This window comes from Salmo salar, chromosome 15 (genome assembly GCF_965601325.2).
Source record: "Salmo salar chromosome 15, fSalSal1, whole genome shotgun sequence".
Taxonomy (NCBI): Eukaryota; Metazoa; Chordata; class Actinopteri; order Salmoniformes; family Salmonidae; genus Salmo; species Salmo salar.
In genome coordinates this window covers 103,702,501-103,754,945 of record NC_138305.1, presented here as the reverse complement: position 1 = coordinate 103,754,945, position 52,445 = coordinate 103,702,501, and the positions used below count along the sequence as shown (strand labels likewise).

General features: G+C 44.9%; 3 protein-coding genes across 9 annotated transcripts in view; 2 read left to right on the top strand and 1 right to left on the bottom strand.

Moving 5' to 3' along the window:
* Positions 1 to 10,536: 10,536 nt before the first annotated feature.
* LOC106572754 (serine--tRNA ligase, cytoplasmic) lies at positions 10,537 to 16,660 on the top strand. Its single transcript, XM_014147214.3, has 11 exons — positions 10,537 to 10,773; positions 11,748 to 11,818; positions 11,995 to 12,078; positions 12,178 to 12,336; positions 12,509 to 12,652; positions 12,789 to 12,944; positions 13,143 to 13,364; positions 13,609 to 13,738; positions 15,412 to 15,569; positions 15,682 to 15,811; positions 16,033 to 16,660. The coding sequence occupies exons 1-11, from the start codon at positions 10,638 to 10,640 to the stop codon at positions 16,188 to 16,190; spliced, it is 1,548 nt and encodes a 515-aa protein (XP_014002689.1). The 5' UTR covers positions 10,537 to 10,637; the 3' UTR covers positions 16,191 to 16,660.
* Positions 16,661 to 21,950: 5,290 nt separating this feature from the next.
* LOC106572762 (transmembrane protein 106C) lies at positions 21,951 to 28,245 on the top strand. 3 transcript variants are annotated; one of them, XM_014147228.3, is made up of 8 exons: positions 21,951 to 22,157; positions 22,965 to 23,226; positions 23,352 to 23,415; positions 25,184 to 25,343; positions 25,466 to 25,606; positions 25,797 to 25,846; positions 27,669 to 27,722; positions 27,838 to 28,245. In XM_014147228.3, the coding sequence occupies exons 2-8, from the start codon at positions 23,013 to 23,015 to the stop codon at positions 27,956 to 27,958; spliced, it is 804 nt and encodes a 267-aa protein (XP_014002703.1). In that variant the 5' UTR covers positions 21,951 to 22,157; positions 22,965 to 23,012; the 3' UTR covers positions 27,959 to 28,245. The 3 variants fall into 3 exon arrangements, with proteins under 3 accessions (XP_014002703.1, XP_014002701.1, XP_014002702.1); XM_014147226.3 differs by having other exon boundaries at positions 21,966 to 22,252; XM_014147227.3 differs by having other exon boundaries at positions 22,151 to 22,293.
* A 1,511-nt stretch (positions 28,246 to 29,756) lies between these two features.
* LOC106572749 (tensin-2) overlaps positions 29,757 to 52,445 on the bottom strand; it is a 106,308-nt gene continuing 83,619 nt past the window's right edge. For 2 of the 5 annotated variants that reach the window (XM_014147195.3, XM_014147196.3), the window contains exons 5-28: positions 49,490 to 49,531; positions 49,342 to 49,391; positions 46,415 to 46,598; positions 45,483 to 45,533; positions 45,266 to 45,388; positions 44,902 to 44,966; positions 44,568 to 44,651; positions 43,619 to 43,731; positions 43,120 to 43,180; positions 42,891 to 42,966; positions 42,601 to 42,730; positions 42,117 to 42,182; positions 41,893 to 42,009; positions 40,272 to 41,762; positions 39,964 to 40,126; positions 38,066 to 39,840; positions 37,838 to 37,969; positions 37,629 to 37,724; positions 37,310 to 37,387; positions 35,888 to 35,968; positions 35,535 to 35,703; positions 35,153 to 35,221; positions 34,232 to 34,261; positions 29,757 to 33,628 (exon numbers count right to left, since the gene is read on the bottom strand). In XM_014147195.3, the coding sequence (XP_014002670.1) occupies positions 33,487 to 33,628; positions 34,232 to 34,261; positions 35,153 to 35,221; positions 35,535 to 35,703; positions 35,888 to 35,968; positions 37,310 to 37,387; positions 37,629 to 37,724; positions 37,838 to 37,969; positions 38,066 to 39,840; positions 39,964 to 40,126; positions 40,272 to 41,762; positions 41,893 to 42,009; positions 42,117 to 42,182; positions 42,601 to 42,730; positions 42,891 to 42,966; positions 43,120 to 43,180; positions 43,619 to 43,731; positions 44,568 to 44,651; positions 44,902 to 44,966; positions 45,266 to 45,388; positions 45,483 to 45,533; positions 46,415 to 46,598; positions 49,342 to 49,391; positions 49,490 to 49,531 (5,388 nt within the window). In that variant the 3' untranslated portion in view covers positions 29,757 to 33,486. The remainder of the gene's footprint in view (positions 33,629 to 34,231; positions 34,262 to 35,152; positions 35,222 to 35,534; positions 35,704 to 35,887; positions 35,969 to 37,309; positions 37,388 to 37,628; positions 37,725 to 37,837; positions 37,970 to 38,065; positions 39,841 to 39,963; positions 40,127 to 40,271; positions 41,763 to 41,892; positions 42,010 to 42,116; positions 42,183 to 42,600; positions 42,731 to 42,890; positions 42,967 to 43,119; positions 43,181 to 43,618; positions 43,732 to 44,567; positions 44,652 to 44,901; positions 44,967 to 45,265; positions 45,389 to 45,482; positions 45,534 to 46,414; positions 46,599 to 49,341; positions 49,392 to 49,489; positions 49,532 to 52,445) is intronic. The other 3 variants (XR_014380710.1, XR_014380709.1, XM_045696402.2) reach the window with 3 other exon arrangements.

The following is a 52,445-nucleotide window of genomic DNA, read 5'->3' as shown; positions in this document are numbered from 1 at the left end:
GGTCACCCGGTAGGAGCGAGTACTCTGGTGAGCCATATGGAGAACTTTGCTGCTTCCCTTGCTCCCACCCTTTTTCATGCCATTCTGCTTTGGGGAAACCAGTCTAAATCTCTTCGGGTCCTCATTGACTCTGGGGCCGATGAGAGCTTTTTGGACGCTACCCTGGCTTCCGAGCTGAACATCCCCACTCAGCCCCTCCATTGCCATGGATGTTAGAGCACTGGAGGGGCGCTCAATAGGCCGGGTCACTCATAATACCACTCCCATCAACCTACGGGTGTCAGGGAGTCACAGCGAGACTATTCAATTTCTGCTCATCAAGTTTCCTCAGATTCCCGTGGTTTTGGGATTCTCCTGACTCCAGCGACAAAATCCCCTCAACTGGTCTACTGGTGCCATCATGGGCTGGAGTCCGTTCTGCCACGCCCATTGTCTGAAGTCAGCGCAATCTGCCCTGGGACATCTTCCTGGGGGCTCAGAAGGTGCCCAGACTTCTCCTCCATCTCCGTGGAGTACCAGGACCTCCGGGAGGTGTTCAGCAAGGCCCGGGCCACTTTGCTTCCACCGTCCCTATGATTGCGGGATTGACATTCTCCCTAGCACCACGCTGCCCCGGAAACATCCCTCTTCCTCTCCTGCCGGCGCAGTGTTCTTCGAGGAGAAAAATAACAAATACCCTGAGCCTGTGCATTGACTACTGAGGACTCAATGACATTACTGTTAAGAACCATTATCCGCTACCACTAATTTCCTCGGCCTTCGAGCCCCTCCAGGGGGCCACAGTGTTGGATCTACGAAACGCATACCACCTGGTGCGGTTACGAGAGGGGCACGAGTGGAAGACCACCTTCAACACATAATACCACTCACAGTGGTGTGGGGGCTGTGCTTTGGAAAAGTGGGTTGGGTTATATCCTACCTGTTTTGCCCTGTCCGGGGGTTTCATCGGATGGGGCCACAGTGTCTCCTGACCCCTCCTGTCTCAGCCTCCAGTATTTATGCTGCAATAGTTTATGTGTCGGGGGGCTAGGGTCAGTCTGTCACATCTGGAGTATTTCTCTTGTCTTTTCCGGTGTCCTGTGTGAATTTAAATATGCTCTCTCTAATTCTCTCTTTCTCTTTTTCTTTCTTTCTCTCTCTCGGAGGACCTGAGCCCTAGGACCATGCCTCAGGACTACCTGGCTTGATGACTCCTTGCTGTCCCCAGTTCACCTGGCCGTGCTGCTGCTCCAGTTCCAACTGTTCTGCCTGCAGCTATGGAACCCTGACCTGTTCACCGGACGTGCTACCTGTCCCAGACCTGCTGGAACCCTGACGTGCTACCTGTCCCAGACCTGCTGTTTTCAATTCTCTAGAGACAGCAGGAGCGGTAGAGATACTCTCAAAGATCGGCTATGAAAAAGCCAACTGACACTTACTCTTGTGTTACTGACTTGTTGCACCCTCGACAACTACTATGATTATTTGACCATGCTGGTAATTTATGAACATCTTGGCCATGTGCTGTTATAATCTCCACCCAACACAGCCAGAAGAGGACAGGCCACCCCTCATAGCCTGGTTCCTCTCTACGTTTCTTCCTAGGTTTTGGCCTTTCTAGGGAGTTTTTCCTAGCCACCGTGCTTCTACATTTACATTTACGTCATTTAGCAGACACTTTTATCCAGAGCGACTTACAGTAGTGAATACATACATTTCATTTCATTTCATGCATTTTTTTTATACTGGCTCCCCGTGGGAATCAAACCCACAACCCTGGCATTGCACACACCATGCTGGCGTTGCAAACACCATGCTCTACCAACTGAGCCACAGGGAAGGCCTGCATTGCTTCTACACCTGCATTGCTTGCTGTTTGGGGTTTTAGGCTGGGTTTCTGTACAGCATTTTGAGATATCAGCTGATGTAAGAAGGGCTATATAAATAAATTTGATTGGATTTGATTTGAACACGGCCAGCGGCCACTACGAGTATCTGGTAATGCCTTTTGGCCTCACCAATGCCCCTGCTGAGTTCCAGGCTGTGGTAAACGATGTTCTCCGCGATATGTTGAACCGGTTCGTCTTCATCTACTTTGATGACATCCTCGTCTTCTCCCGCTCACCCCAAGAACACGTGCTCCACCTCCGGCAGGTTCTACAATGCCTTCTGGAGATTCAGCTGTTTGTGAAGGCGGAGAAGTGCGAGTTAAATCGCTCCACCATCCCCTTTCTGGGTTACATCATCTCTGCTGGGATTGTGCAGCTGGATCCCGGGAAGGTGAGAGTGGTGGTGGATTGGCCTCAGCCTATGTCCAGAGTGCAGCTGCAATGTTTGCTGGGGTTTGCCAACTTTTATTGCCGCTTTATCCGGGGTTACAGCACCCTGGCTTCCCCCCTGCCTGCACTCACCTCTACCAAAATTCTGTTCACGTGGTACTCTGTCGCTGACCGGGCGTTCCGGGACCTCAAACATCGCTTCGCTTCACCACAGCCTCTATCTTGGTTCATCCTGACCCTTCCCGTCAGTTCGTGGTGGAAGCTGATGCTTCGGATGTCGGAGTGTGGGCTGTCCTGTCCCAATGTTCTGCCCTGGACCTTAAGCTGCATCCCTGCGCCTTCTTCTCCCACCGCCTCAACACCACGGAGAGGAACTACGATGTGGGGAATCGGGAGCTTCTCGCGGTGAAGATGGCTTTGGAGGAATTGAGGCACAGGCTGGAAGGGGCGGAACATCTGTTCAAAAACCTGGAGTATCTCCACATCGCCAAGCGCCTCAACTCCAGACAAGCGAGATGGGCCCTGCTGTTTACCCGGTTCAACTTTTCCCTCTCTTACCAGCCGTGGTCCAAGAACGTCAAGCCGGATGCCCTGTCTCGCTGCTATAGCCCCACAGTTAGCACCCCGGAGCCCGAGCCCATCCTTCCCACCTTGTGCCTGGCGACGGCCCTCAGCTGGGGTATAGGGAAACAGGTCTGGGAGGTGCAGCGGTCCCAGCCGAACCTTTAGGGGTGCCCAGATAACCGGATGTTTGTGCCTGATGCTATCCGCTCCGCGGTCCTGGAGTGGGCCAATTCCTCCAGGCTTGCCTTCGTGCGACAAGGCTTTTGGTGGCCTGCTATGGTTCCGGATGTCGCCGCGTTTGTCACCGCCTGCACGGTCTGTGCTCAGAACAAGACTCCTTGGCAAGCTCTTCTTGCCCAGACAGGCTGGTATTCTTCAACCACTGCCTGTCCCTCACCGTCCCTGGTCCCACAAATCCCTGGATTTCATCACGGTTCTCCCCCCATCTGAGGGCAACACTGCCATCCTGACTGTGTTCGACCGGTTTTTCAAAGCAGCCCACTTCATTCCTCTCCACAAACTACTCTCGGCCAAGGAGACGGCCCAGCTCATGGTGCAGCACGTCTTCCGAATCCATGGACTGGCCGTGGACATGATCTCCGACCGGTGTCCTCAGTTCTCGTCCTGGTTCTGGAAGGTGTTCTGCACCCTCATTGGATCATCGGCCAGCCTGTCCTCTGGATTCCACCCCCAGTCCAACGGGCAGTCGGAGCGAGCCAACCAGGACCTCGACACAACTCTGCGCTGCCTGGTCTCCGCCAACCCCACCACCTGGAGCCAGCAACTTGTGTGGGTAGAATATGCCCGCAACACCATTCCCTGCTCTGCCACGGGCCTATCGCCATTTTAATGGCTGATACCCTGGGGTATCAGCCACAGTTCTTTCCCCAAGCAAGAAGAAGAGGTCGGCATACCTTCTGCCCAGATGTTTGTCCACCGCTGTCGTCGTACCTGGAGGAGAGCCCGGTCGGCCTTCCTCAAGATTACCTCCAAGTATTGACAGCAAGCGGATCGCCATCAGACCGGTATCATCTCGGGCAGAAGGTACGGCTAACTACCCGGGATCCCGGAATCCCGCAAAATCTCCCCCCAGTTTATCGGCCCGTTTTCCATCTCCAAAATGATTAGCCCCTCTGCTGTTCACCGTCTGTTGCGCCGTACCCTTTGAATACATCCCACCTTTCATGTGTCCAGACTTAAACCCATGTCTCATATCCCTTTGTCTCCTGTTTCCAGTCCCACCCCTCTCCCCCGTCTCATCAACGGCCAACCGGCATACACAGTGAGGCGTCTCTTGAAGGTTTGACCTCGGAGCAGGGGTTTCCAGTACCTGGTTGACTGGGCGGTTTATGAGGAGAGGAGAGGTGCTGGGTCCTCGCCAGGGACATCCTGGACCCAGGCCTCATCGCGGATTTCCAACGCCAAAACCCCAGTCAACCAGGTATGTGCCCAGGTAGGACGCCAGGTGGCGCCCCTAGAGGGGGGGTACTGTCACACCCTGATCTGTTTCACCTGTCTTTATTATTGTCTCCACCCCCCTCCAGGTGTCGCCCATCTTCCCCATTATCCCCAGTGTATTTATACCTGTGTTCTGTCTGTTCGTTTTGTTTCGTCAAGCCTACCAGCGTTTTTCCCTCTGTTCCGGTCTCGCAATTGTTCTGGTTTTCTAGTTTTCCTGGTGTTGACAATTTCTGCCTACCCTGAGCCTGCCTGCCGTCCTGTACCTTACCCCACCTATCTGGATTACTGTCCCTTTCCTGCCCTTGACCTGTCTTCTGCCTGCCCCTGTTGGAGTAATAAACTGTTGTTACTTTGACGTTGTCTGATTCTGGGTCTTACCTTAAAACGTGATACTATAAGAAACCTTGTAGGAATATTATCCAAGCCTGTGGTTTTGGAGCATTTTAAGCTCTGCTAGCATATTGACTATTTTGGCTGTTGCTACCTTTGCAAAAGAGTTTGGTTGAACCTGTAACTCGGCGTAATACTCAGCTTGTGTAGGTGAAAATTCATGACAATGGTTGATTTTCCAGTATCTTGACTGTTCTCCCAGCAGTATTGAGACAGAAAACATAGGGTTAATTAATAGACATGTGTAAGCAGAATAAAGGCTGAGCTCAGGTGAATGTACAGACTGGGTCAACATGGAGTTAATCACTAGACATGCAAAAACAGAACGTAAGTGGAAAATGTGTGCCTGTGTTGTTGTTATAGGCCTGAGGAAAGTCATTACCTGGTCTTGTGACTAGCCTTGAGACAAGCAATTGCATTATGCATGTATGCCTGTGCTGTTGTAGGCCTGAGGGAAGCCATTGCTTGGTCCTGTGACTAGTGTTAAGGCATGTGATTGTATTGTATATGTATGTCTGTGCCATTACAGGCTTGGGGAGAGCCATTGTGTAGTCCCATGAGTATCATGGGACAGACACATGCATTTGTGTATGGATAAGCCACCAATTGAATTGGTAAACAAGCAAGAATGGTGGCAAGAAGCCAAGGGGTGTTAATCAGCTACATAGAGGGGAGTGACCATGTGTGTTATCTGAAAGTGGAAACCTATAAAGCCTGAGGTCTGTGGCAAGAGAATTCGGTTCTTCCATGGAATTGCTCGGCTTTGTTACTTTGTAATAAAGTCTAATTGAATTTACAAGTTCCGGTATCTGTGAAATATTTTGATTCAATATTCCACAACACTTGCTAACCAGCTTGCTGACAACAGAAGTAATTTAAAAACATTAGAGTTGAATTCATTGGCAAACTCGGCTTTTTCATATACCATCTCCCCCCTTATGTTCAATCCAATACTGTTTAGTTTGTTTTTGGTAGTACTACAACAGCCTTGTTCCTTAAATGATTTCCAAAGCTTTTTAGGGTCATTTTTGTTCTCAATGATTTTCTCAAAGTAACCCCTCTTAGTTTCATCTATCCTGCTCTGTGCTTAACTCCTGTGGCGTTTATATAGGACAAAATCAGTCTGCTTGAGAGTTCTTAAAATGTCTTAAAGGCCTTATTCCTTGCTTGGATAGATTCTAGAATCTCATGATTAAACCAAGGGCTAGATCTCTGCTTTACCCTGACCAGTCTAATGGGAGCCATCACATTCACCACATCAAGGAATCTACATTTAAAGGCTTCCCAGGCACTGTCTCCCCCTATACTATCCAGCACAGGTGACCAGTCAATTTTACCCACATGCTCCCTAAACATTTCTGAATACTCATATTCAGTTTCATATTTCAGTTTCATTTTTAATACATTTGCAAAAATGTCTAAACCCGTTTTTGCTTTGTCATTATGGGGTATTGTGTGTAGATTGTTTTCCCTCAATCTATTGAATCCATTTTAAAAGGCTGTAACGTAACAAAAGGTGGAAAAAATCAAGGGGTCTGAATACTTTCCGAATGCACTGTATCCAGGTCTGTACAAGCAAAACAATCTTGTATCCTCGTGTCTGCTTCGTCTGACCACTTCCTTATGGAGCACATCACTGGTACTTTCAGTTTTGAGCTTTTGTTTGTAAGCAGGAGAATGGAGTCATGGTCAGATTTGCCAAAGGGTGGATGTAAGCGTTTCTATGGGTAGGATAAGTGACCTAGAGTTTTAGCGCCCCCTAATGGCGCAGGAGGCGTGTTGGTAGAAGTGAGGTAGGTCAGTTAAGTCGCTTCGCTTTAAAGTTTCCGCCCACTAGAAAGGCTGCCTCTGGGTGAGCAGTTTTTTGTTTGTTTATGGCCCAATCCTGTTTATTGAGTGCCAGAGTGGTGTTGGCCTGAAGAGGAATTTAGACAGCTGTGATCATTACAGATGAGAACTCTGTTGGTAGATAAAAGGGCAAAATCCTTGAGGATAATCTGGTTGTCTGCTTTCCATCAGATACTTGGAGATTAATTCACCTTTCAGCAGGACAATAACATAAAAACACAAGGCCAAATCTACACTGGAGTTGCTTACCAAGAAGACAGTGAATGTTCCTGAGTGGCTGAGTTACAGTTTTGACTTAAATCTGCTTGAAACTCTATTGCACGACCTGAAAATGTTCGTCTAGCAATGATCAACAACCAATTTGACAGAGCCTGAAGAATTTTGAAAAGAATAATCGGCAAATGTTGCACAACCCAGGTGTGGAAAGCTCTTAGAGGCTTACCCAGAAAGACTGACAGCTGTAATGGCTGCCAAAAGTGATTCTAACATGTATTGACTAGGGGGTTGAATACTTGTCTAACCAAGATATAGTGTTTTATTGTTCATTTATTTTACAAACGTTAGACATTTTCTTCCACTTTGACATGAGTGTTTTGTGTAGATCGTTGACCAGAAAAATGACAATTTAATCAATTTTAATCCCACTTTGTTACCAAACGTAAATAAAGTCAAGGGGTGTGAACACTTTCTGAAGGAACTCCAATTATAATTTAATGGCTTCCGATCCACCTGTGCTAGAGATCTACAGATACGTGCGGTGTGTTCCCTGACCTCTATCAAAGTGAATTACAAAAAATAAAAATCCCTTTTGATTATCTAGAAATATTTATCCTATTACAGCTGTAATTATTAATTAATGTACAGATCTCATTTTCAATAGCTTTCAGTTCAAATGACATTACATTTAAAACCACTTGAGTTTAGGTCTTTGACATACCCTCCTATTAGAATTGCCATTTTCATTTAACAGATTTTACATTAATATTACCTGTGATTTGTCTACATTTTTATTGCTCACTATCCATATGAGCTACAGATCTACATCCAAGTGCGGTGGGTTCCTTGACCTCTTATGAAAGATAGACCTTTTTCTAAATTCCCTTCCCTTTTGATTTTCTAAAATGTCAGCTAGCACAGATTTAGATGTTAATTCACATACAGATCAAATTTAATAGCTTTCAGTCCAAATGACATATACATCTAAAACCACTTGATGTTAAGTCACTGGCCTCCCTCCCTCCATAGTACACCCATTACAAACGCCATTTTACATTGCACTGATTTTACTTGAGTATATATTGTGGTAGGTCTAATTTTCAATACTTTGTTATCCATATGAGCTACAGGTCTACAGACATGTGCAGTGGGTTCCTTGACCTTTCTTATCAAAGGTTGTCCACTTGGAAATATTTTTGAAATTACTGCTTTGGTTACTAATACACGTACACATCTTTTCTATAGCTTTAAATCCAGATGGTTTTGAAATGTAACAAATACTTTCCAATATTGTACATATTTAACATAGTCACCTCAAATACTTGGCATCCTTGATAAAGATGAGCAAAAAAAGACTAAAATAAATCATTTAAATACTGAACTATATTGTCTGCTCAATAATTGGGGAAATTATATATTATTATACAATTGGTCAGAGAAAGCGATTTTGTTTAACAAGTTATAATTTAAAAAAGTTGACACCTCTTTTTTCAATACTCCAGCACACTCCCCTTGCTAGGATAATGACACTGAGCCTTTTTCTAAAATGTTTTATGAAATTGGAGAACACATTGGGAGAGAAGGGTGTTTTCACATACAGTCCTCATTAAAGAACCGATCTCAGTCCTCTTTAAAGTAAACTTTGATGTAACTTTGTGTACTAACAACGTGAATGTGTTTTGCAGAGCATACTAACATGACGATAACCATCCGGGGAGATCAGTGGACAAAGGGCTGGACAACGGGCCTCACCGAAAAAAACACATGGTTGCCAAGAAAGACAGTATCGGAGGGCAGAGATATGGGTAACAGCTGATGCATTGGTCCAGAGCCAGGTGGCATTGGCGGAGCGTCAAGCGGAGAATGACGTGTTGAAGAGGGCGAGGAACGAGATGGAGTCACAATCCATGCCAGGCACACCTGTGAGCTCTGGAACTTCACCTCAGACAGGCAGAGTCAACATACCTGGCGGGTTCATCAGGGCATTGGTTCACCCAGACATTTCCATTCCTCTTCTGACAACAGAACATGACCAACTGCTCACCAGGCACAGCAAGGGCCGTCCAGATCGTTGTGTTGTTCTACTATAGCCTAATAAACAAATGCAGGTGGCTTATATCTTCAAAATGCTTTAAATGCTTTATTATCCAAATGTAAAAGCATATACTGTATTTATTCATCAGCATTTTTATGCTTTTGTTAATAAAATTATCTTTCAAATGCCAATGTTTATTTTAGTTATGGATGCTTAATGAATTACTATGGGAATAAATATCACTAAATTACATAAATATTGGAACAAAGTTGTCTAATGAAGATAAACAAACTGTTGCTTACTGGAAAATACTCTTTCAAACACACGGTCACAGTGTACTGCACCATATTAGCAGGTAGCTGGACAGTGGACTTGCCTAGAAGGAGGGTAAGGGGAGAATTCTATCATCAAATGTATTTCTTTCCGTGGTTGGCTGCAATTTGAGTTTAATCCACCAGAAAAGACAAAACAAATAATACAACAAAAAGTATTATTATTACGTATCACATCGGACCGTGATTGGGAGTCCCATAGGGCGGCGCACCATTGGCTCAGCGTTTCTCTCCCTCTAAAAACAGAAATAAATGTTTTAGCCTTTACAAATATTATTTTGGCCTTTATTCAAATTACAATTGCTCACTTTATTATTTTTTTGAAAATGAAATAACCTCCAAAATATCGTTATAAATGATCAAGTTGATGGCAGTCATATAGCCCAGCACCTACATAAAGCTGAGTGGCTCACTCGTTCATGGCTTTGGATCAAAATAAATAAGTACCAACATTCTTTTTTATAGTATTTAATAAATAAATATTTTGGTTATCCTGACCTGGATACCATGTACAGTATTATAATAACCCATTATGGCAACAGCGCCTCTTCAACCTCAGGAGGCTGAAGAAATTTGGCTTGTCACCCAAAACCCTGACAAACTTTTACAGATGCACAATCGAGAGCATCCCGTTGGTCTGTATCACAGCCTGGTACGGCAACTGCACCACCCTCAACCTCAAGGCTCTCCAGAGGGTGGTGGGGTCTGCACAACGCATCACCAGGGGCAAACTACCTGCCCTTCATGACACCTACAGCACCCGATGTCACAGGAAGGCCAAAAAGATCATCAAGGACAACAACCACCCGAGCCACTGCCTGTTCACTACCATCCAGAAGGCGAGGTCAGTACAGGTGCATCAAAGCTGGGACCGAGAGACTGAAAAACAGCTTCTATCTCAAGGCCATCAGACTGCTAAACAGCAATCACTAACTCAGAGAGGCTGCTCCCTACATTGAGACCCAATCACTGGCCACTTTAATAACTGGATCACTAATCAATTTAAACAATGCCACTTTAAATAATGCCACATTAATAATGTTTATGTTATATATCTTACATTACTCATATCATATGTATATACTGTATTTTATATCTATTGCACCTTGCCTATGCCGCTCGGCCATCGCTCATCCATATATTTATATGTACACATTCTCACTCAACCCTTTGTGTGTATTAGGTAGTTGTTGGTGAATTGTTATACTACTTGTTAGATATACTGCACTGTTGGGAACTAGAAACACAAGCATTTCGCTACACTCTCATTAACATCTGCTAACCATGTGTATGTGACCAATACAATTTGATTTGACTTGTTTTTATTTATTTATTGAAGTATAAGGGAGTTGTACTCCAGTCTAGTAGGTGGCGGTAATGCAACATTTATTGGATGCCACCCACCGTTAAACCTCATCGAAGAAGAAGAAGGAAGTGACGTAATTGTTTCTGCCGCTGGTACTTTTCACACCGGCTTGCTTTTTTTCTGTTACTCTGCACTGTTTTTGACAGTCATCAAAGCGTGGAATCATCATGGTGCTCGATTTAGACCAATTTCGAACCGATAAAGGCGGTGATCCTGAAGTAATCAGAGAAACTCAAAGAAAAAGGTTCAAAGATGTGTCACTTGTGGATAAACTAGTACACGCAGATACAGAATGGAGAAAATGTAAGTTCCGACTGCAAGCTAGCGTTAGCATTCATTGAATCGGATGGTGGTGTCCACTCACATGGCTTGCTAGCTTCATGCATTTATTATAGGTAGTTAAAAGCCGGCCTTGTAGTCACCCAGATACAAATTAAGAAATTCAAGCATAATACGTCAGTTCACGTTTTTAGATAATTTATTGTGAATTATCTGCCTGGATATTCTCAGCTAAACTCTGGTTAGTTGGTAGCCTGCGTTAGCTAGCTAGTTAGTCACCGGTAGTTAGCAAATGACTATGTATAGCCAGTTAGCTATCCAGCTACGTTAGTTCACTAACCACAACCAATAACTTTTCTTTCCCATGTCTTTAGTTAGGCTATACCTGATATGTCGTTAATTGTTGTCTAACATCAATTTAGCTAACTAAAACAATGTATGCTTCAGTAGCTACACTATCAAGGAAAACCTAAACGATGGTTAGCTACGTCATCCTATCCACACTGACTGTAGCTACAACTGATGCAATCCCCGTCCAATGATCAAAACCTCTCTCCTCAGCGTCCCACAGCTGTTACTGGGTCTTGGCTAGAAGGGATCCAGCTTTTGCCAGAATTTACTTTTCGTTGTAGGTTTAGGATAATTTACGTAGCAGGTTAGGATAAGTAGGTGAAGGTTAGGAAAAGGGTTAGGGTTAGCTAAAATGCAAAAATATTATATAAACTTTTGGTGTACATTTGACAAGTTGGATCCTATCTATATATGACCGTGTTATTGGGACAAGATTGAAAATAGCATGGATGCAGATTTGACTGAGATTGAATGTTGGACTACTCAAGTCTCCATTGTTATGGTTACGGGGTTGCTTCATTGTTGCCTGTGAGCGTCACTAACGTTACAGCTACTTGTCATGATACCTAGGTGCAAGACACAAACACCATTATATTGATTCATGAACTGCATATGACGCTGACCCTTGCCCTTTCCATGCTCACCAGGTCGTTTCACTGCCGACAACCTCAACAAGGCAAAGAATTTATGCAGCAAGACAGTTGGAGAGAAAATGAAGGTACAACCAGTGAAACTGCTGGTGAACTATATAGGCTTTATGTAACCTACATGGCTACATGCCCCCCCCCCCCCCCCCCCCCCCCCCCCATCAGTCTGAAAGCATTATGTTCTATTCTATATGCAGATAGTTTCTTTCTACCCGTTCACCCTGTTCTGTGCCTTTTCTGTATACAGAAGAGGGAGCCAGTTGGGGATGACGATGATTCTGTCCCAGACGACGCCCAGAACTTGGAGGCCCTAACGGCAGACACACTATCGGTAGGTCAACTCGCTAGCCAGCAGTTCATCTATATGCTGATTGACTTGTGGGTCCCATACTCATGGGTATGTTTCATGTCTATTTTGCCCTTTTTCTAGCCCCTCACGGTCACCCAGATCAAGAAGGTCCGTCTGCTTGTAGATGAGGCAGTGCAGAAATCTGACAGTGAGAGGGTGAAGCTGGAGGAGGAGCGCTTTCAATACCTGCGAGAGATCGGGAACCTCCTGCATCCATCTGTGCCCATAAGTAATGATGAGGTGGGTGTCATGGAATTTGAATTCCCATCAGGAATAGGGAGGTGGATGAAAGTACACATTGCCTCAGGCAGAAAATTCTAATTCTCATGCCTCTGTCTCATGAATGAATTTTGTTTTGCCTCTTGTTTACTTGTCTACTCTGTAATTTACCTTGTCTCTCTCTCCTTGCCAGGATGCTGATAACAAAGTGGAGCGCACCTGGGGAGACTGTACTGTGCAGAAGAAGTATTCCCACGTAGACCTGGTAGTCATGATCGACGGCTACGACGGAGAAAAAGGAGCTATAGTGGCTGGGAGCCGTGGCTACTTCCTCAAAGCAAGTTCTTAGTCACACACTGTCATATGTAGCCAATACACTCACAGGCCGATTCATACCAGGTGTAATTCTGTTAAACTCAGTGTGTATCCTTGATAGTTATCCTTACCGAGTGTTTCCCTTTTTGTGTTTGTAGGGGCCACTGGTTTTCCTGGAGCAGGCATTGATCAATTATGCTCTGCGGATGCTCCACAGCAAGAACTACCAAATGCTCTACACCCCCTTCTTCATGAGGAAAGAGGTCATGCAGGAGGTGGCCCAGCTCAGCCAGTTTGATGATGAACTTTACAAGGTATGATGGATTTGAAACTAATCTTCCTTTCATTCCTATTGCGGGATAGGGCCCGATTATAAGTTTATTTTTATTTTTTTCATGTCTCAGTTTTGTTGCATGTTAAGACAAATAAATATATATATATATTATGTTCATCTTGATATGTGGGTGTTTTTATGTAATGTATTCACTCTGCCTTCCCTGCTTGTCTCTCAGGTGATTGGGAAGAGCAGTGAGAAATCTGAGGACACGGCCATAGATGAGAAGTACCTGATTGCCACCTCAGAGCAGCCCATCGCAGCCTTCCTGAGAGACGAGTGGCTGAAGCCAGAGGACCTGCCCATGCGCTACGCCGGCCTCTCCACCTGCTTCAGACAGGAAGTGGGTTCCCACGGGCGTGACACCCGAGGCATCTTCAGGGTGCACCAGTTTGAGAAGGTAAGTGGACATTTTCTCAAAGTAGAGATGGTGGCTGTGTCAAGGTCAGTGTAGAAAAGGCAAAAGCTTTGTTGTAGTGCTTTGCATTTTATAGGCCTAATTGGAGAAGGATAAAGTCTGGTTATTATTGGCAATTTACAGATCATGTCAAGTGATACACATTTTCCAGAACATGTCATTTTTTGGGGGGGTGGGCCTCTGCTAATGATTGTGAAATACTAATGAACATGCTCTCTGCCCCCAGATAGAGCAGTTTGTTTTTGCCTCTCCTCATGACAACAAGTCCTGGGAGATGATGGATGAGATGATTGGGACGGCTGAAGAGTTCTACCAGGCACTAGGGATCCCCTACCGCATCATCAACATAGTCTCAGGTAGGTCCTGCAGATGGTCCTCCCCAACACGTCTGTTCCTCTCTGGGACAGAAACTAATTATCACATGCAATTCCATACGTGGTTGGCCCAAAGATATTTGTGTTTTGGATCTTCCTGAAAGTAAATCCAAAGAAAAGTCCTATTTGGAGGAAGGATGATTGGCAGACCTGTATCCAAAATGATTATTGAGAAATAATGGATTAAGGTTGGGAATTGTGACATTTTGAACTGAGTCTCTAGTTGCTACAAATCCTGTCTTGATGTCATTTGAAACATTGTGTGCTCTGAAATACAAGTTTTAGATTAAATGGATGGTGCTAGATTCTGCGTGCAGTTTAAAGGGAGTTGAGGGTAGTTTTGTGTACCATTGCTAACTAGCATTAGCGCAATGACTGGAAGTCTTGTTTCCCCTCTGAATTTTTTTCAGCAGTGGTGGCAAAGGTGGGGGGGGGGGTTCATTGTTGCTACTAGCGTTAGTGCAGTGACATGTTACCTTTTGCCAGTCATTGTGCTAACTCTACTTAGCATTGCCTCGCGAAATCACCTTGAACGTACTTCAAACTGCACGCAGGGCCATACCTAGGGTCCAAACCATACATTGGTATCCATAAGACCATTTGACTCTGGGTAAGTAAAATAGGGCATAAAAGTCCAATGCAGCTGTTTTTTTTCTTTCTCAATATCAAATCATTTCTGGGTAACCAATTAAAGTACCTTACTGTGATTCTTTTTGACCATTTTAATTGAAAACAAACAAAAGTAGCTTCTTAGCAAAGAGCAATTTCTCAAGCAAGAATTGTGCTTGGACTGTCTGGGAGTGGTCTGAGTGGGGATGGAAAAACTGAAAACTAGCTGTTTTGGCAGAGGTTTGGAACTCTTTCTTATTGGTCTAAACTAATTAACCACCAAAGCTCCATCACACCAAAACAGGCTGAAATTTCAGGTGATCTTTTCAAATAGCAAATAGCTCTTACACTAAAGCATCATTTTCACAATATTATTCCAACCTCGGAGTGTGTAAAATATAGATAAAAAAACAGGGAAATCACGTTTTTGACTGCACTGAGCCTTTTAAAGGGATACTTTGGGCTTTTGGCAATTAAGCCCCTTCTACTTCACCAGAGTCAGATGAACTCGTGGAGAAAAAATGTCTGCGTCCTGTATGAAGGAAGTTGGAGGTAGTTTCACGAGCCAATGCTAACTAGCTTTTGCGCAATAACCGTAAGCCTATGGTATCCATGAGTTCATATGAATTGGGGGAAGAGGATGATGGACTTCATTGCCAAAATCCTGAGGTATCTCTTATTGCCAGAATCTTGCACTATTCCTTTAAGTATTCATCATGACAATAACAGTCACTCATAAATGTTAACTTGCCATTTTTAATAAGAACCTTCTCATTGTAAGGTATTACAATGACCTTTTATCCTGTGTGATATATATATATATATGTGACACATAACGGACATTTCCCTTGTGAGCTGTTTTGAGGGTGTCTTACTACCTACATGTCTTTTATTTATTTCACCTTTATTTAACCAGGTAGGCTAGTTGAGAACAAGTTCTCATTTACAACTGCGACCTGGCCGAGATAGAGCAAAGCAGTGCGACACAAACAACACAGCGTTACACCATGGGATGTCTGAGCCTCTGTCTGTCTGCTCCCACCCAGGTGCGCTGAACCATGCAGCCAGTAAGAAGCTGGACTTGGAGGCCTGGTTCCCAGGCTCCGCAGCCTTCAGAGAGCTGGTCTCCTGCTCCAACTGTTTAGACTACCAGGCCCGTCGGCTGCGTATCCGCTACGGACAGACCAAAAAGATGATGGACAAGGTGAGCGTACCCAGTCTTTACATAGAATCCGGATTTGCTTCCATAATCAAAAAGTCATAGTAAGATGGAATATTTGAACCAGTTTTAAAACAACACTTCCTGTGTTCTTCAGGCTGACTATGTGCACATGCTCAACGCAACCATGTGTGCCACCACACGTGTAATGTGTGCTATTCTGGAGACGTACCAGACCGAAGAGGGTGTCGTCATTCCAGAGGTACTCCGGAACTTCATGCCTCCAGGTGAGACACAGTATTTTTTTTAACAGGTTTTGTGAAGGGGCCTGCAATACTTTTGCCCTATGCATGGAAAGTGGTAGTCATGAAAGGTTGTCTTTCTCACAGAGTACTTATTTTCCTAAATGTCTCTAGAGTTGTAGTTGGTTCTATGCGTATTTGATGACTAGTATTGCCATGAAAACTGTGTGTGGACATTTTCATTCCTCTACTATTCATTTTCTTAGGTATGACAGAGATGCTGAAGTTTGTGAAGCCAGCGCCTATTGACGTGGAGACGTCCAAGAAGCAGAAGAAGCAGCAGGATGGAGGGAAGAAGAAGAAACAGGGAGGTGGAGACCAGCTCCAGAACCAAGTGGAGAACATGTCTGTCAACGATTCTTAAAGACACCATCATTCCTATCCTTAAGCTCCCTTCACTTATCACAGAGCCCTGTTCTACTGTAGAACCAGAGTACTTTGGAAAAGGGAAAGGCCGTTGGCGCTGTTAGGGAAACAGCTTGGGGGTAATGGTAATGTTAGGTCTGCTGCATGCAATTATCGTCACTAAGAGCAAAACAAAGTCTATCAAGTCTGAACTCTGGAATTCTGTGAAATTTCGTTTGAAGCAACCTTGCGACATCTTGTATATAAGGTGCTTTAAGAAATAAGGTTGCTTTGATGTTCTGAACTCAATTTTAATTTATCTTATTGCGTATCACCATAAATCACACACGTAATCTGGACCCATTGTTTTCCTACATTGTTGCTTGCCTTGAGGTCATTTGCTTCTAATTACGTCTGTATGTACTATTGTAAGACGAGGCATTGATAAAGTGGTGTGTTGTAACAATACAAGATCTGAATTACACTTTCCTAATGTTTTCTTTTTTTTTTTCTCCGATGATCTGAGAGATGTCAGTGCCTGCAATAGCAATACCTGCAAACAGTCAGATGGCGTCTGAACTGAAGGATATTAGATGAATGGCAATAAGGGAGAAGTTAATTTTGGTTAGTCATTTACCTCCCGAGACTTTACACACAAAGCAAGCTCGCCACCTGACGTCAACAGTGCTAAAATAGTGTGGAGTTATTTAAAAGGGTTAAGATCCCAAATTTAACAAGAGTTGTATTGTTGTGTAAAGGGGCCTTACACGTCATTTACACCAAGGGATCATGAACCAGTTGATTTAGTGGTGTAATATCCTGAAACACTATACTTTCATCTGTTGTTCCAGGAGCACAGCCCTGCCAAAGATGAGTGATATCTCTGACAATAATGATAGCAGAGTGCACACTATTAGGTTTCATACATGACAACTGACTTCAAAGCAGCGTGCATAATATTTTTCCTAATGTAATACATATCTATTAATAACCCTGTATTGTTATTGAGGATGGGAGGAAAAAAATCTTGATTGATTTTGTGAATGTTCTTGGCCTCTTTACTGGCTTTTTTGGTCTAAGTTGCTGGGGCGTGTTAAGGTGGTCCATCCTGAGGGCATGCAAATATGAATGAAGCTGTTCAGATGACTAGTGTGTCATTGAAGTACTGTTAGTATGATTGTTTGGTTTTGTAGATAATAGATTCACATTTTTCAAGGCTCATGAAAGAAGCAATTTTATCAGTGTCTAACATGGTTTCAATTAACAGTTTTCAAAAGATCAGATTGATTTAAATATTCATATTCAGTGGTTGAGCAAGGCCCTGTCCTTTGCCCTCCATTAGATATCTGACGCAGAGTCGACAGAAAAGCTGCAGAAGAAGAGCAAGTGTTTGTTTTTGTCCATGAGCAGGATTGACATTTTGGAGCACAAAACCAAGGTGAGTCTACTCAGTAAGCAAAATGACATAGAAAATACATATTACAGTAATCTTGTCCTGACATTAACATCTTGTGGATTTTAGGTGCTGATTGAAAGGTAAAAATACACATTTTCTGGATGTAAAAAAAAATGTCATTTGCAGACATTGTAAATAAGTATTTTTCAGTCACTGATTCTATGGCCAAATTTCAGCTGCTAAACATTCTCAATTATCAACACAATTATACTTTTTTTCACACATTTTAATAGGAAAGAGGAATATGTATTATTACTCCCATCTATCACATGCAGTTATGCTTGCTTTTTCAAAATCTGGCAGCAATGATGTTCAAAGTAATACATCATAGCTAATAAACCAACAGACCACTTCAACTACAATAACATTCTGAGTAATGGTTAGAGATGTATTTTATTTTATCACTATTATTGTGATATGTTGTCATTTATCTATCCTTAGTTGAATGCACTGACTAAGTCACTGGATAAGAGCGGCTGCTGAATGACCAAAATGTAAACATAAAAACAAACACTTGCAAAGCATGCTGGGTATTAATGAGCTCTGCCCCCAAACAAGTACAATTTGGTTGGTGCGGACCAGATCCAAATCTGAACGAATCAGACGTTAAAGACTATGTTTCACAAGTTTGAACATCACAGTAGAGTTTTGTACAGTAGAACACAGAAGAGTACACTACAGGACAGTTCAGTTTTATTCAGTAGAGGACAGTACATTACAGTACAGAATAGTTAATTAAGTAGAGTACAGTTTACTTCAGTAGTACATTACAGTAGAGTACTGTTTACTTCAGTAGAGTACATTACAGTAGAGTACAGTTTACTTCAGTAGAGTACATTACAGTAGAGTTCATTACAGTAGAGTCAAGTAAGATACATTATAGTACACTTTTCTTTACTGTAGGCTAGTGTGCTCCACTGCATTGTACTGTACTGGACTCTACTGTACTATACTCTTCCTGTACTGTACTGTGTATTTTAACCTACTGTACTCGGGCTGTGCTCTACTGTACTGTGCTGTCCAAACTTGTGAAACATAGAAATCTGAACCAATTCTAGACGTCTATGTTTGGGCTAAATCAAGGCCGCTCCGGACTGGACTAAATCGGAACGTCTATATTTGGGCCAAATATAGGCTGGATCGGATGTCTGTGATTGGTTCAGATTTGTTTCGGACCGGTAGGTCCGTGGACGTTGAAATCAAGGACTGCACCAAAAAAAGACGCTGCCTAACGTTAAATGCTTAGTTGCGTAGTGTCCAACAACAAAGGAATAGCCTAGGGTCTAACTCAAAAGGAAGAGCTTAGGCTCCAACTCCAAGGTCAGAGCCTAGGGTTCAACTCCAAGGTCAGAGCTTAGGCTCCAACTCCAAGGTCAGAGCCTAGGGTTCAGCTCCAAGGTCAGAGCCTAGGGTTCAACTCCAAGGGAAGAGGCTCCAACTCCAAGGTCAGAGCCTAGGGTTCAACTCCAAGGGAAGAGGCTCCAACTCCAAGATCAGAGCCTAGGGTTCAACTCCAAGGGAAGAGGCTCCAACTCCAAGGTCAGAGCCTAGGTTTCAACTCCAAGGGAAGAGCCTAGGGTTCAACTCCAAGGGAAGAGGCTCCAACTCCAAGGTCAGAGCCTAGGGTTCAACTCCAATGTCAGAGCCTAGGGTTCAACTCCAAGGTGAGAGCTTAGGGTTAAACTCCAAGGGAAAATGAAACTGCTTCATTATGATGAGGTCTAAAAAGGAGAAATGTACACTTGGTTTACAGAAGTAACTACATTTTTCTGTGTTTCTATGGTGTTGTGTAATACAACTGCCCCATCCTCCCTCTTCCAATAATCTTCCTTTCGCTTTTTATCACTCTCATTCTTACTTCCCTCTTTTGTCTTGTGTTCCCAGCCCCCTCTCCTCTGTGTCCTTCTGTGCCGTCCTCCCGACCCCACCCAAAGTCTTTGGCTTTGTGGCTAAACACCCAGCTGCAGATATGTACCAATGTTACCTGTTTCAGAGCTAGACATTTGTGAGTACAGTGAAATCATTCAGTCTTGATTTCAGGGCACATCACTAAAAACATCTATGGGTTGTAGATTGCAGATCTCTTATCTTTTTTATTTTCTTGCTCCTCTCCCCAGTATCACCTGCTGGTGTTCATTATCGCAGATGCGTTTTGTAGAGAGAGGAGTCTCAGAGGAGAACGGCGAGATCTGACTGTGGAGGCACAAGATTAGATTAAAGAGACTTAGTTGGTTTAAAACTAATAACAGTTTTGTAGTTGTGTCAACTGCTTGTTTTTATACGGTGTATTTTACAATTCAATATTTTCTACTTAATTTCTGTACCTTTAAAAAATATATAAAGTTCTGCAGAGGGAGAATGCAGAGCTGCGGATGAGACTCAGTGCATCAGGAGATGTACAGCTAACCTTGTTTGGACACAGAATTCAGTCCCATTCAAAATCCTATTTTCCCTAACCTCTAAACCTAACCCTAACCCGTACTTTTTCCCTAACCTTAACCCTAACCCTAACCTTAATCCAAAACCCTAACCCTAGCTCCTAACCCTAAACTTAATTCCAACACTAATTCTAACCTTAACCCTAAACCCCCTAGAAAAAGCATTTGACCTTGTGGGGACAAACAAAATGTCCCAGAATGTGTGTTTGTTTCCTATTCTTGTGGGGATTTCCCCACAAGAACAGCAATACAGCGATGCATTCATCACACCCAAACTGAATTCTGTTGAAAATCCTTTTCTTAATTTCACTCATTTCTAGTAACATTTCACCTCGGTGATGACACAGCCCCTTTACTGAGAACACAGGAACTGAACATGACATACGCATGAAGAGGAGTGGACTATAAAGCTTAAGGTGTCCGGATACACATGCTCGTTTTGCTCCTAGCAGAACTCGGCTAGGCGAAGTCTGTGCTTGCATACTCCCTTAAAATACCTTTGTTTGACAAATGAGAAAAAAAATGGCAATGTTAATGTTTGTCCCTCTTGAGATGCCGTAGCCAGTACACTTCCTCAAAATAGTATGAATTAAGACAACTCAAGAAATATGTAATTAATTTTGACGTTTTGTCAAGGAGGTCTTTGTGGCAAAATGTTACATCTAACCAAGATGTTGGTGCAGTATTTGCATGAAAACTAGTCTGTCATTGAAAGACAAGCGCTTCATTCAGGTATTCCTACTGTTGGCCAATCACCGGCGAAGGGGGGTAGACTTCGGCTACTGAACTTCGACAAACCTGAAGATAAAAAAATGTGTGTGCCAACAGCTGAAAAAAACACTGCCGAACACCAAAATGAACAAAAATGTCACAAAATTGCAAAGCATACAGTGGAAACAGTTCGCACAAACTGTTTCGACTGGGAAGCATATGGTACGCTTTTACAGCATGTTTCCCAGTTGAAACAGTAAGGTTTACCTTGTGCTTCCCAGTGTTTTGAGGAAGTTTACTTGTTGCTATGTCGTCTTAAGACGGGCAAACAGTAATGCCGCTTTTTCTTCGTTTTTCAAGCTAATGTATTTTAAGGGAGTATAAGAGCGCAGATGTTCACTTCGCCTAGCTGAGTTCTGCAGGAAGGAAACCAAACCTAGTATGGTGAAGCCTTTATGCAACACACATGTTGAAGATGTACCACATGACTCTAACTATAATGTCTGAATAAAACAGTAAATACTAGTTGGATATTGTATGTGTTGTCTTTACTATACTTTATTTTCCAAGGATCATGCACTTTCTCTCTACATTTAGTCTATGGATATACATCACAAGAGGCTGCTGAGGGGAGAACAGCCCACAATAATGTCCAGAAGTGAACAAATGGAATGTATTTGATACCATTCCACTTATTCCACTCCAGCCATTACCACGAGCCTGTTCTCCAAATTAAGGTGCCACCAACCTCCTGTGATATACAGTACCAGTCAAAAGTTTGGACACACCTACTCATTCAAGGGTTTTTCTTTAGTTTTACTATTTTCTACATTGTAGAATAATAGTGAAGACATCAAAACTATGAAATAACACATTTGGAATAATGTAGTAACCAAAAAAGTGTTAAACAGATTAAAATATATTATATATTTGAGATTCTTCAAATAGCCACCCTTTGCCTTGATGACAGCTTTGCACGCTCTTAATAAAGTAAAGAAAAACCCTTGAATCAGTAGGTGTTCTAAAACCTTTGACCGGTTGTGTACATTACTTTATTTCAATATTATTTTATTTTTATGTAGGGATGTGCAAAACGGAAACTTCGCAAACTTCTTCCAAAATAAAAACTAATCCTGGTTTGCACTGTATCTTTAAGAAGATTTTCAAGCGCCCACTAGAATGAAGCAGATTGCAAGCCCATCAACAACCGGGGTGTAAACATTAGTCCAAACAGTTTCAAAAAGTTTCGTTTTGTAACTAAAACCATTGGACAAATTCAGGTAGCTCCCGCCCCGTTTAGTTCAGTTTGCTTCCGTTTAAGAAATGTTTTGCAACATAATCTGCGGAATGAATACACCCCTGCACAAGAACGAACCGCAAAGTGAGTGTCACGAGCTCCTGGCAAAACAACACGATCAATGACTTGATAGCCTTGCCTGAATGTTCTTAGAAATATCGTCAACCAAATATATATAGGTAAGACAACTATTATGTCTGAAGACGCAAGCCTAGTGCAGGTTTGTGCACCTTGGTAAACGTTGACAGCTAGCTAGTTAACTTTGCTTGCTAGCTAAAAGCTCGATAGCTAAGTTAGCTAGCTACTTACCTTACGTAACTTTACCGCTAAAGTTAGCAAGATAGCTCAAACATTCTCGACCGCGGTGGCACTAAGCTTGCTGTTGTTATTGTGCTTTGATTCGACTAAGTAACTGATAGTTGTGTTGTTGTTGGACATAATACTTTACTAACCAATGTGTAGCTAGCTAGCTATTGTATTGTGATAGTGTTCATAGCTATGTTTAAAAAAAATGTTATGGTCATTGTTCATGCCTATCCAGATACTTCCACGTTTGGCATTAAGAGGCCTCGCCCTAAGCCATTTATTCCGATTGCCATATCTGTGCTATAGAGTATAGTAGTAGTAGTAGTAGTAGTAGTAGTAGTAGTAGTAGTAGTAGTAGTGCCTGGGACATTATGTGCTTTGAGGCCTGGCATACTGGCCAACGTCTGTCTAGTCTGGAAATCCCAGACGTACTGTAGGGCAACGCAACTGGAACATTGTTTACATTGTGGGAGGCAACACATCTGCAGTAGGCTAATCATTTTAAATACAATTGCCAAAGGTTGATTATTAGCCTAAATAAGTCCTGCCCTTTACTCAACAACTTTTGTTTTTGCTGTGCTCTAGGGTCTGTCCTTTGAAAAAAGGCTGGCTTGATTATCTGCCAGCCAGCTCATGGGCACTCAATGGTCCCGAAGCGAAAGCGACAGCAGTCTTCTGCTCGTCCCGGAGGTTGGGACAGGGTGGCAGACGGGGGATGATGATGATGATGACTCGCTGGATGGACTGGACAGACAGGAGGACATTGCTCGGTTCCCTTATGTGGAGTTTACTGGCAGGGACAGTATTACCTGTCCAACATGCCAAGGCACTGGCCACATCCCCTCAGGTGAGGCATTTCCTGTCTGGATTCCTGTCCTGCTGGGCATTGATTGCTGTACTGATGTGGTAGGGATCATTATGATGGTGTTCTCCCATTTGACTTGTCCCTCTTCTGTGGTCATTGTCTTTCAGAGCAGGTCAATGAGCTTGTGGCTCTGGTTCCCTACAACGACCAGAGACTCCGGCCCCAGAGAACGTACGTTTTACAGCTAACCCTTTTTTCTCACCAGGTTATATCTGGATTGGTCACATACAGTTGAAGTCGGAAGTTTTCATACACTTAGGTTGGAGTCATTAAAACGCATTTTTCAACCACTCCACACATTTCTTGTTAACAAACTATAGTTTTGGCAAGTTGGTTAGGACATCTACTTTGTGCATGACACAAGTCATTTTTCCAACAATTGTTTACAGACAGATTATTTCACTGTATCACAAATCCAGTGGGTCAGAAGTGTACATACACTAAGTTGACTGTGCCTTTAAACAGCTTGGAAAATTCCAGAAAATTATGTCATGGCTTTAGAAGCTTCTGATAGGCTAATTGACATAATTTGAGTCAATTGGAGTTGTACTTGTGGATATATTTCAAGGCCTACCTTCAAACTCAGTGCATCTTTGCTTGACATCATAGGGAAATCAGCCAAGACCTCAGAAAACAAATTGTAGACCTTCACAAGTCTGGTTCATCCTTGGGAGCAATTTCCAAATGCCTGAAGGCACCACGTTCATCTGTACAAACAATAGTATGCAAGTAAAAACACCATGGGACCACGCAGCCGTCATACCGCTCAGGAAGGAGATGTGTTCTGTCTCCTAGAGATGAACATGCTTTGGTGCGAAAAGTGCACATCAATCCTAGAACAACAGCAAAGGACCTTGTGAAAATGCTGGAGGAAACGGGTACAAAAGTATCTATATCCACAGTAAAACGAGTCCTATATCGACATAACCTGAAAGGCCGCTCAGCAAGGAAGAAGCCACTGCTCCAAAACCGCCATAAAAAAGGCACACTACGGTTTGCAGCTGCACGTGGGGACAAAGATCGTACTTTTTGGAGAAATGTCCTCTGGTCTGATAAAACAAAAATAGAACTGTTTGGCCATAATGACCATTGTTATGTTTGGAGGAAAAGGGGGAGGCTTGCAAGCCGACAGCACCATCCCAACCGTGAAACACGGGGTGGCAGCATCATGTTGTGGAGGTGGCTTTGCTGCAGGAGGGACTGGTGCACTTCACAAAATAAATGGCATCATGAGGCAGGAAAATTACGTGGATATATTGAAGCAACATCTCAAGACATCAGTCAGGAAGTTAAAGCTTGGTCACAAATGGGTCTTCCAAATGGACAATGACCCCAAGCATACTTCCAAAGTTGTGGCAAAATGGCTTAAGGACATCAAAGTCAAGGTATTGGAGTGGCCATCACAAATCCCTGACCTCAATCCTATAGACAATTTGTGGGCAGAACTGAAAAAGCGTGTGCGAGCAAGGAGGCATACAAACCTGACTCGGTTACACCAGCTCTATCAGGAGGAAGGGGCCAAAATTCACCCAATTTATTGTGGGAAGCTTGTGGAAGGCTACTCAAAACGTTTGACCCAAGTTAAACAATTTGAAGGCAATGCTACCAAATACTAATTGAGTGTATGTAAACTTCTGACCCACTGGGAATGTGATGAAAGAAATAAAAGCTGAAATAAATCATTCTCTCTACTATTATTCTGACATTTCACATTCTTAAAATAAAGTGGTGATCCTAACTGACCTTAAAACAAGGAATTTGTACTAGGATTAAATGTCAGATTGTGAAACTGAGTTTAAATGTATTTGGCTAAGGTGTATGTAAACTTCTGACTTCAACTGTACATAACCATCACATTCTGTCATTTTTGGTTGGTTCACAGTTTGTTTTTTGGGTAACATTGATTGTCAAAGTAAACAGGAAGTGCTATGTTTGACAGGAAGCTGTATGTGGTCCTCTCGGCGGTGCTATGTCTCCTGGCTTCCTCGCTGGTGGTTTTCTTCCTCTTTCCTCGCTCTGTCATGGTGGAGGATGATGGGATACGCTCTGTCACCGTGCAGTTTGATCACATCAACACTAAAGTCCTCATGAATATGACAGTAAGTCAGTAAATCGAATGAAGATGTACTCTGTTAGTTGGAGATAAGATGGTCATTTGACTGTGCCTGCTGTTTATGGTGTGTTCTGCTGACTGTTCATTTTCTCCGGTCCTATTTGTCAGAGCTCCTTGAACTTCACCAACTCAAACTTCTTCGCAGTGATGGTGGATAGTCTAAGCTGCCAGGTTCTCTATATGAAAACAGTCATAGGCACCATGCAGCTTGATAACGTCATCACCATCCAGCCCCTGAGCCAGAAACAGGTATGGCCTGCTGCAGTCTTAGATACAGTGAACCATCACTTGGGACACATTCACTCCATGTTACATGTAGTTTAATGATTGACTTGTATATGTTACTTGCTTCAAATATTCATCTTGTTTGCATTTCCTGCCAAAATTTCAGTTGACTTCTGGTCTTGACTATTTTAAAACATTTTTATTTTTGCTACAGGTGAACTTCACAGTCAGCGTTCAGATCAGTGGAAGCACCTCCTATGTTTAGTAAGTTAACCTCTCTAGGGTCGGCGGGACGAAATCGTCCCACCTACGTAACAGCCAGTGGAATCCTGTGGCGCGTTATTCAAATACCTTAGAAATGCTATTACTTCAATTTCTCAAACATATGACTATTTTACACCATTTTAAAGACAAGACTCTCGTTAATCTAACCACACTGTCCGATTTCAAAAAGGCTTTACAACGAAAGCAAAACATTAGATTATGTCAGCAGAGTACCCAGCCAGAAATAATCAGACACCCATTTTTCAAGCTAGCATATAATGTGACATAAACCCAGAAGACAGCTAAATGCAGCACTAACCTTTGATGATCTTCATCAGATGACAACCCTAGGACATTATGTTATACAATACATGCATGTTTTGTTCAATCAAGTTCATATTTATATCAAAAAACAGCTTTTTACATTAGCATGTGACGTTCAGAACTAGCATACCCCCCGCAAACTTCCGGTGAATTTACTAAATTACTCACGATAAACGTTCACAAAAAGCACAACAATTATTTTAAGAATTATAGATACAGAACTCCTCTATGCAGTCGATATATCTGATTTTAAAATAGCTTTTCGGTGAAAGCACATTTTGCAATATTCTCAGTAGATAGCCCGGCATCACAGGGCTAGCTATTTAGACACCCAGCAAGTTTAGCACTCACCAAAGTCCGATTTACTATAACAAAAATGTTATTACCTTTGGTGTTCTTCGTCAGAATGCACTCCCAGGACTTCTACTTCAATAACAAATGTTGGTTTGATTCAAAATAATCCATAGTTATATCCAAATAGCGGCGTTTTGTTCGTGCGTTCAAGACACTATCCGAATGGTAAAGAAGGGTCACGACCACGACGCATTTCGTGACAAAACACTTCTAAATATTCCATTACCGTACTTCGAAGCATGTCAACCGCTGTTTAAAATAAATTTTTATGCCATTTTTCTCGTAAAAAAGCGATAATATTCCGACCGGGAATCTGCGTTTAGGTAAAAAGACGAAAGAAAATAAAGCATGGGGTCGACTCGTGCACGCGCCTAAGCCCATTGTCCTCTGATTGGCCACTTGCCAAAAGCGCAAATGTGTTTCAGCCTGGGGCTGCCTCGATATCATTCAGCTTTTTCCCGGGCTCTGAGAGCCTATGGGAGCCGTAGGAAGTGTCACGTTACAGCAAAGATCCTCAGTCTTCAATAAACAGAGACAAGAAGCTCAAGGAATGGTCAGAGAAGGCACTTCCTGCAAGGAATCTTCTCAGGTTTTTGCCTGCCATATGAGGTCTGTTATACTCAGACACCATTCAAACAGTTTTAAAAACTTTAGGGTGTTTTCTATCCAAAGCCAATAATTATATGCATATTCTAGTTTCTGTGCAGTAGTAATAACCAGATTAAATCGGGTATGTTTTTTATCCGGCCGTGTAAATACTGCCCCCTACCCCCAACAGGTTAAAGGGACCTTTAAAGACCTGTATTTAGTTTGTTTCAATTCCTGTAATTGTTAATATATCAAATGTTATTTGTCACATGCGCCGAATTCAACCGGTGTAGACCTTACTTACAAGCCCTTAAAACCTCTTAAGGATCCACCCCTTTTTAATTGTTTTTGCCTAAAATGACATACCCAAATCTAACTGCCTGTAGCTCAGGATATGCATGTTCTTGGTACCATTTGAAAGGAAACACTTTAAAGTTTGTGGAAATGTGAAAGGAATGTAGAGGTTAGGTTAGTTGTGGTAATTTGCACATGTAGGTAGGGGTAAAGTTATATTTGTGATTGTGAAGAGGTTCTAACCACTCTTTCCACCCTCCAGTGCCTTCTGCACCATGGCAAGCATCAAGGTTCACAATATCTTGGTTATCATGCAGTAAGTATATCCTACCTCCTTATTGTGAAACCGTATCACTTCCATCTCTACCTCTTGCCATTTTGTCTTTATGATATTTCAACGTTTTACTCATAACTGTGTTCTTCGTTCCCAGGACATCTGTGAAAACCTCCTACATGATGCGCACGGCCCAGAATACCCTGGAAGCCTATCGCTACATTGACTGTGGTTCAAACTCCACTGTTCACCAGCCCCCACGCCGACTGTGGCAGTAACCCTCTCTCCCTCCCCCACCACTTAAATCACCACCAGCCAGTGGTGAGGCCAAGAGTCCAGCAGGCAGGGACAGAGGGACCAAGATGCTGGGAGCCAGGCCACAAGAACCAGGGAATATTCCCAATCATTTCAGTCCAAGCATTTGTTTTGACTTCAGGATCATTAAGTTTGATCACTTGCCTTCATAAATGCAACAAACACCAGCTGTTCAGTAAATTATATTTAGCTGTTGTGCATTTGGCTGAAATTCAAGGCATGACTAATTTACATCCTGTTGAAGCCGCAACAATCTTGACTTTAGGAGGGAATTAGTTATCCTTTGCTTGAGCACAGTTACCGGTGTTACTACTGAATTACGACTGCGTATCCTGCTGTGCTAGTCCTTGCATTTGTGACATTGAGAGCGTCCGCTCACATTTTTAAGTGTCCTTTGGTGTGGGTCCTATGATTTCAGGGACTTGGCATAGTAGGAATGTATGAAGTGACTGATATTTTATTGCGCAAGAAGGGAGATTTGCTCCCTGCTATTTATATCTGGGACTTGACAGAACTAGTCGAGGGATGTGCCTAAGACAATTTGTTTGCACCTCAAAAATGGTACATAGGGCTATTGTTTGATATGTATCTCTGATTTATTTTCTGCTTTTTAATAAGGGAGAGTTACTGTCAGCAGGTACTAATATAAATTATGACACTCTGTTTGGGTGTTTCCCACTGATTTACTAAGCATTTATACCAGTACAAGATTAAACAAGAGTAGTAATATATGATTGTAAAGTCCATAAAAAGGCAGGTTTGTGTTTTTTTCCTATAGGATCGAACATTTTACGGCCCTTAATTATGGGTGGGTGGGTGGTGGGGGGGGACTGCAAATGTTTTGCTAGAGCATGATTAGCTGGTAAATCCAACTCTCATGTTTGAAGTACAACGTTGTTGACATGATTGTTAAAAATGTAATACTAAAAGCATAGTCTTGCCAAGTACACAGCACAGTGTATGGACCTCTGTCCGGAGGCCCAGCCTGGACATAACTCCATAATGGCTTGCTAAAGGGATCTTTAACGACAGCCACTGCAGTATTAACCAGGTCAGCATGACTAAAACGTCATTAACTCACTCACTGTCCTATTGTGTTGGGTATCTTCTTAATGTCGTTTACATTCCAAAGCACAGCCTCTTGTCATAGAATTTATAATTAAGCTGATGAAATGACTTGAAATTTGGTTTTGCGGTTTGGTATTTCGAGAGCGTTAAAAAGCGATAAGCTTGTGTGGTATTTCCAAGTTAGCGGATTGTCTTGTTTAATTTAGCTCTGCTGGTTAGATCTTTTGGATTGTGTTTGAACAGGGTTATTGCACTATAGGACAATGGAGACCGCCTGAGTGCCAATCTGTTTGTGCTAACTTCCCGTCACTCATTGTCATGCAAAACATGTTTGGCTTGACAGTGACAGCAATGACTTGACGAGCACAACCAGATCTGAGACCAGGCTACAATGGAGAAAGGTGAGAACAGATGGTGAGGTGTAACAAAAAAAACGAGGAAATGTATGTATTTTTCAAATGCCAAAATTCTCAAATGGGGAGAAAAAAAGAATAAGGGAATGGTCAACTAATAAAGATGGTTACTTTTTTAATGAGAACATGTCTGTGTGTTGCCTCTGTGTGACATTTTTGTTTTCAGTCCTTATTCTTGCTCTTGAAAAGTGCTTGTTTCTAAGCAAAATACAAAAGGCTTTAAATTCTTGAGTACAGTTTAGAAACCTAGAGATAGTAAATCCAATGAGCAGAAATCAGATTTGGTACCACAACTTTTGTTTTATTATATTCATTTGTACATACATAGCTTTCTTAAAAAAATAGCATAACAGATTATTTTCCTTACAAATGTTTCCTTTTGACATTCACTTTCCTAGCTGCATGTGAGAAAATATATTACTACATATAAAGATCAATAAGAAAACAGACCACAATATATTACCACTGTTATACAAAGTAGTCTTCCTGTCTTACAAAAACAATGCAAAACTAACAATACAAATACATGAAGCTTAAAAATATGAAGGATTACATCTTAATACAGGAGTGCTTCGTCTTTGGTTAAGTACATAGGACCTTAGACATCTCTGATTTGTGTTTGTACATAAAGTCATACAGGTAAAAAGATATGTGAGCATTACGTTGACGTTGTGGCAAAGACAGGACCTCATCCTTGTCTTGTTTTTAATGTTTGAATATATTTCTCAATAATATACAATATAATAAGGAATATTATTTGCACCATAGGTTAGATAATTTACCCATAATAGAACTACAGGACTATTTGCAGCGATATTATTATTGTATATAGCGCTTGACAGAAGAATCCATGGTTATACAATACACTGGGGAGGGCAGTTGTGTGGCACACCCTTGTTCCTTGGTTGTCCTTGGTTACTGCAAGCGTTTCTAGGGCACAATTCATAAGAACGTACATGTGAACTAAACATAACAATACCCCATAATCTCTGGGACTTGCCATATCTGTGCCCTAGCCCCTAGCCTCCACACATTACCATATCTGTGCCCTAGCCCCTAGCCTCCACTGTATTACCATATCTGTGCCCTAAGCCCTAGCCTCCACTGTATTACCATATCTGTGCCCTAAGCCCTAGCCTCCACTGTATTACCATATCTGTGCCCTAACCCCAAGCCTCCACACATTACCATATCTGTGCCCTAAGCCCTAGCCTCCACTGTATTACCATATCTGTGCCCTAACCCCAAGCCTCCACACATTACCATATCTGTGCCCTAGCCCCTAGCCTCCACTGTATTACCATATCTGTGCCCTAGCCCCTAGCCTCCACACATTACCATATCTGTGCCCTAAGCCCTAGCCTCCACTGTATTACCATATCTGTGCCCTAGCCCCTAGCCTCCACTGTATTACCATATCTGTGCCCTAGCCCCTAGCCTCCACATACATTACCATATCTGTGCCCTAAGCCCTAGCCTCCACTGTATTACCATATCTGTGCCCTAGCCCCTAGCCTCCACACATTACCATATCTGTGCCCTAAGCCCTAGCCTCCACTGTATTACCATATCTGTGCCCTAGCCCCTAGCCTCCACACATTACCATATCTGTGCCCTAAGCCCTAGCCTCCACTGTATTACCATATCTGTGCCCTAGCCTCCACACATTACCATATCTGTGCCCTAGCCCCAGCCTCCACTGCATTACCATATCTGTGCCCTAGCCCCTAGCCTCCACCACATTACCATATCTGTGCCCTAACCCCTAGCCTCCACACACATTACCATATCTGTACCCATACCTCTAGCCTCCACATACATTACCATATCTGTACACTAGCCCCTAGCCTCCACACACATTACCATATCTGTACCCATACCTCTAGCCTCCACATACATTACCATATCTGTGCCCTAGCCCCTAGCCTCCACATACATTACCATATCTGTGCCCTAGCCCCTAGCCTCCACCACATTACCATATCTGTGCCCTAGCCTCCACATACATTACCATATCTGTACCCTAACCTCTAGCCTCCACCTACATTACCATATCTGTGCCCTAGTCCCTAGCCTCCACTACATTACCATATCTGTGCCCTAGTCCCTTGCCTCCACCACATTACCATATCTGTGCCCTAGCCTCCACATACATTACCATATCTGTACCCTAACCTCTAGCCTCCACCACATTACCATATCTGTGCCCTAGCCCCTAGCCTCCACATACATTACCATATCTGTGCCCTAGCACCTAGCCTCCACTACATTACCATATCTGTGCCCTAGCCCCTAGCCTCCACACATTACCATATCTGTGCCCTAGCCCCTAGACTCCACCACATTACCATATATGTGCCCTAGCCTCCACCACATTACCATATCGGTGCCCTAGCCTCCACCGCATTACCATATCTGTGCCCTAGCCTCCTCTGCATTACCATATCTGTGCCCTAGCCCCTAGCCTCCACATACATTACCATATCTGTGCCCTAGCCTCCACCACATTACCATATCTGTGCCCTAGCCTCCACCACATTACCATATCTGTGCCCTAGCCCCAGCCTCCACATACATTACCATATCTGTGCCCTAGCCCCTTGCCTCCACATACATTACCATATCTGTGCCCTAGCCCCTAGCCTCCACATACATTACCATATCTGTGCCCTAGCCCCTAGCTTCCACTACATTACCATATCTGTGCCCTAGCCTCCACATACATTACCATATCTGTGCCCTAAGCCCTAGCCTCCACTGTATTACCATATCTGTGCCCTAGCCCCTAGCCTCCACACATTACCATATCTGTGCCCTAGCCCCTAGCCTCCACATACATTACCATATCTGTGCCCTAGCCCCTAGCCTCCACATACATTGATACCCTAACCACATACACTCTGTCGCTTGCACATTACAAATAGGCGTTTCTCACTTTTACTTTCTACTGTAGCATAACATACCCTGCTGTAGCCTAATGTAGTCTACTGTAATCTACTGCAGTTTACTGTAGTCTACTGTAATCTACTGTAGCCTAACATACCCTGCTGTAGCCTAATGTAGTCAGTCTACTGTAGCCTAATGTAGCCTACTGTAATCTACTGTAGCCTAATGTAGTCAGTCTACTGTAGCCTAATGTAGTCTACTGTAATCTACTGTAGCCTATTGTAGTCTACTGTAATCTACTGTAGCCTAATGTAGTCTACTGTAGCCTAACATACCCTGTTGTAGCCTAATGTAGTCTACTGTAATCTACTGTAGCCTAATGAAGTCTAATGTAGTCTACTGTAGTCTACTGTAGCCTAACATACCCTGCTGTAACCTAATGTAGTCTACTGTAGCCTAATGTAGTCAGTCCAGAGTAGCCTACTGTAGTCTTATTTAGCCTACTGTAGTCCACTGTAGCCTACTGTAGTCTTATTTAGCCTACTGTAGTCCACTGTAGCCTAATGTAGTCAGTCTACTGTAATCTACTGTAGTCTAATGTAGCCTTCTGTAGCCTAATGTAGTCCATCTACTGTAGCCTACTGTAGTCTACTGTAGCCTACTGTAATCTACTGTAGCCTAATGTAGTCAGTCTACTGTAGCCTACTGTATCCTACTGTAGGACTAAATCATCTTCTACATTTTGTTTGACTTACACTTATGATTGTCAAAGGGAGAGTGACAGGGTTGAGGCAAGATCTTTGGTAGGCTAGGCTACTTATTGATACCTTAGATTACTGACTAACAAGTGACAACAAAGCTTTAGGTAACTTGAAGGCAACTATAAAGGGCGGCATTATAGACATTAGAATATAAACAACGATTACATTTTTATTATAATTCGAAATGGCAGTCATGTTTAAAATGTTGACCCTTTGGGGTCAAAACTCAGTCTTTGAGAAGATGCCACCACCACTGGTGCTTTGTGGGTCTGTAAAGCATTTCTGTAGCCTCCTGACTCTCTTTAGGATTTGTGACAGTGTTGCTGCGGTGACAGGTCCTTGGCTTGGTCCTTTTCTGTCTCTCTACCTGCGCTGCGGCCCTAACATCACCTTGTTGATGAAGTTGACGATGGCTGAGGCAGGCTGCTCCGGGTCGAGCTCTGCAAACAGATGACACACGTTCTCTGCCATGCTGCCTGGCTTCTTGGCTACAAACCCAAACACCCTATTGAACAGGAGGAGGAGGAGAGAGAGAGGGGAAAGGAAAGAGATAGAAGGGGGAGAAATACACACGTACTCAGACAAAGTGATGCCCATTCTTACTGGTTTGATATGACGACTGAGACCTCTGTGATCAACTCTTGAGAAGGAAACAGGGTGAGACTAAAGTATGGGCCAGGTAATTACAGTTACGGAAGTAGAAGGTACAACCTGGAGGGATAATATTAGCCTTGTTCAACCATCCTGATCTCACAAGCTTCCATTCTGTTTCGCCCTCTCAGATTCAGTGAAGTGAAACGAAATGAAAACCAGCGTTCAGGATGGTGGATCAGGTTAGCATAATATCTCCTAAGCTAAAATACAATATTTTTTTAAATCATCAAACCCCACAAATTTCATAAATTGGCATTAAACAGAAACTGTGAGCATAGATATTTGTGAACATGAATTTGAGACTGTGAGCATGATCAACAGATATTTACCGGGATGACGGCCAAGGCACAGAAGCAATAAGATGCCATGCAGGTAATCAAACATTGTCAACACACATTAAGTGCAGACAGATCATGCACCAGAACCAACATTTTCAGACACGTAGAGCACTTACTTAGAAGTTGTGCTGTCTGAGTTAGTCCACCTGAAGCAAAGAGACAGACAGAGCTCTCAAACAAGCACAGAGGCATAGGTACAGCTGCAGTCACAGCCAAGGCCTGCAATACCCAGTTATACACATACCACACACACACACACACACACACACACACACACACACACACACACACACACACACACACACACACACACACACACACACACACACACACACACACACACACACACACACACACACACACACACACACACACACACACACACACACACACACACACACACACCACATCCATGCACAGGTTTACAGCAAGATGAATGAAATATGGTGATGATTGAAATTCCTGTATTCTCTTATTTAAATGGATGGTTTAGATACACTGTGTGGTCAGAATGTTTACATTACATTGAGGATATAGTACTGATGTAATACTGTGTGGTCAGAATGTTTCCATTACATTGAGGATATAGTACTGATGTAATACTGTGTGGTCAGAATGTTTCCATTACATTGAGGATATAGTACTGATGTAATACTGTGTGGTCAGAATGTTTCCATTACATTGAGGATATAATACTGATGTAATACTGTGTGGTCAGAATGTTTCCATTACATTGAGGATATAGTACTGATGTGATACTGTGTGGTCAGAATGTTTCCATTACATTGAGGATATAGTACTGATGTAATACTGTGTGGTCAGAATGTTTCCATTACATTGAGGATATAATACTGATGTAATACTGTGTGGTCAGAATGTTTCCATTACATTGAGGATATAGTACTGATGTGATACTGCCTGGCACTGGTTTCAATAACATCTCAGTCTTCAGTGGGATCTACAGCCTATCTGTCATATCTGGGTTGACCATGGTTGTGATTAGGTTGTGTTCTGTGCTGGCTGGCTCCAGTGCCCACCTCCTGTCCTGGGGGTCGATGCTGCTGAACGTCACACTGTTGACTGGGTAGTGTCTCCTGAAGAACACCCTACAGACAGACAGACAGACAGACAGACAGACAGACAGACAGACAGACAGACAGACAGACAGACAGACAGACAGACAGACAGACAGACAGACAGACAGACAGACAGACAGACAGACAGACAGACAGACAGACAGACAGACAGGACAGACAGACAGTGTGACCATTGATATCCCAACCATATTCACTAATCTACCACAATACATCCATGCAAATCTTTCTTCCAATTTTCTTTACTTATTGCTAATGATATACTGAACATGGGTGATGGGCCTCAGACATTTAGGCCATATGAACTGGTCAGTGGTCATGTTACCTGCGCTGGCTGTCGGTCAGTGTGATGCCCTGTGAGGACACTTTGAAGTGGACCACTGTGGCCGCTGGCCGGGGGTTCTGTGCCAGGGTGGCTCCGGTTGCCCTGGAGATGGCCTGGGGTCCGGTCAGTGACTCAGTCTCCACAGAGTTCAGGTAAAGCACATTACAGGCTGGAGAAGAGAGGGGGTGGGGCGGGACAGTTACCACTCAGACAAACAGGGATGTAACTATGGGGATCACTTTAGAGCACTGTGGTGATCATAGATGTCACACACAACAGGGTCTCTCACCAGCAACAGCAGGAATGCAGCCATTTGTGATTGAACATTATGATAACTGATTCATGGAACTCACCTGCACCCTGTTTGAGCAGGTCTGAAGCTGTGCTCATGTTACTGGCAGTCGACTGCAGCTCCTGCATTTCTCCAATGGGATCTACAACACGGAGATGTAAACAAGAGGTAAAGGCATCTGGGTCAGTATATACTCTGTCTCCATCTGGAGGGCATGGCTGGAAATGTTCCCACCAGGCCAGAAGTCAGTCATTATTTGCATTTTCAGCACAAATTGTCTCGTGATTTGATTGTGAGAGGATACTTAGCATCAATGGCTATACAACTGCTTATTTTACTTAGGTGTGGACTGGTTCTTCAGTAGGCTAACTCATTACAGTCCATAATGGGTTGTTGGGATGTTGAGTTTCAGTAGGCTAACTCATTACAGTCCATAATGGGTTGTTGGGATGTTGAGTTTCAGTAGGCTAACTCATTACAGTCCATAATGGGTTGTTGGGATGTTGAATTTCAGTAGGCTAACTCATTACAGTCCATAATGGGTTGTTGGGATGTTGAGTTTCAGTAGGCTAACTCATTACAGCCCATAATGGGTTGTTGGGATGTTGAGTTTCAGTAGGCTAACTCATTACAGTCCATAATGGGATGTTGGGATGTTGAGTTTCAGTAGGCTAACTCATTACAGCCCATAATGGGTTGTTGGTTTGTTGAGTTTCAGTAGGCTAACTCATTACAGTCCATAATGGGTTGTTGGTTCGTTGAGTTTCAGTAGGATAACTCATTACAGTCCATAATGGGTTGTTGGGATGTTGAGTTTCAGTAGGATAACTCATTACAGTCCATAATGGGTTGTTGGGATGTTAAGTTTCAGTAGGCTAACTCATTACAGTCCATAATGGGTTGTTGGGATGTTGAGTTTCAGTAGGCTAACTCATTACAGTCCATAATGGGTTGTTGGGATGTTGAGTTTCAGTAGGCTAACTCATTACAGCCCATAATGGGTTGTTGGGATGTTGAGTTTCAGTAGGCTAACTCATTACAGTCCATAATGGGATGTTGGGATGTTGAGTTTCAGTAGGCTAACTCATTACAGCCCATAATGGGTTGTTGGTTTGTTGAGTTTCAGTAGGCTAACTCATTACAGTCCATAATGGGTTGTTGGTTCGTTGAGTTTCAGTAGGATAACTCATTACAGTCCATAATGGGTTGTTGGGATGTTGAGTTTCAGTAGGATAACTCATTACAGTCCATAATGGGTTGTTGGGATGTTAAGTTTCAGTAGGCTAACTCATTACAGTCCATAATGGGTTGTTGGGATGTTGAGTTTCAGTAGGCTAACTCATTACAGTCCATAATGGGTTGTTGGGATGTTGAGTTTCAGTAGGCTAACTCATTACAGTCCATAATGGGTTGTTGGGATGTTGAGTTTCAGTAGGCTAACTCATTACAGTCCATAATGGGTTGTTGGGATGTTGCTGCTGACCTTTCTCTGGGATCCGTAGGGAACAGGGCAGAGAGATGGGAGTGATGGAGTGCTGGTATACTAACGCAGACAAACTCCCTGTGGAACACACACACACACACACACACACACACACACACACACACACACACACACACACACACACACACACACACACACACACACACACACACACACACACACCACACACACACACACACACACACACACACTAAATTCTCCATTGGGCAGAGCAACTATAGAACATATCACTTGAAATGACTGAAACTAACAATGTAGCCCAAAACTGAGAGCATTCGATTCTTTATGAACAGCTCACCAAAATGGGGCTCATTCTGACACCCTTTGATATTCACTCCACGGGGGCCCGTCTCAATCAGGAAGTGTCGCACCAGCTGCTCCAATGGATCGACCACTGTGTGTGTGTGTTACGGGGAGAACATTACTAGCTAGCAGAAATTGAAGTGCTCTGTGTCGAATAAATCTAGGTGGTTGAGATATAGGCAAGGGGCAGTCGTTGAGTCAGACCTTTGCTGCTGTGGTTGTTGAGGTTAGCGGGCGGGGTGGCCACTTTCAGCGCCAGGCCATAGGCTCCTTGGAAGGAGTTGCTGTCCCGGATAAGAAAGGCCCCTGGTTCTCTCTCCTTCAGTGCAGCTATGGCTACAGGAATAGAGAAAATACACATTAAAAAATGTTCATGCATATTGCATAACAGTCTGCTTCCTTTATGAAAAGTAAAACAGTAACTGAAGTTACCTTGGTCCCTGGAGATGCCAGGCTTGTACCAGAAACGTGAGTTGTCCTGGACAAACGTAACACTGACTCTGCCTGCCATCTCACTCTCCAGAGATAGCACTCCCTCTCCTTGGCCTGCAGGGGGCGCCATCTCCCCCACCGTTGGAGAGAAGGTGACATGGTGCTGTGAGGGGGTTGGCCTCAGGGTCCTCACCCCGCAATTAGGTGACCCTAGCTGGGCAGACTGACCCCGTTTCTCTGGGAGTGGGCGCTGGGGGATGGTGACAGCAATGTAGCTCGAATATGGCACATGTGGGACAGATTGGGGATAGCAGCCGGTGGCAGAGGTGGGGAATGTGGGGGTGGTGTGTACCTCAGGGGCTGGAGAGTGCCCGCTGGTGCTGCCCTCCATGCCAGGGTAGTGCTGCAGGGGTCCCGGTGGCTCAGTGACCAGCATCAACCTCCGGCCCAGGGTGGCAAAGCCGGGCACCGGAGGCTCTGAGGAGGGGGACCCCTCCAGACTGCTGATGGGAGGCTGGGGGGAGGAAGGGGGTGAAGTGGGGGTGGAACTGGATTTAGGGACCTCTGTGGTCAGTTTCCTGAGTGGACATGCTCCAGGTACAGGGTTGGGGGACTGGAACTGGGGCTGGGCAACAGGAGGCAGTATAGCAGTCTCTGTAGGAAGGGTGGTCTTTGGACCAGTTAGGCTAGCTTTCTCAGTGGGTGTCTGAGTGGGTGTAGCAGGGTGGCAGTGGTTGCTGGGCTGGCTGGTTGTAGTTGAGGGTGAAGATGTAGCACTGTGGTTCTGGGGCTGGTGAGGTGAATATGTAGCACTGGGGTTCTGGGGCTGGTGGGGTGAAGATCTAGCACTGTGGTTCTGGGGCTGGTGAGGTGAATATGTAGCACTGTGGTTCTGGGGCTGGTGGGGTGAAGATCTAGCACTGTGGTTCTGGGGCTGGTGAGGTGAATATGTAGCACTGTGGTTCTGGGGCTGGTGGGGTGAAGGTGTAGCACTGTGGTTCTGGGGCTGGTGGGGTGAAGGTGTAGCACTGTGGTTCTGGGGCTGGTAGGGTGAAGGTGTAGTACTGTGGTTCTGGGGCTGGTAGGGTGAAGATCTAGCACTGTGGTTCTGGGGCTGGTGGGGTGAAGATGTAGCACTGTGGTTCTGGGGCTGGTGGGGTGAAGATGTAGCACTGTGGTTCTGGGGCTGGTGGGGTGAAGATGTAGCACTGTGGTTCTGGGGCTGGTGGGGTGAAGATGTAGTACTGTGGTTCTGGGGCTGGTGAGGTGAAGATGTAGCACTGTGGTTCTGGGGCTGGTGGGGTGAAGATGTAGCACTGTGGTTCTGGGGCTGGTGGGGTGAAGATGTAGCACTGTGGTTCTGGGGCTGGTGGGGTGAAGGTGTAGCACTGTGGTTCTGGGGCTGGTGGGGTGAAGATGTAGCACTGTGGTTCTGGGGCTGGTGGGGTGAAGATGTAGCACTGTGGTTCTGGGGCTGGTAGGGTGAAGATGTAGCACTGTGGTTCTGGGGCGAAGGTGTAGCACTGTGGTTCTGGGGCTGGTGGGGTGAGGGTGGTTGTGTTGCTGTCAGTGTGGTCCAGTGGCTGGTGGGTTGGGTGGGGGAAGGTGTGGGTGTCAAGGATGTAGACTGTAAAGGGTCAGGGATGTGTTGCTGGTTGACCTGTGACCCCTGAGCAGCAGCACTGCCGGGCCTATCCTGAGACTGGACAGACTCACAGTCACTGTTGACTATGTCAGTCGATCCAACTTCACACTCTTGCACACCTAGACTGAGGCTGAAACAAACAGAAAGTCATATTAAAGAGGTATGCAATATATTCTTACATGTAATGTTGGAATGTTTTATTTCTGATATGTGACTTTTGCAGATGTTAAAAAGAAGACCACAGAATAGGCACCTTTGTTGTGTGCACAGAGGGCTGCTGGTGAGAACAGGGGTGGGCGGCCTAGAGAGGTCAGAAGGCGTGGAACACGGGACATCTCTTGAAGGATGCATCCTCTTGAAGGAACCCTGGGAGATGTGGTCCCGCCAACTCACATTCTCACTCATCCCCCTTCCATCTTATGGAAGACAGCGAACAGAGAGAATTACTTTATGTGACAGAACTGACAGTTGAATAATGATTTCCTACATTGGTTTAAATGTATTTCTTGAAATCATCTTATAAGTTGTCGCTAATAAATAAACCAGTGGGGGTTGTCTCACCTGTCTGGCTCTCGGATGGGTACTGCTGAGGGTGGGCTTCGGGGTGGTGGTCTGCTGGCCCTCTGGTGTGGCTGCAGGGGCCTGACAGGGTGGAGGGAGGGGGCAGAGGGGAGGTGGACTCAGACTGGTAGCCTGAGGCATAACCCCTGCTCTCAGATGGGGAGGGCTGGTAGGGGGAGCAGTGGCAGACCTGGTGCGGAGTCTGGTAGCCACTGCTGCTGCTGTTGCTGTACTTCAGGTCCAGGTGGGTGTGGCCGTGGGAGCGAGATGCCTCCGGGTACGCAGGGTGGCCAGACAGCAGGGGGTCAAAGGTGAAGGCAGGTAGCTCGTGGTCCTGAAGCCTGTAGGCCCTCCGGTGCCAATAGTCGGCCTTTCTCTCCCTCTCCCATTGGAGCTCTGCCTCCCTGTCTCTCTCCCAGTGCAGTGACATCTCCCTGCCTCTTCTTAGTCCTGCTCCCTCCCTCTCCCAGTGCATCTCTGCCCCTCTAGGCAGCTCAGACTCCCTTACTCTCCTTAGCCCTGCTTCCCGATGCTGCAGTTCTGCCTCTCTGTCCCAGTGGAAGCTCTCTCCTCGCTCCAGCCGCAGGCCGTGGAAGGCTGAATCCTCCCTCCTGATGAGGCAGTCCCGGCAGGGGCAGCTAGGGGGCGGCAGGCCATCCAGCAGCAGCATATCTTGGTAGGACCCGGAGGACTTGGGGTGGTGAGGGTGATGGTGGGTGTGTGAGGGAGGGTGGTGGTATGGACCATAGTCATCACTTCTACAGAGCAGGCGCCCGGGATGAAGGGTGAGGGGGTGAGAGGTCAGGTCCTGGGATGGATAGGGGCACAGAGAGGGGTGACGAGAGGGTCCCTCACGGTGCAGGTAGTGTGGAGGGCCCTGCTGGCGGTTCCATACCAGGTCAGGGGGAGGCAGGGCCTGATGGGGGTGAGGGTGTGGGCTGTAGTGCTGACACAGGTCCATGTGTGAGGGGACGGTGGCAGGGTTAGTCAAGGGCGGTGACCCAGGGTGGCCGTTGGTGCCCGGCGCTCTGTCCCGGCAGTAGCCGCTGGACATGAGGTGGAGTCGGTCACAGCCGGGCTCGGCACAGCGCTGGGAGTGGTAGCCCACCCGGCAAGAACAGGAGCGGTCCAGCCTCAGGGTGCCTGTATGCTCAGACGGCGAGGATGAGTCCCCATCGTCCAGGATGGCAGTCTCCCTCTCTCTGTCCAGGCCGTCCCCCTCCCCATCAATGCCCCCCAGCAGTCGGTCCAGGTCCTCTCTCTCCTGCCGGGTGGGTGGCGGGAGCCCTCGGGACTCCTCAGACCAGTGGCCGGAGTGAGTGAGAGAGTCAGAGCTGGGAGAGAGCAGCTGGCTCTGACTGGGCCTCTCCTCGCTGGTGCTTGCTGGACTGCCATTGGTGGAGGTCAGGGAGCCAGAGCCTGAGGCTGAGAGAGGCTTCTTTATCTGGGCATACAGACTTCCATCCACTGGACCCCTGGTGTGGGCTATGTCTGAGAGGGGGAGAGAGAGCAGAGATTTAACATAGCTTCAGAGTACAGTATCATCAGCACAGTATTAACTGCGGGCTGAATGTATTATTGAAAGTGTCTCCCTGGTCCTCTGTACTGCTCTGTACTGTACCATCGAGGCTGTCTTGATAGCGCTGGTTGAAGTTCTCATAGGAGTCCCAGCGCACCACTGGATCAGCTGTGTTGTAGTCCACTGTGACAGCAGGGTCATTTCTCTGGTACTCACGCCCTGAGGAGAGAGTTCATGTTATTAGACACGTGATCAAGCACATCAATACAAACTTGTTATTGTGTTCCCTGGCACTGTTACACTGTAAATGCATAGTTCAAACAAACCTTTCATTTTCTCTGGTCCAGAGGAGAAGACAAACTCCACAGTGGCATCCGAGGGAAATCGTTCATCTGAGAAAATACATTTCACTGTTTTCCTTTAAGTTCTGTCAGTAATTATCCGATTGGGATCATTACTGCCACATAATCCCCTGGTGCTTTTTCAGTACAGGGCACAACTTTTGAGCTGGGAGTAATTTAACATTTCACAGAACGTAATCACATTAGCGGAATTAGGAAATGATCGTGTTCAATATACAATGAGGCAATGGACCACCACACATACTGTGTTGTTGAGGGATTGATTAATTTTGACACATCTGCTGCATACAGGCATTTCTACTGAGCACTTCCCTTAACCACCATGGTGAATAAACAAGCTTTATTGTTCCACAGCAACCTAACAAAACAGATACCTCAGGCCCTGAACAGAGAGACCCTTTCCTCTCCCTGCCCCCTGCCCCCTCCCCAGAACCCCACTAGTTCCTACCAGTACAGGCCTCATCCAGCTCCCCCTTGCCGAACCATAGCTGGGCCCCGTGGATGGTGCAGGTGTGGAACTGCAGTCTGAACACTGTGTCCCTCTCTGCACCCTGGGCCCGTCTGTGGTAACACTTCACCTGCAGGGAGAGACAGAGAGGTAGAGAGGGAACAGAACAACAGATGAGTGAGAAGAAGGAGAGGAGAATCATACTTGATGGACTGCCAGTGGCAAGGCGGTGACTTCACTTGAGAAAAAAAGTGGACTAGTCCAATGGCCAGACAGATGGTCTCACTCACCATGATGTCTCCCTTCAGCAGCAGCGCAGGCTCAATGGTCACACACAGTCTTCTGCCCACAGAACCCTGCAAGTCACTGTGGACAGACAACACACAACATATGAATACAAATAGACACACACAAGGACAAGTAGGGCTAAAGTCACATCTTGTCCCAGTTAGAGATTTGTCTTTTCTGTCAGTGGTGTTGGTTGATAATACTGTAGGACATGAAGTGATGCAGACTCACTATATCCCTGAGGTGTAGACCAGCTGCATGGACTGGTAAAGCTTCAGGAAGGGGAAGTAACCTGGGCAACGATAAAGAGAGGCGGTGTTCAGTGTTACACAGTGGAATGTGCTGACTGTCTCTGTCCCTATCCGTCAAACAATTCAAGATAAACAGCCCAGTGTGTAGGTGGAGGGTGAATTTGACCATCTGAAAACACTGCTATCATTCACAGGGCCATATCTCAGAGCCATCTGCACAGACACACACACACACCTGGCACATGCACGCACACACACGCACACGCACACACACACACACACACACACACACACGCACACACACACACACACACACACACACACACACACACACACACACACACACACACCACGGTTTCTACTGTAAAGACAGACTGAGATAGACTCAGCACCCGAGTGTAGTGGTCTAATCTGAGGATGGGAGGAGCCAACTGTCAGTCAGGGGAAACAAGTGTGTGGTGCCCCTCGCACGGCCTCACCTCCTTTGCCCTGGAAGTTAGGAAGCGTGGGGATGAGGACCTGGTGGAGGAATAGCGGACTGCTGTTCATCTTGATCGCCCCAGAGAGGAGCCCCCCAAAGTAGTAGATATACCTGAGAGAGATAGAGAGATAGAGAGGGAGGGATGGAGGGAGGGCAGCGTGAGAGAGAGAGCGAGAGAGAGAGAGGGGGAAGAGGGAGAGAGAGAGGGGGAGGGAGGGGTGGGTGATTAGTAAGCATACATCACAAAAGACAACATCAAATCAAATAAAACAACACTGAATGTAGGTGAAAAGGATGCATGAAGTAATATATACACTGAGTATACCAAACAGGAACACCTCCCCTTTTGCCCTCAGAACTGCCTCAATTCGTTGGGCATGGACTCTACAAGGTGTCAAAAGAATTCCACAGGGATGTTGGCCCATGCTTGACTCCCAATGCTTGCAACAGATGTGTCAAGTTGGCTGGAAGTCCTTTGGGTGGTGGACCATTCTTGATACCCACAGGAAACTGTTGAGCATGAAAAATCCAGCAGCGTTGAGGTTGTTGACATAAACTGGTATGCCAGGCACCTACTACCATACCCCGTTAAAAGGCACTTAAATCTTCTGTCTTGCCCATTCACCCTCTGAATGGCACAAATACACAATCCATGTCTCAATTGTCTCAAGGTTTAGAAATCCTTCTTTAACCTGTCTCCTCCTCTTCATTTACACTGATTGAAGTGGATTTAGCAAGTCACATCAACAACGGATCACAGCTTTCAGCTGGATTCACCTGGTCCGTCTATGTCATGGAAAGAGCACGTGTTTTTAATTTTTGTATACTCAGTGTCTACCTGAGAGAGAGGGATGGGAAGGAAGAGGGAAAGAGCGAGAGAGACATACAGACATTTACAGCACTTGTTGGTTAGTGATATAGACAACATGTAGATAGATGGTGCTTACCTGTTTTGGGACGGTTGGAGGGAGGAAGATACCTTATCCTCGCAGAACTTCCTCATGGCCAGGGTGCTGAGGGCCTGGTCTGCCCTGCTTAAACACAAAAAAACTGAATTAAAGCGACACACCGCACAACAAGAATACACACTTCACGCAGAGAATTCTATAACGTTTACATAATTTTCCCATTATGGACTTAAGACCAGGCTCTCTAAGAGCCAGGAAGGAGTACATGAATGCAGCTGGCTTGAGCCAAAGAACAAGCCAGTTTCCACTACTACAGCCCTAAACCATGCTCAGTGTGGAAACTGTGGCTTTGGATGCAGGACAGGACACTCACCCTGCAGAGATCTTGCTGTAGTGCATGTAGGCTGCAATAATCACTCCTGTTTTGCCCTTGTTGCCCTGAAGGAGAAAGATCAGTGCCAAAAGAACATGAAGTCCCAACGGTTTTTAGCCCCGGGCTTGAGGAATTAACTGATTATTATTGTTTTAAAGACATGAACGTCACTACCCCTACAAGATCTCATAGCAATTTCAACATTTCACAGTGAAAAGATACAACGATTACATATTGCACTGATCAAAGAGCCTCTGTGAGTGAAATACGTGAGTCCTCTATGTGAAGCCAGCAGTCCCTAAAAGCCCCTAAAACAACAAAACAACCCTTTAAAACCTAGTCAGAAGCAGGCCTGAACCCTGACCTTGCAGTGCAGGACCACCACATGCTGGGGGTCGGAGGTCAGCCACGTCTCCATGGCCTTACACATGGCACAGATCTTGTCCAGGGGAGGGGCATGGAAGTCAGGCCAGCCGAAGTCAAGGACCTGGACCACATGGGAAAATAGTGAGGAAAAGTACATTAATATACTTAGCCTCAGAAACTGATACAGTATTGATACAGAAAATAAAAAATTCTACCTTTGGATTCATGCGGGTGATGTCATGGTGACGTTCAGAGAGGTTAAAGAGCTGAAAGGAAAATGGATATTCAAATGAATGATGTGTGTACAACCAACCCAGCAAGCAGAGGCGTCATGCCCGTAGGGGGCACAGGGGCACATGCCCCCTCAGAATATATATATATATTTTTTAATTGTATATATATAAAATAATCATATTTTTGGTTTATTTTGTTGTTGTTGTTTCTCTGTAGTACTACTAGCAACCTAGCCATTGTATTAAGTTGTCTTTAGCTAACCCAGCTAGGTTCTGAATCTCCCAACCTCATCTCCCAATTAGCTACCAAGAATCCATTTAAGGCTATCAATCAAGTTAGAGTAGCTAGCTTGTCTAACTATCTTAGCTGGCATGTCTGCCGGCAAGGTTGGTATACTTTAGAAAAGCAAGCAATTACTAAACGTACTGAATAAGACTAACATTCAATGTTTTATCCAGATTTTAGCAGGGATGCAGAGAATTTCTTTTAAAAAATAACCAAGAGGATACAGACAGCTCCAGAGAGATGCTTAGATAGATGTTTCTTCGGCATACAATTAAACATTATGATTATGGCTTTAGATTGCAGGAAAAGGTTGTTTCAATTGTTTGAAAAATTCTCAAACTTTCGAAAAGGGGGTCCCTAGCCCGCCGCCGGACCACCCCGAAGCCATCCTCATGTACTTTGTGCCCTCAGATTTTTGTGTGGTGCATGACGCCCCTGCCAGCAAGTAACACATATAAAACCCCATATGAAAGCATCACTGAGTGTATGGCTACTTTCCAATATCCATACCAGCATACCACTTAGAATGCATGCCCAATGCATTTCTTCATCTTTAGTGCTATGCTGGTAGTGTGGATATTGGAAGCAAGCCCATGTCTACATCAGTGGCAGGAAGTACTGTACTCACCAGGAACTTGTCCTGGTGCTTGGACCTGAGCATGGCGGTCACCTCCTTGAGGTTGAGACGGTAGCGCTGCTCGTCCAGCAGAGGGGGGAAGAACACGGAGATGATCCCCTCGGTGATGTAGGTCAGGTCAAAGTCATAATGACGCTCCATGACTCTCTCCATCACACGGTCCACACTGATACTCCTAATCAGGGAGATTGCTGGGATTTATGCTGTGGTCTATAGATTTATGTTCTGTTACTGCTTTGAGCTCTAAAACAACCCTGAAAATGTACATTTTCAGCCTCCCTTATATTAATTAACCCAGCGTTCACCAAACTAGGGGTAGCGACTGATTTGAAGAGAGAGAGAAACTCTGAAAAAGATGTAATGCACCACAGAAAGACCAGGAGGTAGTGCAGTTGGAGAATGAGATGAGGTGGAGAATGAGATGAATGAGATGAGATGGAGAATGAGATGAGGTGGAGAATGAGATGAATGAGATGAGGTGGAGAATGAGATGAATAAGATGAGGTGGAGAATGAGATGAATGAGATGAGGTGGAGAATGAGATGAGGTGGAGAATGGCAGGAGGTGGAGAATGAGATGAGGAGGAGAATGAGATGAATGAGATGAGGTGGAGAATGAGATGAGGTGGAGAATGAGATGAATGAGATGAGGTGGAGAATGAGATGAGGTGGAGAATGAGATGAATGAGATGAGGTGGAGAATGAGATGAGGTGGAGAATGAGATGAATGAGATGAGGTGGAAAATGAGATGAGATGGAGAATGGCAGGAGGTGGAGAATGAGATGAGGTGGAGAATGACAGGAGGTGGAGAATGGCAGGAGGTGGAGAATGAGATGTGGAGAATGAGATGAGGTGGATAATGAGATGAATGAGATGAGGTGGAGAATGAGATGAGGTGGAGAATGAGATGAATGAGATGAGGTGGAGAATGAGATGAAGTGGAGAATGGCAGGAGGTGGAGAATGAGATGAGGTGGAGAATGACAGGAGGTGGAGAATGGCAGGAGGTGGAGAATGGCAGGAGGTGGAGAATGAGATGTGGAGAATGAGATGAGGTGGAGAATGGCAGGAGGTGGAGAATGAGATGTGGAGAATGAGATGAGGTGGAGAATGACAGGAGGTGGAGAATGGCAGGAGGTGGAGAATGAAATGTGGAGAATGAGATGAGGTGGAGAATGGCAGGAGGTGGAGAATGGCAGGAGGTGGAGAATGATATGTGGAGAATGAGATGAGGTGGAAAATGGCAGGAGGTGGAGAATGAGATGAGGTGGAGAATGACAGGAAGTGGAGAATGGCAGGAGGTGGAGAATGAGTTGAGGTGGAGAATGACAGGAGGTGGAGAATGACAGGATGTGGAGAATGAGTTGAGGTGGAGAATGACAGGAGGTGGAGAATGTGATGAGGTGGAGAATGAGATGAGGTGGAGAATGAGATAAGGTGGAGAATGACAGGAGGTGGAGAAGGAGATGTGGAGACTGACAGGAGGTAGAGAATGAGAAGAAGTAGAGAATGAGAGGAGGTGGAGAATGAGAGGAGGTAGAGAATGAGAGGGATAAAAGGAGGAGTGAGAACATAGAAACAGAGAGAGAGAGAGCGAGAGCGGGGAGAATAAAGAGGAGTAGGAGTACATCCTCCTCATCATAATGCTCCAGAACATCCTCCTCCTCCTCTTCCTCCTCCTCATCCTCCTCCTCATCATAATGCTACAGTACATCATCTCCCTCCTCTTCCTCCTCCTCATCCTCCTCCTCATCATAATGCTCCAGTACATCCTCCTCATCATCATAATGCTCCAGTACATCCTCCTCCTCATCATAATACTCCAGTACATCCTCCTCCTCATCATAATGCTCCAGTACATCCTCCTCCTCATCATAATGCTACAGTACATCCTCCTCCTCATCATAATGCTACAGTACATCATCATCTCCCTCCTCTTCCTCCTCCTCCTCCTCATCATAATGCTCCAGTACATCCTCCTCCTCATCATAATGCTCCAGTACATCATCATCTCCCTCCTCTTCCTCCTCCTCATCATAATGCTCCAGTACATCCTCCTCCTCATCATAATGCTACAGTACATCATCATCTCCCTCCTCTTCCTCCTGCTCATCATAATGCTCCAGTACATCCTCCTCCTCATCATAATGCTACAGTACATCATCATCTCCCTCCTCTTCCTCCTCCTCCTCCTCATCATAATGCTCCAGTACATCCTCCTCCTCATCATAATGCTCCAGAACATCCTCCTCCTCATCATAATGCTACAGTACATCATCATCTCCCTCCTCTTCCTCCTCCTCATCCTCCTCCTCATCATAATGCTCCAGTACATCCTCCTCCTCATTATAATGCTCCAGAACATCCTCCTCCTCATCATAATGCTACAGTACATCATCATCTCCCTCCTCTTCCTCCTCCTCCTCCTCATCATAATGCTCCAGTACATCCTCCTCCTCATCATAATGCTCCAGTACATCCTCCTCCTCCTCATCATAATGCTCCAGTACATCCTCCTCCTCATCATAATACTCCAGTACATCCCCCTCCTCCTCCTCTTCCCCCTCCTCATCATAATGCTCCAGTACATCCTCCTCCTCATCCTCCCCCTCCTCCTCCCTCCCCCTCCTCCTCCTCCTCTTCCCCCTCCTCATCATAATGCTCCAGTACATCCCCCTCCTCATCATAATGCTCCAGTACATCCTCCTCCTCCTCATCCTCCCCCTCCCTCCCCCTCCTCCTTCTCTTCCCCCTCCTCATCATAATGCTCCAGTGCATCCTCCTCCTCATCATCCTCCCCATGCTCCTCCCTCCTCATCCTCATCATAATGCTCCATTAAATCCTCCTCATCCTCCCCCTCCTCCTCATCTTCGAGGAAATTATGAATTGAAATAGGGTATGATAGAGAGCTGAGTTACCTGGACAGGGTGTTCCTCTGTTTGTTGTAAGTCAAAGACCTTGTGGAGCCCTGAAGACAGAGAGAAATTAAATGACCACCATTTCTGACACCGATAAGAGAAACAGCATCAGCATTCATTTGTGGAGAGGAAGAAAGAACACTCTTACCAGGTGTTGGATGTGTCGGGATGGAGCAGTTCCTTTGCGCTGCTGTAGGCAACAAGAACCGACATACGGTAATGCAACAAGAACCGACATACGGTAATGCAACAAGGAGAGACATACGGTAATGCAACAAGGAGAGACATACGGCAATGCAACAAGAACCGACATACGGTAATGCAACAAGGAGAGACATACGGCAATGCAACAAGAACCGACATACGGTAATGCAACAAGGAGAGACATATGGTAATGCAACAAGGAGAGACATACGGCAATGCAACAAGGAGAGACATACGGTAATGCAACAAGGAGAGACATACGGCAATGCAACAAGGAGAGACATATGGCAATGCAACAAGGAGAGACATACGGCAATGCAACAAGGAGAGACATATGGCAATGCAACAAGGAGAGACATATGGTAATGCAACAAGGAGAGACATATGGTAATGCAACAAGGAGAGACATACGGTAATGCAACAAGGAGAGACATATGGCAATGCAACAAGGAGAGACATATGGCAATGCAACAAGGAGAGACATATGGCAATGCAACAAGGAGAGACATACGGCAATGCAACAAGGAGAGACATATGGCAATGCAACAAGGAGAGACATATGGTAATGCAACAAGGAGAGACATACGGCAATGCAACAAGGAGAGACATACGGCAATGCAACAAGGAGAGACATACGGCAATGCAACAAGGAGAGACATATCGTAATGCAACAAGGAGAGACATACGGTAATGCAACAAGGAGAGACATACGGCAATGCAACAAGGAGAGACATACGGTAATGCAACAAGGAGAGACATACGGTAATGCAACAAGGAGAGACATATGGTAATGCAACAAGGAGAGACATATGGTAATGCAACAAGGAGAGACATACGGTAATGCAACAAGGAGAGACATATGGTAATGCAACAAGGAGAGACATACGGTAATGCAACAAGGAGAGACATATGGTAATGCAACAAGGAGAGACATATGGCAATGCAACAAGGAGAGACATACGGCAATGCAACAAGGAGAGACATACGGCAATGCAACAAGGAGAGACATACGGCAATGCAACAAGGAGAGACATATGGTAATGCAACAAGAACCGACATACGGTAATGCAACAAGGAGAGACATACGGTAATGCAACAAGGAGAGACATACGGCAATGCAACAAGAACCGACATACGGTAATGCAACAAGGAGAGACATACGGCAATGCAACAAGAACCGACATACGGTAATGCAACAAGGAGAGACATACGGCAATGCAACAAGGAGAGACATACAGCAATGCAACAAGGAGAGACATACGGTAATGCAACAAGGAGAGACATACGGCAATGCAACAAGGAGAGACATACGGCAATGCAACAAGGAGAGACATACGGCAATGCAACAAGGAGAGACATATGGCAATGCAACAAGGAGAGACATATGGTAATGCAACAAGGAGAGACATATGGTAATGCAACAAGGAGAGACATACGGTAATGCAACAAGGAGAGACATATGGTAATGCAACAAGGAGAGACATATGGCAGTGCAACAAGGAGAGACATATGGTAATGCAACAAGGAGAGACATACGGCAATGCAACAAGGAGAGACATATGGTAATGCAACAAGGAGAGACATACGGCAATGCAACAAGGAGAGACATATGGTAATGCAACAAGGAGAGACATACGGTAATGCAACAAGAACCGACATACGGTAATGCAACAAGGAGAGACATACGGTAATGCAACAAGGAGAGACATACGGCAATGCAACAAGAACCGACATACGGTAATGCAACAAGGAGAGACATACGGCAATGCAACAAGAACCGACATACGGTAATGCAACAAGGAGAGACATATGGTAATGCAACAAGGAGAGACATACGGCAATGCAACAAGGAGAGACATACGGTAATGCAACAAGGAGAGACATACGGCAATGCAACAAGGAGAGACATATGGCAATGCAACAAGGAGAGACATACGGCAATGCAACAAGGAGAGACATATGGCAATGCAACAAGGAGAGACATATGGTAATGCAACAAGGAGAGACATATGGTAATGCAACAAGGAGAGACATACGGTAATGCAACAAGGAGAGACATATGGCAATGCAACAAGGAGAGACATATGGCAATGCAACAAGGAGAGACATATGGCAATGCAACAAGGAGAGACATACGGCAATGCAACAAGGAGAGACATATGGCAATGCAACAAGGAGAGACATATGGTAATGCAACAAGGAGAGACATACGGCAATGCAACAAGGAGAGACATACGGCAATGCAACAAGGAGAGACATACGGCAATGCAACAAGGAGAGACATACGGTAATGCAACAAGGAGAGACATACGGCAATGCAACAAGGAGAGACATACGGCAATGCAACAAGGAGAGACATACGGTAATGCAACAAGGAGAGACATACGGTAATGCAACAAGGAGAGACATACGGTAATGCAACAAGGAGAGACATACGGTAATGCAACAAGGAGAGACATACGGTAATGCAACAAGGAGAGACATATGGTAATGCAACAAGGAGAGACATACGGTAATGCAACAAGGAGAGACATATGGTAATGCAACAAGGAGAGACATATGGCAATGCAACAAGGAGAGACATACGGCAATGCAACAAGGAGAGACATACGGCAATGCAACAAGGAGAGACATACGGCAATGCAACAAGGAGAGACATATGGTAATGCAACAAGAACCGACATACGGTAATGCAACAAGGAGAGACATACGGTAATGCAACAAGGAGAGACATACGGCAATGCAACAAGAACCGACATACGGTAATGCAACAAGGAGAGACATACGGCAATGCAACAAGAACCGACATACGGTAATGCAACAAGGAGAGACATACGGCAATGCAACAAGGAGAGACATACAGCAATGCAACAAGGAGAGACATACGGTAATGCAACAAG

What these genes read in the sequence shown, in the direction of transcription:
- LOC106572754 (XM_014147214.3), top strand. Translation starts at nt 10,638, where the DNA reads ATGGTGCTCGATTTAGACCAATTTCGAACCGATAAAGGCGGTGATCCT. An exon ending in CATCATCAACATAGTCTCAG is followed by an intron (nt 13,739 to 15,411) that starts GTAGGTCCTGCA and finishes GCTCCCACCCAG; the next exon opens with GTGCGCTGAACCATGCAGCC. An exon ending in CCGGAACTTCATGCCTCCAG is followed by an intron (nt 15,812 to 16,032) that starts GTGAGACACAGT and finishes TCATTTTCTTAG; the next exon opens with GTATGACAGAGATGCTGAAG.
- LOC106572762 (XM_014147228.3), top strand. Translation starts at nt 23,013, where the DNA reads ATGGGCACTCAATGGTCCCGAAGCGAAAGCGACAGCAGTCTTCTGCTC. An exon ending in AGACTCCGGCCCCAGAGAAC is followed by an intron (nt 23,416 to 25,183) that starts GTACGTTTTACA and finishes TATGTTTGACAG; the next exon opens with GAAGCTGTATGTGGTCCTCT. An exon ending in AATATCTTGGTTATCATGCA is followed by an intron (nt 27,723 to 27,837) that starts GTAAGTATATCC and finishes CTTCGTTCCCAG; the next exon opens with GACATCTGTGAAAACCTCCT.